A 68,935-nucleotide genomic window follows, 5' to 3' on the forward strand; every position below is an offset into this window, starting at 1 on the left:
AGGACGTAGATAGACTTCATTGTACTTTAAGATTTGACTGCATGCAGACTCGATAATGAAAAGGTGGAAACATTAATGGCTTTATGTTTTATTATTATTTTTTTCTCTTATGGTGAATTTGATCCAAACTCCTCTCTCCCCTCGTGGAACTCCAGATGAACTGGAAACCTCTCGCTGGCAGGTCGGCTCTCTGTGCTGATCTCACTGGCTCGGCTTTCTGCAGGCTTATCACAAGTCACATTTCACATTGAAATGACCGGCTTGGCGTTACTTCTTCAGCTGACTCAGTTGCCAAGCAACATTAAGGTCCTTTAAATTCTACCAGGTAGCTATTTACAGCCTCTCCCGACAGAGAGTCTGAACAGTGACAGAACATGTCTGCGTTAACAACAGAGCAGACATGTTTCACGTGAACGTTGCTTCATTTGAGTTTTTCTGTAGTGTTGATGTGAACATGTCTGCCAGCCAAGTTTGGGTCTGACTGTAAGAACTTCAAGTGTGGAACTTCTTCATGATATAAATCTGAAAATTCTTTTTAGCTCTTCCTAAAAAAAAATAAAATAAAAATAAAAATACCGTATTGATCCCAAAAGGAAATCAAATTTATTTAATTTTGGGCTTTAAGTTGTGGCCTGATCAGAGTTATTGTTATAAGTTAAATAATTATTGCTGAAATATGTGGTGTAATTTATTTCGGATGCCCAGAATAATTAGGAAAACAATCAGAACAAAATCTGTAGGACTTTTGTCAAGAGAATCAGGCTAAGCTAACCTGTTAGCCTATTGTTCTAATGCTAAACCCTACTAGCGATCATCCTGGACTAAGCTTAGCTATGTCTTTATAGGATATTTATGGTCATATTTCTGTAGTTTGCAAAAGAAATCATTCTAATTTTTTTAGGACAGCTCTGTCTGTCTGTGGCTGAGTAAACTGTTGTGATGCCAGCAGCTAATTCGACGTCTCCAGATGTTTCCTTCAGTCTACTGACGAGCTAACAGATCATGATTGAATCATAATAATGTGTCAGAAAATTGTGACTGGGAAAATAAATAACATCAATTATGATAACTGGTAAAAAAAAAAATTACGACTTTTTGAGATTTTACACAAATATTTGAGTTTTTAGCTTCACAAGGTTTTGTGTGCAAAACCCTGAGCAAATTTCCTGCTAAGACTTGGAAAAGATGTCTTTGACAAAGAACACGTGAAAGCAGCTGAAAAATGAAGAGATATCTATATCTTACTGACAAGTTGTTGGGATTGAGCAACAAATTCACCGAGCTTAAATTTAATCAAATATCTGTTGGGTAGTTTCAGACCGGACCTACAAACTGAAAGAAGTCTAAATTTGAGTGCATGTTTTGAGGCTAAACTTCGACAGCTGGTCACAACGTCCTGAACTATTGTGCTTGGAATTGTAAGGTAATTAATTTCTCTTAATTTCTGTTTATGTAGTTTATAACTTCAACCTTGGGTACATTCTGAGAAGGGCAAAGATTTCTAGGTCAGATCCATGTAGAGGAGAAAAGAGCTGGATATCAAACTCAGATGATGTCTCCAACAAATCGTCTTCATGTAGAAAGTGAAACAGGGGGTAGTGAGGGAGAAGTGTGGCCACTTTCTGTCCTCAATATAGAAAAGAGGTTAGATTCCAATAATAATTCATTTAATTAGTAAGAGCATTATTATAGCAGTGTAGAGAAATGTGGCTTTTAGAAGCAGTTCAGTGTGCTACATACATTAGAGGGGTGCAGGAAGAGTATTTATTGTATATATGTTTTATATGTATATACAGTACATGTGCAATGTAGGAATAATGTGCTTATATTTTTTGTGCTGTAAGTTTGAATAAGACTAAAAAGAGCTGTAGTGTTTCCTGTTTCCTTTACTCTCCGGTCAACCACTGCAGTATGACTGACCTTATAGTGACGGGACTGTGGGTCATGGCTGCTGTCTACTCTGTCATTATCAAGAGTTTATTTAAGGATGCAGAGGTTTAAGTTACCTGCTGTGGCTCCGAGTAACCTGAAACTAAGTGAGGTTAAGAGTTCTCCTCTGTGGGCGATTTTTGTTTAAGCGTTTTGGGTCTTTGAGGAGTAACGGAGGGCCAACTCATCAATGCACCAACCTACAATAATAAACGGATTTTTAGTTTTCATCTAGTTACTTTTTAAATTTTGTTTTGTGATTGAATTTACATTTCTCAATCATTCCCAAGTACTTCCTCAAACAATCCGTTAGATTTCATTTTAATTTGTAGTTACCCATAAAAGGTTTCGCAAAGTTGAGCTCGTTTTAGGTGGTGTTTGAAATTTCCCCGATTTTAGGCAAAATCACTACGAGAAAGTCTGAATGCTAGAAACTCAAAAGTGCAAAGTGTTTGCACAAACTTGGGTCCGAAGCAAACACTAAGGGAAATTTAGAAGACTTTATTATGATTTTAGGAAATGTCTACATGTTAGGTTACATGCTGGATAACATGCGAACACACGTCGGCATTCTTCAGATAAGGAATGTCCAAATCATAAAGCTAAAATTACAGTATTTAGCAAGCTGGTTGAGAAAGAAGTTTATAGTGTTTTACCATTTTACCAGCCAGGGAAAGCAATGCTTTTGAGCAATATTGATGAGTCTATATTTGGTAAACTACAATTAGCTAAAAATGGAATGTAAGTTGCTAAAACAGTTTGACGGCACAAATCCAGCATACCAGAGGAGAAAGGTTGGCCGCAGTGCGCCTGAAATTTAGCTTCAAGACTACAGCCCACGTTTTTTAAGACTAAACCAAACCTGTTCAAAAGCAAGCATATTGTTTTGGTCAAAAGAGGACATTTCACTTATTGAATATATGGACATTATGAACAGTAACCAAAGAGGTTAGAGATGTTAGGGGGCTAACACCAAGCCTTGTTGTATCCCTCTACATATTTGTAGATAATTTTTTTCCCTCCATTGAAAAAGAAAACAAAAAAAAACAACTAGGTAACATTATGAAAATGTTGACATTACAAACACAAAAAAAACTCCTGGGGATGGCTAAAGCAGTCCTAGGCTATAGTTTCTCTCAAAACAATTTAGCTTTCAAAGTAGAGCCGACATGCTATCGTTTCTAAAAAAGCTCTGGATAAAACCTGCGTAAATATTGAATAAACTGTCGAGCCAAACGTGTCACCAGCACCCTGTGCTTTTGAAAGGCTGTTTAAAGTTGCAGTAGCTGTTGACACACGAATGCTTGATCGCTAATGTGTCAGTCATTTGCTGCACTGTGTGGGATTAATGACTTGAAGCCATTGAACTTCCCATCACTCATTAAGCACCTCCTGCAGGAAACTGCCTCCAACTGAGGGAGTTAGCAGCCAGTTTCCATGACCACCACCTTCGTCACCTGTGAGATCAGACTGGCATGCAGCGGATATCCAATATCTGGCCGGCTCTAGAGGTGATTTTTTTTTTTTTTTTTACACCTGAGAACGGTTACTTGCTGATATTTTTATCCTGACAGAGGCAGACAGAGAGTAACGGAACAAACCTAGAAACCGGAGGGTGTGCTTCCCTTCTTTCATTGCGTTGTTGTCGTTTCATTAACTGACTGTGCTTGTTGTTGTGTCAAGTCATAATGGAGATGTTTGTTACTATGCAGACCGTGTGTGCTTGTGTGTGCTGGGCTGGGTTTTGTGTGTGCGGAAGGAGCGGAGGGAGAAGGGCTCGGATGCGCGGCGGGAGATGATACGTGGGGACATTTGCAAAGGTTAATGAGGTGACGGGAGGTTACAGTATTTCGTCATGCTAGATTATAAATTCCAAATTATTTTGCTGCTTTTTTTTCTCTTTTTAAAGCCTCTTTCTTGCCCCTACGAAAACGTCCTCATCGTTTAGCTGATCCGTCATGCAAAAAGGCATTTCCTGACACTTTGCATAATGTGACAATAAATCCTGAACAATTGAAATCCTTTCGTCATCGCTCCCAAAACCACTAGCAGTCGTTGATTGAATATCTGTACATCAGCTGAAATAAATATAGCTTTTTTTTTCTTTCTTCTTTTTTTTTTTTTTGTTTGAATCAGTCAGTCTACTTCTTTTTTTTCTGGAAACGCCTGAACTGGTTCTGGATGGCGAGTGCTGCCTTCTCTGTCTCCGGTGCCTCCAAGTCGATGTCGATCTCCTCCTCTTGTTCCTGAGGCTTTGCTCCTGATGCCTTCTCTGGAAAAGCAGAAGTGAAAAAGACAAACATTTGATCAGAGCACGGGTGGCACATTTTGGCTAGTTGGGGCTAATGCATAGGAGAGCATTGAAATGCCCCTCAATTACTCTACACCTAAAAAAGACTGCCGCTTCCTTTCACTGTGAGGGTGCATGCAGCTCGTACCCACAATATATATATCAAAACGTGGCTGGATCTCGGCCTGTTGGACATTACCTCTGTTGGCATTTCGATTAACCATGTTGATGTAATTTGCGAAAAACGAGCCAAATTCAAATAGAAACAAATTCTGACACGGTTTTGTGTTGGGCTGCGTTCACACTGCAGCCTGAAGTGACTCAATTCTGATTTTTGTGACGTAATGCGACCTGTATCTGATCTTTTCATGACAGTTTGAACAACAAGTCGGATTCTTGTCAAATACGACCTAACGTGTCAAATGTTATTATTCTGCGGGAAGAACACAGCAACTGTGACTATAATGAGGATTAAGTTATTAATATTCTGGGTCCAATTGAACAACACATTCAAATGTGTAAGCTTCAAATATGAGAAGTCGTAATATTAGAAGAATGAAGTAGTAATTTTATGACAAAAATGTGATCTTTGCTGCCTTCTTATAGAAGATCCTACAAAAACAGCAAAATTTAGTCGAAGCCTCAATAACAATAAAAAGATTTTGGTTGGATTTTGTTGCGGCATGAAAACAGGGATTTTAGAGAGGATTAAACTTTCACCTGCACACAGCAAAAAACAATGACTCAGAATACTATAAATAGTCCTACCACTACTGTACAGCCCCTGTACACACAAACTGTACGTCTAGTAGCTGCTAAGCACTGCAGCAATGTTCTCCAGGTGCACCTTGCCTTACAGATGGAGATTCTAATTCACTCTTCATTTTCAGCAAGAAAGAAAAATGAGACTTTCCACTGATGGACTCAGCCTGGTAAAACTTTTAATGTTCTGTATTCTGCAACCAACTTAGCACAAACAAACGAAGAGTCAAGGATGGTCTCATTAAAGTCCATCACTGTGGCATATGTTGGTTCTGCATCGATAGATGGAAAGTTTCCCCATCCTGGAATTGCTTATTGATGAGCGACGCTACACATTGCCAAACTTCTCCTGGCGAGTGCACGGCTGATTCCTGCCAAAACGCTGCTTAGCTGCTTAGCTCATGGAAAAACAGGAGTTTGATCCTTTGGTTGAACACGCTGTAAGCACTTTGGTGTTATTGAAGGTCAAACGGGGTGATCGGGGTAATGTAAAAGGAAAAAAGATTTGGAGAGTAGGTTGCAGAAAAGCATTTACAAATACGCCTATGGGGCACTTTTCCGACATCGCTGACAGGTTTTTAAAGTTTCTGAAAGTTGTTTGTTTGATGGCGGGAGCAATGTACCGGTGGACAGTTTGAATTAGTGCTGCACAGATTGAACATTTATTTCTGCTACTGCCAGAGCTCTGGAGCGTTCTAGTGAAGAACTGGTACAGCTTTTGCTTTGCTTGTCATTCATTATCTTAAATTCTGTTGCAGCCTTGCAGCTGTTTGAAGATATGCACCAATCAGCATCTTATTAGGCCAGTGCAGATTTTGTGTTTGGATTGAAAATTTGAATGTATAAAACATTTCATATCTTAAGAAGAAAAAAAAAAAGACCAGTTCCCTGAAAACTTTAAAAATGACAAGTAAGCCTGTATCAGGTAATATTGAGATTTTTGAAAACTCAAAGTGCCAAAGTGAGCTGTGTTTTCTATATAGAGCAAAAAGCACCTGACAGCTACTTTAACATTTAGCAGGTGTCTATGCTTTATCTTATTTTGTATGCATCACAAACAAAAAGCTGACATAAACACAAAAAAACTAACAAGGTTTTGGTATAAAAGATTTTTGCTCCGATATCTTTTAGAAAGATGGCAATTGGATTATGTTTGACATTTTTATTTTAAATTTTTGTGTAAAAAACAATCAGTAATTATTATTACTATTGTATTACTATTATTGTATTACTTCTAATTTTTATAGCTAATACAAGGCTCTGTTTAAAATCAGTGATAATGACTTTTATGTCCTCAGAACTTTAAAATCAGCTTCAGCTATAAATATTTTATAAAGCTGGAGGTTGAAACTCACCTTAGTGTCAAGTCGTGAGACTAAATTTAAAGTCTGTGTCGACTAAAACGGCAATGACTCAATTGGAAAGATGCCATGGTCTCAGACTCAGATCCTTGTTTGTGTCCCAATGGGTGTAAACAGACAAGATGCATGCAGATAAAATATATTTTTTGTGCCTGCAACATCTCTGGTCAGATGTTTCCTATTTGACCAGAGAAAACTGTCATCACTCCGGCGCTCTCTGTAGCATCTCATTAAAATGAAGTCAAACAGCCGGAACAGCACGACGGAAACCTCTTCTGGTTTTTAAACAGACACTTTTTCAAACCATATTATACTTTAATAGTTAAAGTCAGACCAGAACTTATTTAATCACGAAATCAGTCATAACTTTTTACAGCAACTACACATGTAGCAAAATGACCCTAATAATTCTAACCATTAAACTATCAAATCTTTTATACATTCTTCTTCATTCTTGCTTGAAAATTATAGACGCCATATAGAGAGCTTGAGTTATATTTTAAATATGCCATTTGACATCATAATGGAAGCTTTTATGCGACTGAGAGCAAAGTTGAAGAGCTGACATAAATCCATCTTGACCTTTTTGTGTCTCTTGCGCCAACGATTCATCCCATGCTGCGAGCAAAGACCCGTCAGTGCCCCGAGATCCGAAAGGGGAGGAAACGGCAAGTACAATAGAATAAGTCTCTTTTCAGTTTAGGTCTTTGAATGAAATCATACCTTTGTTGTCAGCTGCAGTCGTCTGGCTGCTGTTGTCCGAGTTATTGGATGCCAGCTGTGGAGGAAAAGAACACGTTTAGCCCACTGCACCGCAAACCGCAAGAAATCACCACAGTAATATATGTCGCATAAGCATATTTCTGACTACTCAGTCAATTTTAACAGTCCCCGCATGTTAGACAGCTACTGGGGCTCGCACAAGCGCTGTGAACATATCAGCGTAGCACGTTGTAGAACACCTCTGGGTGTTGCACTGTGACGGTTTGTTCAGAAAGACTTCCTGTCAGGCTGAGACAGGAAGCAGGAGACTCTAGGCATCCTCTCAGAGCTGTTCCTCTGCGTTCCTGTAAACCTTGTCATATGCCACATTTCTGTTGTGCTAAGTCGCCATTGAAGACTACAGAACACGCCTTCTCTGACCTCCTTTCTGTTTTACTAAAGTTCGGTTTGTTTCAAGCGTGTTTGTGGTGGACAGAAATGTGTTTGTATGTACGTTAGGAAAATTTACCATTCCTGGTTATAGCTGCATATTGCGTGCGTTACAGATTTGAATATTATAGTTTACATTTACAATGTGTTTGCCAACAGTTTGGGTTAATGTATGTAAATGTGTGATTTGATTTAGTATATGTAGTAACCACGTGCAACCAGCGGGGGAAGTGCAGCGCTAGTGATCAGTAATAAAGAGCACCAGAACTTCGTCCTCACTGGAGGAAAAACATGTCCATGGCTCTTTTATTCAATTATCCCCCTTTTCAGGTATGGGTTTACACTGAAGCTCACCTGTACTATTGTGAATATGTTTATATACCAGCTATGTTCTCATTTAGTAGGGTTAGCCAAAGTTAACTGGTAGCTCATAGCAGACAATGCTAATCAATGTATGAATGTAGCATAATACTGTGTATTCCAGCTATAGACAGCCTTTGCACCTGAGATTTGGTTAATTTTGTATCTGTTACTGTCATATTAGTCTGCTTCATAGGTTCATGAGAAAACAATACTGTTTAAAGTTTGGAATTATCGTGTTAGTTGCAATAAGTCAGTACATGCTGGAGAATAGAAAAGAAACTGTCTGTGGCTCATTTATTCAATTAGTCCCCTTTTCAGGACTCTTACATATTCATGTTCTCAGTCCCTTTACCTTGGTGTATTTTTCACTGATGCCATTGTTGGACTTTGACTCTGAGATGCATTTACACTAGCCCTTTCTTGCTTTAATCAAACTTTAGTTTCTTTGCCTAGAAAGTCTGGTTCGTCTGGGGAGATGTGAACGCACAAACTCTGATGTGGATCAGAAAAGAAAAAAAAGGAAAAACTCTGGCCAAACTAAAATCCCAGGTCTCGGTTCAATAGAAATGAACTCTAATGTGTATGTGAATGCCAAATGGACCTCAGCCTGTTCCAAAAGCAGGAAGTGGAATATAGCACGGGGCATTCTGGGTACCAAACAAACATATGTGCCACCACAATCGAAGGGGTGAGCAGTTTTTGTGTGAAAGACTTCCTCTTCCTTACACTTCCTTATTCAAGTCAAAAGAAATGAAGTGTCTGATCTTAACCAAGTGTCTGGGACTCGAGCATTTTTTATGTAAACTTCAGTTGAAGCTTCAACACACGTTTGTCTGAATTGTTTTAATTCCCCTATTTAGCGCCTTGAGCAATTTGATATAATGGAAAAGCACTCTGAGCATATAATGGAGTCAGAGGGTGAGGGACGCTGAAGAGACGAAACGGGGACATAAGAGGGAAAGAGGAGAAATTTTGACATTATGCAACATGGCATTTTATGGTAAACCTAAAAAAAAAAGGAAGTCAACATGTGTCCGAACATGTGTGAGTGTGTGTGTGTGATGAATGCGTCTTTCCCAGCTTACTTCCGGCCCCGTCGCCCTTTAAAATGCATGTGGCAAACGGCCCATGCGTAACGAATTCTCCAGCAGAGCGCAAATGAGTTGGTGAAGAGAGGCTTCATGTCACTTCACCCCTGCCAATAATTCGCTCCACGCAACGCCGTGTGCTGCGACTTCAAGCATGCATGAGCGCACGTGTGCTGACATGTTGATTTGTGTGGAAGGTTGTCTGCACTCATATGAACTGTGAGCATGCGATGTGTGCAAATAGGCCATCGGGTCAGCAGCCAACCCAGGGTCAAAGTTCAATCAGGAGAGAAGCTAATGTCCTTAGACATGGAGTGTGAACAGTGTGTCAGATGGCAGGAAGGCAATGACAAGAGGAAGATATGAGCTGTTGGAAAAGAGGCTTGAGACTCCAATTAAACACAGAAGATGATGATTTAACAAAAGAAAATAGAGTTCATGTGAGTGGTACGACTCAATATGAGGTAGGTAATGAGAATGCAATCACTGAACAGTCGCTGGAGATTAGCGGAGAACAATGTGTTTACATTGATGTGATTTCTGATAGATTTAGTGGTACCTGGCTAGTACGGTGCCATAGTTGTTGGCACTGTGTTCTCCCACCAAGAATATCACTGGCTGCTTTGAGAGAACATCAAAGCAATTTATCATCTATTTAGAAATGTTTCCATGTAAATACATTGCCCTGAGGTGAGAGTGAGTGTGGTGCTGGTTGCTTTGTCTTGTGTGTTTCTGTGTTGCTCTGGGATGGACTGGCCACCTGTCCAGAGTGTGCTCCCATCTCACCCAATGACCAGTACCCATGCAACCTTGCTAGCACAAGGAGCTATAATCTCTGAGAGTAGAGATAAGGAAGCCTGTAGATGTCTGTTTTTGCAGTAGTGCCAAGACCGTTTCCATTGTGTATTAGTGCACAGTAAATTATAGTTGAACAATTGGAATAGGCAGTCATAGGTGTTTTTAGAGGGGGTTTCAAGTATTCTCAGATTTTAGCTATTTCCAGCTGTGAATCTTGTGCTGTGAAGATTGCTATTCCTTGATTTCTATTTACCCAAGATCAGGTTGTAGAGTAGTACAAGGCCAAGAGGAAAACCTTGACCCTTCTGCACTGCGTCACTCTCAGACTAATTTGAGGTCCTAAGGCCTCGGGATCCGAAGACTTTCCCCGCGCCTGAAGGGATATATGGTCCCTTCAGGCCTGGGGTTTGGTGGAAGGTCATTGAATGAGAGCCTTGAGTCATGGGGCGAGCAAAATGAGAGGGAGCCCGGATGTGCTAATTCCCCATGGTCTACTCTGGCTTTGGGGACAAAGCATAGAGCTGAAAAATCCTTGAGTACCATTTTTGTACTCACCAGAGTATGACGATATAGATTGCCGTCATGTTCCTGCAACTGCTTTAGCATCTCACCCACTAAAAGTACACATCCACTGTGGGCATTAGGGGGATGGCAATTTATCTAACAGTTCAAATATATCATTGGCAGGCAGAATGCATGTCACTTGAAATATGACGTCCTTCCAAATATTGTATTCAAGCGGTTCCTTGCAATAAAAAAACTGCACACAGTGATATTGCGACGACACTTGTGATTGTTTATGTGGTCCTAAGCACAGATACTTCCCGCAGCTTACATCATATTTGTGGTTTAAAAAGCTGGATTTAGCTATATACAGCAATAATGGGTAAACATTCGGCAATCGACAAAATGAAAGATGAACAACCAGAGTAGCGCATGTAATGTTGAGAGATAGAGCGACTGACTGCAGAGGTATGAGTGAGGGTGTCTGCAGCAAGAGGGGGAAACACTGCAGAGAAGGAGAGACTGTATGTTCAGCATTAGCGCACATCACACAGTGAGGAGTGCAGATGCTTTCACTGAGGCTTTTTACTCACAAAGGACCCACTCTCCACAGCATTTGGTAGGCTCAAAGATGAGCACAGAAATCAAAGGTAAAGGTTTAAAAGAGAAGACACAAACCTTAAACCAGAAAAAAAGCAACCAATGAAATGACCACAGAGGGTGACTAAATGGTTTGAACCTTTTGAGACAATTATTTTAGGGAATTTTTTGTATTCTTTTCTTTTTGTTTTGTTTAATGTCTTCCGGCGTACCCTGGCAAGACATTAATCCGATTAAAACCCGATTCTGTGACTCGGAACGAAGCGTAAAGTGATGCATGTTAGAAAATTAATTTCCTTCATCATCCTCGGTTTGAATTCTCTTCTTCATTATGTTCCAGGGGCTTGGTTTTCTTTCGTTGTACTCGATATGTGTATCTGGTGACCGTCAAACACCGTAACCTGGTAATGACCAGTGAACTTACAGGGGTAAACAGGCGCATCTCATTGGAGGGCAGTGGCATTAAATGTCAGGTGAGTGGAAGAGAGACAGGAAAAGTGAGAGGTCTGGTTCTACACCTGACCCAAAGTTTCCTTCAGGGCTCCTGTTTTCTGGTTAACACTCGAAACTAATCAACCAAAGTTCCCCAATGGGTAAACAAACATCAACTGGGTTTCTACATTTAGTCTTTTTAAAGCAAATCTGAACAGTTAAATATGGACAGTATTAGAGGTAGTAGCTCTTTTTTTGTTGCTGTTGTATGTGGGGAGGGGAGAAGTTTAGCCATTCAGAGGCTGAACTTTCTGATGTGCTTCAAATCATTGTCCTGCTGCAGAACTTCAGGATGTTTTCGCATGTTATAGCCCAATTGGTCCCCAGTTGAACCGACCTGTGGGGGCGCTGTGCCAAGAACAACTTAAGGACAAATCAGAATCCTCAGAAGAAATGTGCTTTTTTTCCACAGGCCACTATCACCTTTTGTAAAATCACACTTTTAATAGGACTGTGAATAGTCTATTATCTGAAAAAACAAACAAACAAAAAAAAAACATCTACAGTTGCACCTGTTTTAACATTATAAAATGATCCGGTAAAACCATTGATTCACCTATATTTGACATGAAATGAAATACTAGCTTGCAGCAAATAGCTTTTTTATTTGGATGATATTTGAACAGGTCAGTCTTGTAAATTAAATCTGGTGTCTCAATGAACCTGACAAATATAAGTTAAAATTATGAATGAATGAATAAATGAAACTTAAAAGTTTGTCCATTGTCCTTTATTTCTCTTAATAACAATCCGTCATTTTTTCTGATCTTTATAGAAAATTTATTTGAAAGTAAAACTTTCAGAAACAGGCATGTTCCCTTTAGATATGCCAAACTAGTAATCCAAAATACTAAAATGTAACTTATTTTAATCTCAAATCTTATTGCTACTCTGTGCGTGAAGGAGCTCAGAGCCAGCTGTTCTATTGGTGGAGTGCATTATTACAGCTCATCACTTTAAGCTTTTCTTGCTCACATCTGGACTCAGGTTTGTTCATGATAATTCAGGATGGTCCATCTGCCTGCGGCTTCAACAGTAGATTGATTGTGTCTGCAGGGAAAGCTGATGCAGGGGCTTTCATGCCGCATGTGGCAGCAGCTCTGCTGCACCCTGACATCCATTTCTACAGCTTCTTCACACACACACACACACACACACACACACACACACACACACACACACACATACAAAACCCCCCCAGTTTTGCTCTGAGTGAAACACAAGTGGAGCGCAGCACACGTTTATAATAAACTATCTCTATTTACTATAGATCATGTATACCTAAACATTTTTTCCCTTTAATTTTCATTGTCTCTTGTTTCTCTCTTTGTAATCAGAGGCATGTCAAACATTCCCAATTAAACCTGTGACCATGTGTGGAAAAGAAAAAGTCAGCTGAACAGTATAAAGCTTTATGAAATAATCAAGGAATAATTTTTTTCCCTGAGGATTAGGGATCATTGAATTTGATCCTTTTACTTTTTTCAGGAATAACTGCATTTACTCAAGTTATGTTTGATATCAAAATTTGATGGAACATTTTATTATGACAAAAACGCAAACAAGAAACTGTAAGAGGGCAAATACTTTGTACAACACCGTGTAACAGAAATACAAGAGAAAATATCAGTAGACTTTGTCGGGGGCGGGGTAAGGTTTTCTTCAAAAATGTATTTTTTAAATGTGACTCTTCACTCAGACACTACTTGACATAATCTTGGCTATGTACAGAAAATAAAAGTTTATAACTTGGGGCAGAGAGTCAAATACAAAAATAATCAGATTTGCAAAATAGGATTGGAAATGGAAAACAGAATTGTCCAAAACTGGTAACATCATTTCAAAGCTTTGCATATCTAAAGATTTAAAATAGGGGACCAAACTCAAATTGATGGATCTCTTATTTTCATTTTATTGCCTGATTGTTTAATTTGATTTCTTATTAATAGAGAGAAATTGATATAAAGTGGTGTACCTCAAGGACTAATAATTGGCCCGCCGGCCTTTTTCAGAACAGTTTCCTCAGTCTTCCTCTGGTTGTGGTCAGTAACATGGCCTGTTTCACTAACGCAACACTGTGGTAGTTCTGAAAGGCTACAACGGGAATATTCACATTTGAATTACACAGATGTCATAATAACACTGATCTTTAAATCCTCTTTTTGTTTGTCCATTATCTTCTCCCACAGGGCCGTCCATTGTCTTGACCAAAGACTGTTCAGATAAGCCGCTTATTATAACCCACAGTTGGGGTTTCCATTTGACAGCATGCTGTAACAGCCGTAATGAGTCAGATTAGAGTAAATTAAAAAGTGAGACGGCAAAGAGAACCCCCACCGAAAAAATTGGTGAATATTGATACTGCTTGACAAAATTGTCTGGTAAGTATTAAAAAAAAGTCAAGTCATGTCCACAACCCATTGGGAAATCCTGAAATGTTTTTGCTCTACACTACAACCATTAGCTTGAAAAGGCACTTAACCCCCTTTTGCTCCAGTGAAGCTAGCAGTGATCGACAGAAGAGTAATGTTACTGTGCAGAGCAACTTCCTGTAAGAAAACTATCTGTATCAACACAAATTACTGCAAGCACAGCTGCTTAAGTTTTGAACCACTTTCTCTTAAGAAAAAAAAAAAGAAACTTCTCACCCTTCACCAGTGATGTCACACGTGACGTCTATGAGGTGGCTGAAATCACTAATTAAATATTAACCTCTGCCCTTCATGTCCTTAGATAATAACTCTCGTGTCATCTGTCCAGCCCTATATTCCAGCTATTCTTCTTCTTCTCTTGTCCCTTCTGACCCCCTCTATGACTGATCGGGATTTAACACCCCCCTTGAGATACGTCCTTATCAGCAACCCCTTCCTACCGCTTGCAGGGATTTCCCTTCTTTCCATGTAGTAGTTGCTGCTATGATTCATGAGCGGAGCCTCGGAGAAAGGCTCGGAGACGGAAAGGAAGGGATAGGAAACGGGGAGGGAGGGGTGAGACGGTGGACAAAGACAGATTGCAGCATTTAACAGGCTGCCCTGGGGAGCTGCTGAAGGTGATAGAGAGGGAGAAAGACACATATGGAGGGAGAAAGACGCAAGATAGAAAGAGACGCGCATTGTGGCGAGGAGGGTGGTTAAAGGAAGTCGCGCGCCAGCTCTGGGGAGGAAAAATTGGAACCTACGCCGTCTACTCGGAGATGAGTCGTCTGGCGCGAACGCTCCAGATGGACGCACACATGTAGACGCTCGTGCTCCACTCAAAACACAGAAGTAAAAAAAAAAAGATACACACACACACACACACAGACACACACACACACATCCTTCTCTCCTTCCTCTACCGGCTCTCACACAGCACGACGCACTTCATTTACAGCAAGGTTTTCCTTTGGGGAATACACCTCTCCAAGCTGTTTTCCTAACTCTTCTGTCACATTTCTTTATTCCGCCCCTAGCTGGCCTCTCGCCATCCCTCCACTGATCTCAAAGCCATGCCTTCATGGAATAAACGCAATAAATATTAAATTACTTATATAAGGTCCAAGAGAGACGGATACAATTGTCAGAGATGATTACAATCTGAAGTCCGCCCACAGTTTCTCTCTTATGTTTGGATGCCCTAACCCAAAGCTTGAAGACTTGATGCGTTTGTTGTAGGATCTGGGTCATTCTTGGAGTAGCATGGATCATCTGGGTGTTTGTTTGCTTCGGGTGCTTGGTTAGCACATTGTTTAAGCACTTTTTTTTTTTTTTTTTTTTTGTGCAACACATTAGCAGATTATTCATTTTACGAATGTAACACTTGGAATTAACGCCAAAATCTTTAACTGTTTTCATTCTGTTTCGTACAAAAGCTCACACACAAAAAAATATGGTAAATGAAATATTCAGGCAAAACTTTCTGGGTCCCAGAGTTGAAACACACTCAAATTCAGGGGCTGGATCCTACAAAGGGACCCTACGTTGACCTGGTAAGCTGGAAGTGAGTGAAATTAGATGGTCCAGGCTTCAGATATATTCCTTTTTTATAAAAAAAAAAAAAAGTTTATGAAACAGACTTTATACCATGTCTATAGAAATGACAAGCGATCAAAGCTTTCAGTTTTAAAATACTTTTTTTAAAGCTGTAGTCATCTAGCTCCTGCTTCGTCTGCCATTGTTACTAGAACAAAAATGGACTGAAGGATACGCCAGACAAATCCAACAAAGCTGGGTAAAAGTAGAACATATTTTTAGATTGTGGCCTTCGTTGCATCACTATGACTTAATCAAACTGTAAATATGGACTTTGACAGATGCAGTCACTGAAATTTGGACATATACGCCTCTTTTAGCAAGTCCATAGCATATGTACATCTATTTAAAGGTATTTCTGTTTACAGTTTTGGTATTTCTTCCTTTCATCTTAGTATGCCATCAGAGTTTGATGGCCCTCTGATAATAAGGAATACTATCACAGTGTTCAGTAGCTGCTGCACTAACTCTCAGCTAATTTATGCGTTTTAGGATTTTGTTCCTTTTTTAGTAATCGTTGTTCTCAATTCCTAAACAAAAAAAGTCTCCCAAAATGAAGTGAAACCAAAGCATATTTATGCATTAAATGATTTAAATGAAGACTCCATGTAGACTTAGCGTTGAAATAGCTCTGTGGGTAAACGCTGTGAGTCAGATGCACTCCACAAAGCTGTGTAGGTTCTGGTGAGTTACCATGGCCTCGTATGGAAAAGCATATTAAATATAGATGGAACGATGATATCTTTAGGGTCTGCAGAACCCGGCCAATTGATTACCTAATCTACTTGAGTGTAACGTCAGGAAGTTTAGCGTTCTCTACGGGTGAGGCAGAAAACTGTAGCTCTGTCTCTACATACCGATGAAATTAGAAGGTTGTCGGAATGTCGGCTTTAAAGATAAATGAACACTATTAAAGGTGTTAACTAGCCCAGGAGGGATGCAATAATTACATGTCAAAATAAGCTGACATGCCAGATTCATTACCACTGGCTCCAGAGGGACGGCATATTTATTTAGAGAGGAGCAACTTTTTTTCCCCCATCATATTTATGCCAAGAAAACATGGAATCTGGGGCTTTCTCCGTGTAATTATGCATCTCTGAGCTCTGCCTCGTTCCCCTTTTCTCTTACATAACATATGCTGTTTGCTGGTCTTTTCTCGTCCACCTTAGTGTTCAGATCCCCTCCGGTTTGTAGCCTGGGCTACATTCACGCTCTTCTCCATTATTATCTCTTCTCCTTGTCCTCTCCTGCACTCTACTCTTCAATTTTCCACCCACCCAGTTGCTGTTTTCCATCCCATCTCCGCTGCACTCTCCATCACTATACTAATCCTCCCCCCATCCCCACATCTCCTGCTAGCAGCCCGAGTTTGACCGCGCGGCCAGATGTGTGGTGATGTGGAGTGTGTAAACTGAACATCTGCTCATACCTGCGCTTACTGTACATTAAACGGATTAGACTGCTCCTTCTCCCACCCTCCCTCTGGACTTCTGTCCACCGCTTTCAGGGCACACTCTTGGTAATTCTAACTGATGCTCTGCATCTCCAAATGAAATTCAGAGTTGAATATAATTCGAATTACAGGTGAGCTCTGAGATGTAATTTGGTTTGATGCTGGTAGCCTGTGGCAGAACACGGCTTTAAAAAGTTACATGCCTTATGCATTGTGTCATTGGATACGAAACTGTACAGTGTAGAAATTTTAGTCAGGTTGTACACTGTGTGTTTACAACCTGTGCAGGATGTACATTTACAGTGTATGGACATCTTTCTCTTACTGTTTAAAACAGGGTTGCCATGTGTGACTGACAGTTTCCAGCCCAAACACAATGTAAAACCTGCTCAACTCCAAAAAAACATATTTTTTAAATGCAAAACAGAATCAGCTAAAACTGGTATCAGCATATCCAGATATTGCAAACTGGTTTCAGGTAGCAAAAGTGATGCATCTCTTATCTTTGTTTTTGCTTGACTGTTTATTAATTTGATTGATGTTTTAACTAATAGGCCAATTAGAAATTGATATAGTGTTTAGGGGTAGGAGTTTATAAGTTCTCACTTCTTCCTACCCCATTTTGAGCATGATATGTTAACTGAAACAAAAAATCTGTATTTTCTCTTCTTTCTTATGCACTTCTTGTTACTGTGCACTATTTTATTTTTATATTTGTATCATGTTCGAATAAAATTTCATTTCATATAAAATGGTGTATCTCAAAGATTAGTATTTGATCCACTGGCCTTTTTAAGAACAATTTTCTTAATTTTTGCTGATTTTGGTCAGTAACATGACCTGTTGCACTACCAACACTAGTAAATCTGAAAGCTTACAACTGGAACCGTATGTTTTATACCATGATGTTGGCCTGGGATTTATGTTTTCTGCAATATTACTACATAGTGATACTAGATTAACTAAAGACTAATAATTGATGGTGTCACGTTCGACAGATTCTAGATTTAAAAATAAATTAACCAATAAGAGAAGTGCAATAACATGGCATCTTATTAGACGTTTTCTGCTTTTCTCCTGCACAATAACAATTTAGTAACAATTTTCCTCTAAACACTTTCTAAAAAGCCACGAAATGTTGGGAAAAGCAGGGGCGGGGGGTTTCCAGCCAAAAGTGTTCAAAAGCAGCCCATCTGGCAACAGAGTAATACATCAAAACGACAGGATATGATAAAAAAAAAAAACTTTCACCCTGATGAATTTAATCATCTCACCACATGTTACCTCCAACTGCGTGACCACTTTGAGTTTCAAGAGCAGAGCCTGTTAAAATCTGCGGCTCAGCTCGCCATAACAATCTCATCTCATGCTGAAACACACTGTACCTGCCCACTAAAAATAGCACAATGCCAGTTAATGGCTTTATATAAGTGAGCGGACGGGGGGTCTGCGTGGTGTGAGAGGGACTCAGGAATAGCTGGGGCTCAGGAGGCTGATTGGAATTGGAGGTTGGCGCAATACGAAAATACTTTTGCCTTCTTTAAAACATGGTTTTGTTTATTTAAGGGTCTAAATGAACAGTTTCAGTCTCACGTGAGTAACCGTTAGAGCCAAGAATAACAAAAATACACATAAATACACAGGAATCTCCTGAAGTAAGACACTTTAAGTAAATGTTAGTGTTCTTTGTGCTCAACCTGACAGGTCTAACGGCAGTTTGTGAAATGTCACCAAGTATAAGCTGTTTTTCCACAAATATGAACATGACCTTTCTGGTTCTACTTTTTGTGACATCTTGTTCATCTTTCAAGTTTATTTAAGTCATCTGGACATGTCTCTATCGGAGTTTGTTTTCAGCCTTTTGTGGAAGGGGATTCTATGTTCTTGTTTTTTGCGGCATATTGAGATAAATTGGTAAAGAGACGTTTTCAAGTGTTGAGGTAAGTAAAAGTCGGTATTTTCTACATTTACCCCTCCATAACACCCATCTATTCATGGCATTTCTATTTTTTAAACTTATTCCGGGTTAATACTTTGATGTAAAGTGATACATGATTAGTGCTAAGACTTCAGACGGATTGTTCAACCTAGGAAATTTTGCTTCTTTTAGAGTTGATGTTGGTCGGTTTGCAGGCTGGTAAACTGGTTAGTTAACTGATTAGTATCTAACTAATAGATAGTTAGATTGGTTGTTTATGGTTGTCCATAAACAACCAACCAGTTTATGGACTGGTTGGTTGGTTGTTCATAAGCTGGTTGGTTGGCCCATTAGTTAATGGGTTGATTGATTGGCTAATTGGAGGGTTTGTTGGTAGGTTTACTGGTTGGTTGTTAGCTGGTTGACTAATTGGCCAGATGGTTGTTTGTTTAATAGGTTGCTGCCACATGTGTTGGTTGGTTGATTCCTTAGTTAATAAACTTATTTGTTAACTAGCTGGTTTACAGGTTAGTTTGTTGATCTGTTGTTTAGTTGGTTAGATCGTTCCTTGACTGGTTGTCTAGTTAAATAACTTTATTGGGAAAGTAGAAGTAAAAAGTTCCCATGTGAACAGATTAATAATTAACATTGAGGGTAAAGTAAGGTCCCTTTACCTTGATCCAGTTAAATTTGAATTCTGTTACTCAACCAGGTCTCTAAAAGATGCATAGCAACTCAAAAAGTACTCTCATTTTGATCCTTGTTTGCTAAACAACTACAGTCCTACATTAGAACTAATTAAGAAGTCATTTAAAATATTTTAGAGGATTTTGAGGCTGAGAAACTTGTTTCTTTCCTGGAATGATGCAAACTAGTTAATCAATTTTAAGCTACAAAACAACATCTTTTGAAAATAAGCTTTAAGCAGGTATTAAACATGCTTTTCATTGACATGAAATTTCTGTATGAAAATGTTTTCTTATTGGTTTGATAATTTGGTTTGTGATTGGTCGTATTTCCCGTAGGAGTAAAAAGGACCTCTAGACTGAGCAAATAATCTTTCAGCGACACCAAATTTAATAACTTTTTGTGATTACAAATGATACTCATTTAGTTTTTATAATCTTTGAATCTGAATTGCAGTTTTGTACATAAAACAGTGAGGATTTGTATCTAGGGAGCAGAATATTTATGCAAGTCGTATTTCACAAGAACAAATCATTGTTGTAACTGCTCGTCTATGGTAGTTTGATAAGTAAGTTTGACTTTAATGCGACAAAATTCGTCGGGCGGTTTGACCTTTTAGAAGTATTTTACAAATGAACTTCAAATCGTACACCCCCCTCATGAAAACGTACCACTCAGTTTACAGCTGTTAGTGAGATACTGGCAGCAGATTGGGTAAGATGCGCAAACAAATGACGGCTAAAAAGCGGCGGTCCCTGTTTGTTTCCTTTATCTCCCCCAGAGCTCGTCTCTGCTCTGCTTTCAGTGGTGTTTTCTTTGCGTTCGCACAGTACATATCTTAAGCCAAACACACACACAAGGCTTATTGCTGCAATGGCTGTCGGAGGAGGAGGGGATGTGTGGTGGGGGGGGGGACGAAAAGGAGGCAGCAAAAAGCATCTAAAAGCTCAGCAGAAATGTATTTATAGACAGAAATAAAAGGATTATACCTCCATGAAGGAGTATAGGGGGGAGCCAGTGATTTTCAAAATGCTGTACAACCTCAGTTGGAGAGAAAACGGGGGTGGGAAGGAAAATATATTGGAAAGCAGAGGGGTGGTGGGGGGATGAACCCAAAACCTGACAGATGGAGATGGAGAGAGACTGATTGAGGGGGGGAGAGAAACAAGAAGTGTCATTTTCGTAGATTCAATTCACTAGCTTCAGATTGGCTTGTAAGCCACATCAGAGCCTGATAATTACCCCCTGCCGGCTCGCCGGGAAACGGGGCGTGAGGGGGGGTTTGGTGAAGGATGGGAAGTCTGCTAAATGACGCTTCCAAAGCATAACGACTCTCACTCCTACCTTTTCCCTTTACAGCATGCGTGTGCTCCCCGCTGTACTTGAAGCTGCTAATAGATTACAGACATTATTTTTAAAAAGTATTAAAAAAAAAAAAATCCTACATTTTTTCCCCTCCCCGTTCTAATGCGGTCCTGCTTTTGAGAGCAAAAGGGGATAAAAAGAAAATCCAGCGAACAGCTGTCAAAAGTGGAACTACTGCCAAACATGAATTACATAACATCCCTAAACTCATTTCCATCCCTGCATATTCTCTTCATATTCCTACAAAATACCTCCACCCCGACTCTCCTTCCCCTTCCCATCCACCGTCTCTTTTCAACTTCTTCGCGCATCCGTCGGCTAGTGGATGCGCGCAAGCTAGCGTTAATACCCCAGCTTTGAGTCCTCTTGCTGTTGCTAAGGAGAATACAGTCAAGATTTTTAAAGAGTTGGGGGTGGGGGTGAAAGCAAAGACAGATGAATAGACGTTCATGACAAGAAAGAGGAGGAAATGAGGCATTGGATGACTAGATTTCAGCTGGAGGAGGCAAATCTGTCAATTCAGCTTAAAGGTACATTCCCATTACTTCCTAAATGAAACTGAGTGTGGCTCACAGATAGGTGCACTGCTGTTCTTTACACAAATTACAAGATAGCAAACACATTTAGCTTACCTACGAGGGGATGTCCTTCTAGCTGCTTTTTCAAACTGTAAAAGAATAAAATATCTGACGCATTGTGCTGTTTTTGTCAGACATTGTGCACTAAACATTTTGGTGTTTTTAACTCGCTGAGTAAATGTCAAAAGGTGAGGTTTTAAAGCTTTGAGGCAATAAAGGAGGCACTCTACTACTTAGTGGCTTATCCGGAGGTTTATAAAATGACTGCAGCAGGTTTTGGGTTTGGCTTGTATTTGTCCAAGTGTTGTTAGGGCAAATCTGGGTACCAGAATGTACAAGCTGTCAGAGCACTAAGACGATTGGGAGACAACTAGGTTACATTTTTTTTCTTATTTATGAAGGCAAAAGGTTTCATTTGGAAGAACATCAGATGGATAAGGGCCAACAGAAAGCTAATACTAACAGATGTGCGCCCTTTATATGTTTACAGGTTGCCGTCACTCAGTCGTTTCATCCCAGTTAGTGGAAATCAAAGGTAGGACAAAGTCGTTGTTTTTAGCACACTTACGACAAAAGTAATAAGGCATTTTCCCATGTTCTAAGTAAAAAAATCTGCCATTGGTACTATTACTTTTTCATCAATATTAAAGAATGATTGGCTTAAAACAAGCTCCCTTATCTTGCTGAAAAGTTACTTGTAAGTTAGGCTTGTCTTATTTCAAATGTGCTATGATATTTTCACTAGAAACTAGAATAAAAATACTTTAAGATTTTGTGTTTTTGCAGTGCACCCACATCGTAAGATCTTAAGTGTGAAAGTCCCAAGTTGAGTTGAGCTCCAAAACTTTTAGTTTCGAGTCTTGCTTGACTAGCTGTGTAATTTACTCACGCTATAATAATAATTTTGAGATTTCAAAATAATTTTAAAAGCAATTTAAAGTTTACCTGCTGTGTAGGCCAACATTGCACAACAGAGAAAGCAGGAGGGTAAAATTAACTTTAAAATAATCTGAAAATTAATGTTTGTGTTGCTTTTTACAATAAATATTTACAAAAAAATCTAGAAAATTGAAAAAGTCCTGAACTGATCCATAGAAAAATAAGTAGATTTTTATACAAATAAAAATTATTTCCATATAAATCAATTGCACTAGCACAAATATGCTTGTGCGTGACATAGAAATACTAAAAAATCAACTTAAATTTAAATAATTTTATTTTTACATATGTTAATATGTAATATTGGATTTTCAAAAAAACACCCAAAGTTGTCAAATAAATATTAGCTAATTTAGTCAGAAAATTGGTCGGGCTGATGCGGTGAATAAGTCTTCATGAATGCAGAGTGTCTGTGTAGTTCAGCATTAAAGTACATTTAATTCCCCTTACCCTAAATGCTGTAGTAGTGTCATATTTGTTGGTATATAAAGTGTCTCTGAATGTTGACTGTCATTTTCTGACATGCACAAAAAAAAAAACCAAAAATTAAACACTGGGTTTTTACTTAAACTTCTTGGAATATTTAACCTTTAACTTAAACACTTTAAATTACATCTGAAGAGATTAAAGACTTTGATAAGCTGATGTACTTCTATTTTTTAACGGTATCACTGACAAAGTAAAGGCATAAGCAACATACCTACCTAAACTTGCTCAGCACACATGCAGGAAGCAAAATTTAAAACAAGATTTTCTTTGGAATGAAGCACGGAGGTCGCTAGCAAATGCTCCATCCATCATTGTGTTTACATTCCAGACATCCAACCATGTGCACTTTTGGCACCATCTGCTACATTTCAAAGGGGAATGGCAAGACTATACAGTAAGAGCTACAGTTTGCACACGGAGCGAGCGTTCCCACAGGAGCGCCGCTCTACTTCTGTGACGGAAGGAAATAATCACTCCACGGGGGCTGCTATTTTTATCTTGATCAATTCATCTCCGCACCTCCTGATATGACACACCACACCGTGCGAGTTAGTAAGTTACATAACACGACTATCTCTTTAATCAGCCTGATTATCATCTCCAGGCTCCCGACAGCGAAAAGCGTAGTCCGCCTTTTCGCATTAGTTAAATAAGTGTCGGGTTTTACCTTCTCTAGAGAGGCTGATGTGAAAGAGCCTCGCAACTTATTTACATCCCGCAATTCATCCTTTTCTGCTTCCAAGTCGGAGTGGCGGTTAAAGCCGGGGGATTACATCCTCGTGCAAATGAGGCTCTGACCGAGACGAGAGCCTGAGCAGCCGGTTGCACATCATCCTCAAACTGTGTTCATTTTTCACCGTACTTACTTCTTCTCCCAACTTGAAAGCATTGAGGAATCTCAACAGAAAACTCATTAGAGCAATATAAAGTTTACCAGCTGCATAGGCCCATATTGCATAACAGAAAGTAGACATACTTTTGATGCCTGCAGTGATTCAAGCCTCACTAAGCACTTTATTATGCAAGGATAAAGAGATGCATAATAACAGCGTAGAGAGTTTGGGACTGATTTACGCTGTGGTGAGGCAAGAAATTAGAGGTTGTTATTATGCAGCATTTCTTAAAGAAAGAAAAAAGATACGATCTTGTGATTTTCTTTCACTAACAAATGTACACAGGCACTAAGAATCAAAGCTTGGCTACCCAAGTTTAGATTTCCATTGGAGAATTTCACAAAATCCATTTTTACACAGAACATTGAAGAACAGTCTCGAAAAGTCTCGATTTCACAAGTTGAGCAGGAATCAAGCTGAGCAGCTGACATTAACATGCCAGATGATTGGCTTTGACAGGTTTTGACATACGGTACATACTAAAGTTGTATTGATCTTGTGATATGAAAGTGTGTGAAGTAAGAGGTCTGGATGCAAAGATAAGTGCGTTAGGCTTGACACTATGTTCTAAGTATTTCTAAGACTCTTGTTTTGAAGTAAGAAAGGAAGTAGCTTTTATGTTTCCTTGTTGTGCTGACCGGTCCAGTCCGGTAAACACGTCCACTGAGGCCACCTGACAAAACTCACTTGTAAAAAAAATGAAGAAGTTTCCTACACTTAAATTGTCTGTGGACACTGCTTAGAAAATAGACAAGATACGAACTCCTAAAATGCACTGTCACAACGGCGTGACTAGCTAACTGTTAGCTCCTAACGTGCTAAAGTTTTATCTAGAATTTTCTGAGTATAATACTGTCTAGTTTATTCTGGACTACTTTGTCTGATGCTGTAAAGCTGGCATCATTACAAAGACTCTTGCATGTTTTGGAAATAAAAACACTTCCTTGCTATGGCTATTCAGAAATTTGACATTGTATTTCATTCACTCACTGCAGTTCTCTTAACCTTAATTTTGTAAATTTGTAAATACAGTTATAGAACACGGTTTCATGAGGATCTTGCAAATTCTTCAACTCAAAATACATAGAAGAAAAAGTATTTAAAGGCTGATGGATCTACTGTATGCTTATGGGTCATTTTGAGCGCAAGGGATTAACTGACGCTCACTTAGTAATTACTAGAATACAAATAGTTCTTCAAAGCAAAACCACTTCCTGTTTTATTCATCCAGAAATTTCATAGTAACTGGTGTTAACCATTTTCTAGATTTTTATCTGCAACTTCAATGCAGAAAATTCCTTTTTGTAATAGTAAAACGTACACCTCTTCATATAGCATAAAGTAATGTCATGCTATCCAATGCGGGCGTATGCTGAATGCTTGAAACAGAAACTGAAAATGGCTTCTACATGCTAACAATTATCTGACCACACAGGAGCGCACATAGAGAATTGAAATTGCATTCCCAGACGTTGAGTTGGGAATGCAACTCAACGTTGCATTTTCTCACATTTTCTCAAATGTGAGAAAATAAGCTAAAAGAAGACGGTGACATTAGAGCAAAAGTAATGTACCCGGTCCGGACACACTTGAACAGTGGCTCTAACAACCTTTGTCCCAATTCATGTGCTGTATACAAAATGGGAGCACATTCAAAGCAACGTACATACTTCCAAGATGTTCCACAAAATTCTCTTCAGTTCCACATGTTTAGATTAACGCATGTTTTTTTCAGTACGTACTTTTACAGCTGATAGTGTGGTACACTCAGATACCATAATGGCAACACCAACACAGTGAAGTATGGAAGTGAATCGTATCAGCTGAAAAAGTAACAAACAATCCAAACTCTTTAAAAAGCTTGTTTACCCCCCAACGAAAAAGACACTGACTCCAACTTTCTGCTTCACAAAATGCAAACAAAAATGGAGCGACGTCAGATTTTAGTGGTGGTTGTAGAATTTCTCTTTTGTCTTTGGCTAAAGACCATGAGCCATTTCGCCCGCCACCGCTGGACTCGCACGTTTGATTTGGTTGTATTTACCCAGAATGCCCTGCTTTTGGAGTGCTCTCCGGTCCGCTTGGCATTCACATATGCATTCGATCAAAAATTCACTTCAACCAAACTGAGACCTAGGTTTGTAGGTTCGCTTTCTTGGTGTACATGAGAGTTCGATTTCGTGTTCGATTAAAGCGGACTAAACAAGGCTGGTGTGAATTCACCCTTACGTTTAAGTCTTATGTGATGTCACTGAAGAAGGCTAATTTTTGAGTGAATACATTTTATCCCAGTTACAGTTTACAACAGTATAAACTGTTGTAAACTGTAACTGGTTACAGTTGTAACTGTAACTACTAGATGCAGTTGTAGATTTTACAACTACGTCTATTTTAGATCAAAATCAACTACTTTAGATATAGTTGATTTTACACAAAACCTTAAAGAAAGATATCGGCGAAAAGAAACGCAACTCGTGCACAAAATGCACAGCGCTTCATTGAATTGTGTAAATGTCAATTTTGTCATAAAGACTGAATTCAAATGTCATGTCAGAAGCCTCTAAGACGCCGCTCTGGGAGGACCCACCAGATGTCCGCGGTGCCCACCGGCGCGTGGGGACAGGAGGGGGGGGGGGTCTGGTGTCAGCGGCGGCTCTGCATATTGCAGTGTTTCTGTCAGAGTCGGGACCAGAGCCAAGCAGGACTCAGGAGCGCTGCGCTAAAACATTCTGTTCTGGATCTTGAGCCGCGCCTTCAGGCTGCGGAGAAGAGTGCGTGTGTTGCGGGAGGGGGCTGGAGGATAGAGAGGTGGGAGGTGGAGCTCTGGACAGGTGCAGCTTTTTTTTTTGACGCGGGACTTAACCGCGTGTGAAGACCCCATAACTGGACTGCGGGCACACAGTCACATGGAACTCAGATTTACACTTGTATGAAGTACAACCCGCTCAGATACAAAAAAGAAAGAAAGAAAATTCCTTTTTTTTTTTTAACAACTTACCTCACTCATGTTGGAAGCGTGTGCGCGGTGCGAGTTGTGCGGCAGAAGTGGACTTCGGTCGTGTCTCCCAGTCCTTCAGACCACCGTGAAGAAAAAAGCGCCGGATAAAACTGTTGTCATGCAGGAGGGGAAAACCGCTGCGGACTCTCCGGGTCGGACTGAAGAAGATGCGGTTCTCTCTGAGGGACAGACGGATGCACTGCAGCTCTCTGGTGGCGATAAAGAGAGAAGGAGGATGCAGCGCGTGGAGCGGTGAGGTTTATGTGCAACAGCAGCGCTCTCTCTCTCTCTCTCTCTCTCTCTCTCTCGCTCTCTCTCTCTCGCTCTGTCGGTCTCGCGGTGTCGCCCACTCAGTCTGAAGCAGTCACCGGGGAGCAGCCTGATGCGCTCCGACACGGATGTTTATGGGCACAAAAGCCCAGATCATTCAACCTAGTTTAAGCTTCCATCAAGCAGCGTCAAGACACGCTTTATCCTCATGTTTACCTTTTACAGTTCAATAAACCAAGAACATACAGGGATTACTTTACGGTTTTTTTACCCACATTTCTTTTTTCTTATCCACCGTTTCAAAAATATATATATATTAGGTTTACTCATTAAAACCATTAGGGATGCACAAGAATGGTTTTATTCAGTTTTGAATCCTTACATACAGTAGCAACAACTTTTAGGAAGCTAAAGACCAACAATTGTGCATAGCTTCACATTTTCTATACAATGAAAAAAATGGGAAAAGAGAAGTTGTTAATATTGTAAAAATAAGCTGTGAAAATCTCGTGTTTTCACTGTGCTGCTTCTCTAAACATGATTCTGTCCTGAAATCCTTGTTAATGCTCTTGTGAAAATGACATGTTTGAGTTATGACCACAAAACATGAAATGGTTGAAAACCTCCACCTGCTTTTTGAAATAAACATTCCCCCTCCCCCTGCTTTCGCCACTAAAACAACTTTTACTGCAGTTGAAGGAGCCATTTTGTAATTTGTGCTCTGAAGTTTAGGTTCAAAATCGGCAAGTTGGAACAACTAAGACATAAGCCATAATATATGTATTTCTAATTTAAAAAATAAAAATACTTAAGATTTTTAATGTTTTTACACACTCAGCAATACATTAAACATACAATACTTTTAACGCAACAAAGTAGAAAAAACACATTATTGTAAGTCTGAAAAAGGGTTTCCAAATGGGTTTGCCTTAATTAAAGAAGGTGGCTGATTCCGAGCATTTTGGGTCAGATATGTTCTATTTTGTTGGATTAGAAAATGCTTTTAGTCTATTCCCAATATTTCATAAATTTGTCAATGAAAATAAAATTTTAAACAATTTGAGTTCATCATTATCAATGGTATGACTTCCATTCATTCATCCATCCATCATAGTCATGGTGGGAGGGCAGGGCTGGCGTCTGTCTAATATTTATTCGTAGACATCCTTGATGCATTTTATTTTTCTCCTATGTAAATTTAATCTGCTGATCACAAGCAGGATCCACTGAGCATTTAGCCACTTAGAATGAGAGCTACTAAACACACATACGACCAGACTTACAATAACGGCGCATTCAAAATAACCTAAATGTGAATTTTAACAAAGAGCAATTTAGCTTTTCCCTGACTGTACCCAGATCTAACAGCGTTCATTATTGAAATGAGTAACAATTTTCACCTAAAAGGAGACATTTAAAATAATCTTAAGTAATTACATGCAAAACCAGAATAACTTAAAGTGTATAATAGCATAAGAAAAGGACATAAATCTATAATGGAAAGGTGGAACGTGATGCCAAAGGACACAGTTTGATGCCACAACAAAATATAGGATGCCAAAAAAAACGTTCACCCAAACGACCTGGATTTGAGCGGTACTGTAGAAATCTCTACAAGGTACAAAGTTAAAGAGATGAGAAGAAAAAACAATTTGTCTGCAAGTCCTAGTGGGGATTTGTGTCTTGTAATCTAAATGTACCAGTACTGAATGAAGCGATTATATTAAGTTATTACATATTAGAATCTGCTTCCTAAAACTGTGGGCACAGCTGGTCAACACTGTTGTCTCCAGGCAACAAGGTCCTGGGTCTGAATCCAGACCGGGTTACAGATGGATTGATGCCTAGAACTAAAACATTTCAAACATATTACCCAATATCTCCACTAGATGGTGCTATTGGATTTCTGGACATTTTTAGATACCCCAAACATTTGAATTTGAATGCTGCTGGAACGCTTGTGGAGTTAAGTATAAGACAATAAACTGGTGTACATGAACTTCTGTTACATTTGTAAGTTTTCAAACCCTCCAACCCTGAAAAGAATTACACGAGTGTAGAAGACCATAACATAAACCCCAGGTTACCTCAGTCTGAGTCGTAAACATGATGTATGTTTGGTAGAGGTGTGCCGATCGATCGGTCACCGATCACAATCGGGCCGATTTTCGTGAAAAAGTACATGATCGGTGATCGGCGATCATTGTCTCTTTTACCGATACCGATCACCTGCTTCTCATTTCCAACCTGCCTGTGCAGCTGGTCTCCTCTTTCTTTCACTCTGCGCAAACCGCGCAGCAACAAATCCTAAGCGATGTGGAACTATAACGCACTGAATGAATGGGGAAGTTTGCGTGTTGCGGCGGAAAATTGAAGCAGGTCAAAATGCATCAACACGACGAATCTAGTATGGAATAAAAACAAAGCCATACTTGACGGAGATTGGCTACATCGAGGCTCACTGCAGTAAAAAAGACATACGGAGCGATCAGATAGCAGGTAAAGCAGCGCACAGCTACAAACAATAACCCGGATTAGCATGACGGTCAGAAAGCTAAACAAATAACCCGCGAAATTATTTAAGTCTTCGAGCTGCGATGTAAGACGCTGGTTCTGCTCTCGCTGTTGAACCGCTGCTACAGGTAGTAATATTTGACAGACGGAGCGCCGCTTCTGCTCCACCTGGTAGTGACTCTCACACCGAACCTGCTTAAAGCTGCAGCATCTAACTTAAAAAAAAAAAATTTACATATGTATTAAAACTTTCGCTGTCCTAACATGAGACAGATAATCTCTGAAAAAATAATCGATCTCCTCCCTGTTCTGCATAATTACTCCGCTCAGTCAGAAACAGCCAATCAGAGCTAGCAGTAATCAGCTAGCCGCCATGCTATCAGGAAGTTTTCATTCAGTAACTCTGGATTGTTTATTGTAATGGAACCTGTTTTTGCCTTTGAATGTCAGGTTTTATACTTGAACTTCTTGGCAATGTTGAGAGGTTTTATTTTGGCTCTTTGTATTATTTAGCCTCTTCAGAGCCTTCATATGTTATCAGTCTGTTAAAGATAGTATTATCAATAGCAGTACAATTTGCACAATGCCTGTTTTGTTTAGTTTTCTTCTTGGAAAAAGTTATTAAAAACAAGTTTTTGTCTAAATTAAGGTGAATTCATGGTTCCTTTTTCCACATAATGTAACCAGTAGTGTTTATGATAATAATAATTATGTGATCGGTATCGGTGATCGGTATCGGTGTATCGGCCCTCATGGGTGATCGGTATCGGTATCGGGAGGAAAAAACCTGATCGGCACATCCCTAATGTTTGGTATCCTAGTCTAATTGGAACACCTAATTCTAGCCAAGTTTCCTTTATTTATCTGTTGGTTTGACTGAAAATTGTAGAATTCAGTGCTGGTCTTTCACTTTCAGGAACTCTGGCAATGAAACTGTCCCACGGCATGATCCTTCCATCACCGTGCTTGACCCTTGGTGCTGCATTCTTGAGGTTTAATAGTCTTACTTTGAGTCCCCTTCCAAAATTTGTCTTCTCATTTGTCTTATTTCTGTAGAAAGGTGTGGGACTTGTCCATGGACGCAGCTCCAAGTTGCAGTCCAACTTGATGGCATCCATTTTGTAGCTGGTGCTCAGTTCTTCTCCTGGAATGTTTGAGAAATCCTTTAATCTCCATGGCAACCGTTCAGTTTGCAAAACACCTGGGTGAACCTAGCTCCACCTTCGAGGCACAGCTCCCCCTCAGAGCTGAATTTTCCAAGTTACCAAACTTCCACCTCACAGAGCAGCCCTCCACCAAGATGTCCCCACTCAGCTCCTTCAGACTAGTGGCAGCAGGAATTATTAAACACCCGGAGGAATTACACATCATTATATGAGCTACTTCTCATTGCAACACTGACAGACATTGTTCAAGGATTAATAGAGAAGTACTGTTGTCACTACTCTCTGAAGGAGTTTCAAAAACAGCAGGAGTTTTTAAAGTGACAGAGGCCCATTTTCAGGGTATTAAATTACAAAGTCAAATTTCTTTTAAGTCTTAATTATAGCATTTTTATTTTAACTAAATGTAACATAGCTACTTGATTGTGCAATAAATTTGCCAATACATGTGCCTAGAAAATACATAATGGTTCCCCTTTAAGACTTCTTTTTCACAGTCCATGTTTCATGTGGGGTAATCAATGTCAGCTTAGCATGTCGTTTGGATAAAACTCTACGGGGGACTTGAGCAATCTTGTTCCAGAAATGCCACAGACTAGAGATTAGCCCCAAAACTTATCTTCCATGAAGTTCTGTACAACAGTAATGATATTTACTACTCACAACATCTTAACTGAACCCTAGTCCTGCAAATGTGGAACTATCCCTTTAAAGAAAATCCCTCGAGTTATCTTTGTCGTAACACCGAGTCACATTGATACCTGCAATAAAAGACAGAAACAACTGCAGCAAGCAGAAGCCTTCAATTTTCTTGTTTTACATGCAACAAATACATAAGGTTGCAATCTAGCGTATGTCCACATGAGGGCGCTCTTCTCTTCCAAGTCCAAAGTAACACTTTCTCAGCAATACGCCCAGCATTTAAACATACAAGGTAATCAGATCTTTATGTTGAAACCTGTCAAAGGTGTTAAAAGTAAAAATCTAAAAATCTGGGTAGATATGCATAAAAAAAGACATAGATTTTATTATTTTTTTCCATGTTTTTATTTCTAATGTGTTTCTTTTTTTTTTTTCCATTTGTCCACAAAGTTATATTAGTCACTACTATGTTAGGTCAGTTTTTCCCTCACTGCAATGGCAGTCAACTACACAAGAGCCCAAACTTAGCGTGGCCCCCTCACCTCATGAGAGATTTGTCATTTAAAGGCAATAATTGATAAAAAAAAAAAAACAAACAAAAAAAAAACCTTATCGTAAGACCAGGAGATGAGAGATGAACCTTTTAGAAGTGTTAGATATGATTACTTTAGGAGAATTTCGTCCACATGAGCAAGATAATAAATTTAAATTGAATAATTTTCACTTCTTTTTGAAATGAGTAGTAATATTTTGTTGTTGTTTTGTTGCATGAAATGCTCTTAAAAAACGGAATCATGCACATAAGATATGCATAATTGAACACATATAAACCAGGATTAACAATTGAATACAATTTTATCTCAAGAAATATGTTTTTCTAATAATTTAGCTCCTAGTATGCGACACACATCTTTTTATTTTGCAGTTTTTTTAAAGCATAAAGTTTACCAAATTTTTTTATGGTTCTCTCAGATCAATAAACTTCAGCAGCGTCACTTTGCCTCCATCAATAAGTCATAGTGACAGGACCATTGTCTGTAGTACAATGATTGGCCGGCGGTTTTATTCCCATCTGCCAGTGGGAGGAGCTGAAGGGGCCGTCACTGGAGTTTGTGCTCTCTTGAAAAGAACAAAAAAACAAAACAAAAAAAAAAAAAACAAGAACCCAAAACAAACAAAAACACAACATCTCTAGAGCTATCTGTACAACATTCAACATCACATTTCTTTTTTTTAACCATAATGCCAAAAACAATAATACTTATCATTATAAGAGCATTTTTCCATCTCGACGGCATTGAACAAACACCACACAAACAGAAAGGAGAAAAAAAAAACTCTAATAAAGGCCTCAATACCAGATAGTACACGTCACCTTCGAGTGGTGCTAGAGACTGATTTATGGACGAGAGAAGGACGTGGAGGAAGAGCAAGCAGGGGAATGGAAAGAAAACACAATGGAAGGGACAAAAATCTGTAAGTTGTCCTCCTTTCTCAAGCGTTTGTATCTTTTTAGTGTCGCATTGGACATGTTTTGGCACCTCATGATGTTTAAAAAAAAAAACATCGTTCAAGAATCAAAGACTTTGGGGCTTTGGTTTACCAAGGATTAGTATGACGACTACAGGTAGCCTCACTCTACAGCTACAGCCATTTTTTAAAAATCACCTAGGGCTTACTTAGAAAGTTCGTAATTTTTTTTATTTTTTAAATTTTTTAGAGTCGGGGTAAAAGTGAGGCCTAGTGGCCTTGTTTAAGGCCCAACGGGCCTGATGAGCAGGAGACGCTGGCACAAAAACAGCTCTCCACCGGAGAGAACGGCCGGTCGGGAAGCAAAGACATGGGAACGAAAGAATAAAGAAATAAGCCAGTGTGATGAAGGGAAGGAGGGGTGATAAAAGGAGGGAATATGAACAGAGAGAAAAAACAGGAAGAGAGGAGCAAAAGTGTGATATAGGCTAAGTGCTTTTGGTGAGTTTTACAAAATACACCAGGAAGTGCTTGAAACAGAAGGCACGGTGGCATTGATAGTAGTTGTAAAGGAGACACCACTAAGGGACTTTTTCACTACAAAACTCATAAGGTGCTCTAAAAAATCAGACTCCAAACACATTAATGCACATTAAAGTGTGGTGGCAGTAACTCTAGAAGGACTCTTGTGGCACATTTTCAGAACCAATGTTAACCTAATCCAAACCATTTAGTACACACAGTCTGTACGGAGCCACCAGATATCGCTGGAGAACATTCTGAACACAGCTAACATGTAGAGGGGCAACGTCGGAAGTGTTTCCATCACTAAATGTTTTCAGAACAGCTTTCCATATTGGCATATATGCTGGTGTATTGAGAAGCACTTGTTTAAGTCTAAAAATATGGGAAAAGATAGAGATTGTGTGGAATATGAAGTTTTGTGGCATATTTATTTCTGAGTCACTCCAGTCATCAATAATGCACGTGTTTTGGGATCAGTGGTGTGGAATTCACAGTGTTCTGCTGTTTCAGGGAGTGGCTAAGTTATTTCTGCTGTGACATGAGAATTTTTTTCATACTTATGCATACATTAAAGATATCTCAAAGGTCTCTCAAAGTCCTCTGATACTTAGATAAATTAATCAGAATGTAGGTCAGCAGCCGCATTTACCATAAAATTGTGCAAATTAAAATGGCAAAAATACATTTGCTTCAAGGAAAGCACAGCACTTAAAAAAAAATTCATGTACTTTGATAAAAATGTTTTAGTGCTGAAATGAGGTGGTTTTTCAGCAGTATCAAAATAGATGTATTTCAAGCAACTGCAATGGAAACATTTTTGTTTGCATCACGCAAGTTGCGTGATCAACAGCTGGATGTTACTCCTGGCAGAAATGACAAAGAAGACGAATAGGAAGTAGCAGGAGGAAGATGGTTTGTTCTTCAAGGTTTTTTTTGGACAATGTGCAACTGGCTCCACCAGAACTATCACAACTCATCAAAAGCTCTTCTGTACAATCTTACACTACAACTTCCCCAAAACGTGTCGTACATCTCTGCTCCTGAGAGCTTATTGCTCCAACAACTGAATAAGAAGCCATTTACAGCTTTCGCAAAATTGTTTTTTTTTCCTTTTTCTACAAAAATTTGCGCACATTTATAACAGAAACACAGATAATATTAGTGTTAAGCATCCATAATCCAACAGTTCCACATTTGCATAGAGTGAGTTTATGTGTAGATATGATTCGGTGATTGCTGTGACATCAGAATTACAGCTGCTTCTGTTGCCGTGTATACATCGCATGTTGGGGCTGCAACACGTGAGCAGTGGAAGTCTATCAAAATCTGTGGCAGTCTGGAATATCTGGTGATCAAAATCTATCCTCTACAGCGTCAAATGTGTAGTAAAACTAAAACTGTAGCATTATTTTCTCATGGCAGTGTGTCATCATGAGCCACTGAAACACAACACTGACCAACAATATTGTTGTAAGAGACTTAACCAAACAGTGGGGTTTCTACAGATGCTATGCATTTTTGCAAAAACTGAATCTGTAAAATCTGGTATAGTACAAATGAGGACTTTAAAGTCATGTTTCATTGAGGTGTACAGTCAGTTGATATGTATAGTTAAGTTACATTACTTTAGGCAAATTAATGTGTGTTGTCAAACTAAGCTTGGGCAGTACAGGGCCCTCAAGTAGATTTTGCTGGGCAATTCCCACGCTTGCAATCTTGTGCTTTTCACATTTTCTTGTTTCATAATCCAGTGTTTCTGATAAGATTTGTCAGCGTTTTGTACCAACAGTGTGTCTTTTTGTATCCACATTGGGTACATTTTGTACCAGATATAACCACTGGTTGTTTTAGTAATGTTCTGTATTGTTCTCAGTGTTTACTATAAATAAACACTGAGGTTATGTGATGTTAATTTAAGCTTAAGTTAACCCACACAGCAATCAGGACCACAATAGATAATGGGGTGTAATATAAAATTCACAAAAAAAAAGCAAAAAATATTTTGTGAGTACTATTTATGTTCATACTTTATCAAAAAGTTAAACTACCTAGATACATCACTGACACGGGAGTACAGAATGGAGGTATGAATTAGCGAAGGAACAAACTGACCCCATTACATACCTAGATTTAATGTTGCATGTATTAAAAAGTACGGCTAAAATAAAGTTTATCATTTACTCGGATTCTTTGGTTTTTATTTTTAAACTGTAACAACTGTTTTGTCTGAAAAGTTAAAAGTGTGAAATTAAAATTGTCACATCAAAGATTCCATGGAGAGGAAGCAAGCTAGTGTTAGCATCCTAACTTCTTTTACTTGTAATGTTGCATCAACGTTAAAAGATGTAGCTAAAATTAAGTTTATTTACTTCCTTTTTTTGTTTGGATGTAAAACTGTAATAGTTTATCCGAATTGTTAAAGGGTCAAAGATTAAAACAGTCGCAATCAAAGATTCCACAAAGAGAAAGCAACGAGCATCAGCATATTAACTTCTTGCATTTGTAAAGTCTTAGTTTAAAAGCGTAGCTTAAATAATTTATTCATCTTCTTTTAAAAAAAAAAAAAAGTAAGAGGTGCCAGGTAACCAGGACCAGTTGTTTTAAATGTTAAAAAAGTTACAGCTAAGTTTTCATCAAGAGGACGAAAGCTAGTATTAGTGTTAGCATCACGAAGCACATCGGCAGAAGACAGGAGATTATCAGAGGTATGTGTGGAAACAGATATGCCTGACGATGCCCTCTAAATGTATAATGTGTTTAGAAAATTCTCTAGAAATATCTGGTAGTGCTACACAAATTTTGACTTACATGTGTATTAATGCTAATGCAGACTGACACTGCCAACAACATAAACATTTGTTCTGATATCACTCCACAAGCCTTATACCCCATCAAATAACAAAAGTCGGCATCAGCCAGTGCCGTCTACTTTTATTAGCCATAGCTTCAAATCTCTGGGGTACTTTATTTTTTTACTAGATAGTCTTATTTATATCTTGAGCTCTAATTACGCTTTGCAACAGTTTGTTAATTGATGGGGTAAATCTACTCAAGCCACACACTTACACATTTAAAATGACAACAAAAACTGCCATTGGAAAAAACAAAAAGTTTGGTCTATTGATAGTCAACAAAAAAACAACTACTTTGGGAACTCAAACCTTGCACAGTGCTCTGTATAGACATTCCAACTAGTCTTAGCTCACAAACATTATAATCAATATTACCTATATTGATAACCTTTTTCTGTAAGCATCTTGAAATGAAAATAAACAAAAGTCTGTGGGTTTTTCTTTTTTTGTCTTTACAAAAGCTACACATATACTACTGGGATGTCTAAGCATGTGTTAGTGTTTTAATAATTATTCCTACCGTTGTCTTTTCGGGGATTTTTTTTTTTTTTTTTTACAGAAAAGAAAGAAGAGAAGGACTCTAGTTGTCCAAAAGTCATCATATCCCAAAAGTACAGCTTATTTCTCGGATTTTGTCTTGTCTGGTAGCAACTTTGTATTTATTTCTCATTTTCAACCCTCTTATCTATTTTTGACACGGTTCTTTTTAATACAACGTGCCAGCTGATTGTGGAAGAGGGCTCAGTTTCCCCCCTACAGCCCTCAAGTCCTTGATTTATCATTTGTTCAGCACGACGGACCACAACCCAGCTAGCGCTGAAAACACTGAATTCTAAACTGTGCCCCTTTTCTATCTCGTAGTCTTTAAACATCTTGTCATTGCCTACTTTTTTTTTAAATTCCTTTTGAAAAGAACCACAAACCGGCTACAGTCTGTGTCAAGAACATTAACGCTATGATGTAGCATTTCTTTTACAACTATTCACAACACCCTAGAACCACTTTAAACAAATATATTGTATTTAAATCATTTGAAACTGTATATTCCGATAAAATTAGCGACCTATGTGAGACTCGGACAACGCCAGAGACTCTTTTGACAACATACATGAACAGGCACTAACTGATTACAACAACAACAAAAAAAATACAAACTTTTCTTTCAGATAAGTTTTTTTAGGACAGTAATCGATAAACACTTAGCTGAAAAACAAGGCAGTGATACACAGTCGAGGAAACGGTCACCTCATGCCTTAAATTAATGTCAGATAGCTTAAAACTTTCTGTGGGTTGAGGAGGAAGATGAAGCTGACAGTCTCAAACTGTTCAGTGGTCATTCTGTAGAGTTACCTGTTCAGCTCACTCAGTGTAGTAGTCAGGAATACACTGCTTATACAGCAATGCGTCAAAGTTTGAGATTCTGGAATGATCCTAGACCCTTAGCAGATGTTTGTTGAATAGAATATCATCTCAAAAAACATCAACCTTGGGCTTTTTCTTGGGGTGGGGGGAGAGGGACAAATACAAAAGGTGGCCTACAAAAATCCTGAAAAGTTGTGTCCATGCTCCTTTGAGATTACAGGAATATTAGTGTATGTTGTAGAGGATTAAGCAGTCACAAAGATAGTAGACAAGTCATACCAGAGGGAATATTAAAGTAGCACTTTTTCCCTCCGTTTCGCGGCAACATTAATCTTCAAGACTCTTCACGTGTTCTCATAAATTAAACTATGAAGGGATGCCTTTTTGCATTATTTCTTGTCTGTCACATGTACAGCTGAAACTCCCTCTGTCTCTTTCTTTTAACCAGTTAGGACCTTGTCATCCTCCGCTGCCATGTGGTTGGGGCTCAGAGCTGGTGAAAGGTCGAGGGACATCCTCAGATCCCGATCTTGCAAATCCTCCACACTGCTGCTCTCCATGTTCTCTTCAAATTCCTCATCGAGTTCTTCTTTCTCCTCCTCCGTCTTTTCCTTGACAGCTGGGCTGTCTCTTACATTCTTGGGCACTGAAGCCACAGAGTCTTGACGATAAGACACATTGTCCAGATGATCTGCTGTATCCTCAGGGTGACCATTAGTGATCTGGTGCTGAGTTGAAGACCAGTGCCCCACAGGGACTGGAGAGTCTCTCTCACTCACATGCCTCCATAACGTCAGAGGATCGATGTCGGAGTTATCCATCCGTGGCTTGGTGGCCCTTTGGGCGCGTTCATCATCCAGGAGAGCAGAGGAGACCCTCTTGCGCCTGGACTTACTTGTGTGGTTTACTTGGATATGCATGGCCATCAGCTCAGCTGATGATGTATGAAAAGGGCAGAACAAACACTGGCTCAGTTTGACCCCTGCTGAGCTATCCCTCCCACCATCAACACCAAACACAACTCCTCCATCCCCGGCACCAATGCTTTCATTGTCTTCCATACCTCCGTGGCTGGGCGAGGTGCGACGGGAAAGATCCAAAGGTTCAAACCCTCCCTCCTGAGTTGATGGCACAGGTTCGTCCTTGTCACTTTGTGGCTGAACCATTCGACTAGTAGTGAGAGGCTTACGTCGGGATACTTTAGTAGTCTTTGGTGGGGGGGATCCCCTGATCCAGTTTCCCTCCATCCCTCCTTGGTACAGGGCCCCCATAACTCCAGACAGATACCTATACTGGGTCTCCAAGTCGACATCCCTTAGAGCTGCCAGAGCCTTCCGATGTTCCCGTTGGTCTGGTAGGCCCAGGAGCCAAGACTGCTGGCTGGACCGTGAAACGGTTGTATCAGCAGTGCCTCGGTTGATCGGGCCGTGGTTGAGCTGAGATCGGCGCTGCTTGACCAGTCCAGGGGCTCCAGATGTGTGAATGCTGGAGGTGGGCCCAGAGGAGGAATTGGAGGAAGCTGATAAGGCATTGCGTTGCTCCCTGTGGTGCCGCTGGAGGTGGTACTTCAGTGACCCAGACTGAGTGCCTGCATAGTCACAGTGGGGGCATTTGTAGGGTCTCTCACCTGCAGAAAAAAAGTGTACGTCAAATCAGACTGATTACATCTGGACATATGTAACATTGACCACAAGTCTCAGGCCCTGTTCACATGTAGACAAGATTAGGTTTATCTTGGCTGTATCCACAAAGGGATTTTGTCATTTAGGCTGTGCATTCACACGTATCCGGCATTTTGGGAAACCAGAAACAATCATTTTTGAAATCGGGTCCCAGACTAGATACATTTCAAAGCTGCGGTTTTATGTTTCCATGTGGCCAAAAAGCTGCGTCTTCTTTGAAACTGTGACATAGACACTTTATCGCTCTCTGTATGCAGCATTCGTTTGTGTGAACGGACATTTGTTCTTAATTACTTATGGAAATTTACCGCATGTTTGCATGTGGACAGCATGTCTTTCACTAACTGAAAAAGCCAAACATAGAAGTGGACAAAAATAATGCAAAATCACAAATAATACAAGTTAAGTGTGATGTCGGCTCACACAGTGCCTACCATCTTGTTTTACAAACATGTTTATCATCTTGTATTTAAATGAACTTTGAATTCCAGAGCAGATTATTTAAATAAAAGCAAGTTTTTAAAAATATTTTTGTAATTTTTCATTCCTGGTGGATCTCTGCAGCACCTCCAAAGTCTAGTCTAGTAACTGGGTCTAACTCCTTGTTGTTGGTGAATCACATAAAATATGAATAAAATACATAAATAAATAAGTTTGTGGTTGTAATGTGACAAAATGTGAAAAGTTCAAGGCATATGGAGCAGTGAAGCTAACGCAGGAACAAGACCTCACTAGGTGGATACCCTTAGAGTGCAATGTTAGTGCAGCTAAGGGTAAATAAGTGCCACTGGGTTACATTTTATTAGTGTGCAGTGGGAGCTGTAGTTGCAGAGTTTGAAGGTAGATGGCAGTGTTCCATTACAGTAAAAATACCACAGCTGGTTGTATCAGAGGCTCATGTTGCTTGTCAACAGCAGGAAACCTATTGCATATGAAAAGTGCAAAAGATCTTATCCACAACATAAAAAAAGCTGAAAATTAACAGATTGTCCTCTCACGATCGGACTCTGTTGTAGAACGGTGAGAATACTTTGAAGAACTCACAGAGTGCATTTTGGACTGATTGAGATTGATGGAGATCTCGCAAATGGACAAGATGGTGTTTAATTTTAATGAGATGTATGAAGCACAGGAAAATAATAAATGGCCACGGACAATCTAACAATACTAGGGAGGCGCTGCAAGAGAGACCAGGTTCTTCCTTTTGATGTCATCATTTTCTTACCAACAAGTGTATTAAGGTCAGCATGTGGTGCAGTGTTAGATTTGAGAACACCAGACATGGAGTCTTTAACGCATCCACCAGGGGTTGGATTGCTAACAATAACACTGTTGCTGTATTTCTTTTTTTCTCTGCTTTTTTTCTAATTATGCTCAATAAAGACCACTAGCAGCAAGAAATATTAAAAAGATATACTTTTATTAAATTGCATTCTTGTTATTTTACTGTTAACTCCAAACTGGGACTGAACGCTATATTGCATTGCAAAGGTTTTCTTAAGCCTTTAATTCTTTCACATTTTGCTATGTAGCAACCTCAAGTTTCAACATATTTTATGAGATGATTTTTATGAAAGAACACAAAATTGTAACGTTAAGGAAAAATCACATTCTTAGTCACAATTCTTACTGATTTGATAAAAATCAATTTTTTTTTCTTTTATTAATAAAAATCTGAAATATACATAGTGCAATTTTGCTCAGGTCCCTTCACTCTACACTTCAACAAAATCCAGTGAACAAAGTTGAACTTGTTGACCTACATAGAAAACCGCTGTCTCTAGAGGAAAACTAACACTGCACAGCGATTTCAACACACCATCCCCTCAGTGAAACATAATGGTGGCAACATCATGATGTGTAGATTATTTTCAACAACAGTATTGGAAGTTGATTGAAACTCAGATGAAGCTAAATGCAGCTCTGAGAGTCTCCAAAAGACTTGTGATTGGGGAGGAAGTTAACCTTCCAGCAGCAAATCAAATCTAATCATAAAGCCAGAGCAGCAACTTACTGGGTTAGCTCAAACCTATCAAAATCTTAGAATGGCCAAGTTAAAGTTCACACCCAACCGTGACTGAGAAATTGCTCCCAGTCCCACTCCTTTAATCTTCTTGGCTTGATTAAAGTTTATGTTCACGAATTCAACCCTTCCAATCTGACTGAGTTTGGGCAAACATTTCAATCTTTGATGCAAAATTTGTTGCGTCTTGGCATTATGCTAATTTGTGTTGGTCTATTACATTCAATTCCAACAATATGCCTTGTAGTAATTAGTTGTAACAATAAAAATGTGAAAGTTTATCCCTTAACTCACCCCAAAAACTCCCTCTGCCACGCACTCACTCCCTGGTGGGAACTGAAGGCATGGAGGAGACTGCTGATTTCATGTTATCCAAATGGCTCCATGAGGACACAAGAGTCCTCTTGACAGATACGGGGTTAAAAGAATCTTTTGATAACCTTGTAATTCACTGTATGTTGATGATATACATGTGACTCCAATCCATTCATGCTCTGCTACAAACAGGTTAATTTTTGTCCTTTATTAGACTGAATTGTTTTAAGTTCCTCATGTAAACCAGCATTGTTTGTTAGAATTATGTTTATCATTCTTACATTTGTAGTTTTATGTTATTAGTTGTTTTTCTATTTAGAAGTTTAGTGTTCAAATTTGTTGAAACTGTGGAGACAATTAAATCTTCCTTAATCTCAAGCATGTTTTTACAGATGGTGACTTAGATCTTCCTGGGATACTCCTGAGCTGTAAACCTATCTGTGTGTTAATTAAATTTCTGTGTCCCCCTTCTTTGTTTCTGAATTCACATCCTACTGTGAAGATAGGATGTGGGGTTTCACCCCTTCCATTCCTTTTGACACCCTTCTTGCTAATAAAAGAGACAAACAAACTGAAGGTTTTCAGAACACATTGTGAGCGGCTTGGAGAAGCAGTTCACTGTGTCTTCTCCTTCTGCAGAAGTTTGGTTGAAAACTCATATACGTTGTCTGTGGTTCTTTCTTTTTTATGTAGGTTTGAGAAAATACCTATCATTGTTTCAACACCGGTCATAAAGTCTATATTTGTCTGACCTTGCAGTGGAGATGAGGGTGCACGTGAGTGAGAGAAGTGAGCTCCGTCTCGCTTTTAAATCCCCAGCATGCCTTAATTTTCTCTTCAGAAGCTACTGTTAATATGTGCCCGAGCTCTCCTCCTGCGCAGGAGTAGAGCTCCAGAGGAGCCGCTCACTTGCCTGCAGTAGAGATCTATGATTAGCACTGGTCAGCTCTCTGGAGTCAATGTGTGGAAAAATAAAGAGGTAGTTCTGAAAACGAGACAACACTCAAGAAGCCTTTCCAGGGATTTCTAGAGGTAAAAAAAAAACAGAGAAAAGTGGCTTATTAAGCCCACAGCTGCGTCTCACCTGTGTGAACTCTCAGGTGCACTTTGAGATGGTGGGAAGAGCGGAAGGCTTTGCCACAGTAGGGGCAGTCTTTTATCCCTCTGCCACGCACTCGCTCCCTGGTGGGAACTGAGGGCATGGAGGAGACTGCTGTGAAGCCGTTTTCTCCTGCGAGTGGAAAAAAAGGAAAGTAAAATGTTAGCATAACAGTTTTCACTGAAGAAATAGGTATTATTTACTACAGTAGAACTATAGAAGAGAAAATTACACATAAGGTGTGAACAAGCAAACAGCAGAGAACAAAAAGAAGACAAGAAAACAGATGTGATACCTTTGAAGTTTGAAATAACAGAGTGAAACCCTGTGACTGCTCCTGCTTGCTGAGATACACTACTGTTCAGTTTTGATTCCTGTCTTCCGTCTCCCATTTGCTGGGATCCACCACCGTGAAGTTGGGATTCTGGTCTTACGTCACCGCTGCCGCCTCCTCTTCCCAACCCCACTCCTCTTCGAGTACCAGCCCCCTCTTCTTCACTGGTGCCACGATTCTGCGGCCTCTGAGCATGGACGCGAGCATGCACAACCACCTGCTGCAGGCTGCGGAACAACTTTCCGCAGTCGGGGCATTCCCAAGGCCCTCCAGCTCCTCCCGACTCTCCTCTGGGATCTAGGCCTGATCGGTAGACCCTGATTTGGTCTGCTTCTGTGATCACTGAACTTCGACCTGGGGCTCGCTGACCTTGCTGCTGCCCTCGCTGCTGTGGTCTCTGCTGCTGCTGCTGCTGCTGCTGCTGTGCAACAGCCAGGCTGCGAGCAACCAGCTGCCACCAAGTTGCCTGATCCCCTCCTTCTGATATAGCTGATGTGGTTTCACTTGTGCCACCTCCTCTGGATGTTCCCCCTCCTCTGGTGGGGTCGCCACCTCCACTAATGCCTCCACCACTGTTTCCCATCTCTGCCACCTGAGCTGCTGCTTGAAGTCTTTCCATGCAACTGGCCCCGCTGCCATCACTGGGCAAGCCAAGGTATCCCAGGATAGCAGACTTGCTTAAACTCATGTCGATCCTACCCCCAGTTTCTCTGTCAGACCTTCCCTGTCCACCTCTGGCTCCACTTCCTCGGTGGGCCATGAGCAGGCTTGAGTACAGGGAGTTGAGTGTGTGCGTACTAGCAGAACCCTTTGACTGCTGCTCAGCATTCCCGAGAATACCATGGGTTCCTAATCCAGCTTTGAGGCCAAGTTTGTTAAGATGAACTTTCATGTGGTTCTTGAGGAACCAAGGCTCCTTAAAGCCACGTCCACACACCTGGCACTTATGATCTAAGGAGTCCTTGTGTTTTCGCATGTGTCCCTTCAGAAACCAGGACTGCGTAAATCTCTGGCCACAAGTATCGCAGCGAAATGCTGGCACTGAAGAGGATGCAGAGACTCCAGCAGCCGATGAGATCTGAGCGTTACCTGGGGTCGGGGCGGGAGTATGGGTTGGGGTGGGCACTGGTGTGTCAATGATGGTCCTGCAGTTGAAGGCTGTTGTCAAGGCCGACACCTCCGGGGAGGGGTGGCACTCCTGTAAGTGAGATGCCAGACTCTCTTCTTGGCTGGCAGAGAAAGGACAAAGGGTGCATTTGTACGGGTTGTGGAGGATGCGGACGTGACGTGCCAGTTCTGAAGCTGTGCGGAATTTTCCCTTACAGGCATGGCAGCGAAACGTAGGCGCTGTGGCAACAGACGAGCCCTCGCCAGTAGAGGAATAAGGGGAGGTTACAGATACAGGGTCTTCTGTGAGGGGTGGGGTCAAGGGTGTGCTGTCATCCAATAAAAAGTTTGGGTTCTGGTCTGGCTTCAGATCATCATCTAGACCTTTGTCCTCTCCATTGACATCCTCCTCCTCCGTGAGGTGCTGGATTAGAGTTTTTGGCAGTAAACGCTGATTTGCACGACTTCTGTGATTGGAGAGCAAATCTTTGTGATTCTGATGGATTTTGAGATGTTGCTTAAGGGAAGATGAGGGGGGTCTAGTGCGGTACAGCGATGCAGCTCTTCGGTCTCGGTCCAAACTATGTGCTCGAGCATGAAGAGACAAGATGCTTTGGAATCTAAATCTCTTCCCACACACATGACAGGGAAACTTGAGTGCAGGCCCAGGCGAGGCCCCTCCAGCTCCAGGTGTTGCCCTGGTAACGGTTTCCTTTTGGAACAGTTGAAGATCTAGCTCATCGCTGCAGTTTCCACCCTGTCCTGAAGAAAGGGCCAACTCAAGGGCACCGTAACCAAGAAAAGGAGCTGACGGTGTGTCTGGTGGGGAGGAATCCAAACCGGGGTTGCATCCCGCATCTTGAGCGCTTCCTCCTGGAAACAAAGCTACTGCTGGGGTCGGAGATGGAGGAATTCCATCTAGCTCTTCTTCGCAATCTTCTCCCTCAAGATCAAGGCAGTCATTATTGTTGACCTCTTGTAGAGGGAAGGGAGAGAGGGGAAAATATGGCGTGGTGTCAGGGCTCTGCGGGGAAGGTTCAGGGCTGGGGATCGGCAGGACAACGGGGCTGTCGGGTAGAGGAGAGGAGGCTTGAGGGCTGTGGTCAAGAGATGGCAGCGTTTGGGGAGACTGTGGCTGCTCACAAGCAAGAGACAACACACACTCTGGTGGAGAATCCATCCTCTATCATTGAAAAGATAAAGACAAGCAGAAGTCAGGCAATGATTGAATGAAATATCATTGAACTTACTGTTTTTAAATCACTAAAATAGTTAACCCCTCCTGGACTACGATCAATTTTCTGCTTTCAAAAAAACACATTCTAAAAGTGTCCATTTGAGGACAACTGTACATACATACATCCTGTCTCGAAGGGAGGGGCAGAAACTTACTAGCAGTGTGTTTGGTGTTATGCCATTCTTTAGTGTCTCGGCCTAGGGGGGAAACACTTCTGAGGCAGCCTCCTTCTATAATTTCCTGGGGACAACATAAACAAATAAACTTAATCAGTGAACAGGAAGATCCAACACAAATATCTCAATATCAAGCTTAAAAAAAACATTTTTGAACATGAGTTTCTGTTCAGCTCCAAAATTTCATGCAGACTTGTATTTTAGTAATAATCTAACTAAAAGCCTAATGGTAAATTTGTACAAGTGTAAGAGGAAATGATTTGCAATACTGAGCATCAAACCGTAGGATTTTTTTTGTCCCTTTCTTGTTGAACAGGATTAAAAGCAATTTGCATCGAAGACACTTTGAACACGTTCCATCATCATTTTCCAACGACAAAACAAACAACACGCGTGCTCGCTGGTTTTAAAACCACGTTTTAACGTATGCACATAAAAAGAAACCCGTCACTTGATCTTCATTTACTCCTCAGCCTGCGTGGGCATGATGAGAACGAGCGCCTCAACGCGTAACAGGTGTGCACCTGTTCATTTCCTCCTACATGTGTTCGCGGGATTCTCCCGCATACTGTCAGCACATATGGGACGATTAGCCGGAGTGTGACTGCGCACCGGTGTGCATTTATGTGTGTGTGTTTAGAAGTTAAGGGCACCACCGCAGGATATGGAGTGTCCCAAACAGGATGGGCGCGCAATGTTTTGACTTCCCCACACACCCTTCCTGTACACACATACAGTAGCAGCTTTTTCTTTTTTTTCTGCTTAAATCGGGATTCTATACACAGGGAGCATGCCTCCACGGTGACACGGCGATATTTCTTGAGTCCTCTGCTCGGGTGTGGTTGTACTTTGCTTAGTCATGGCTACTTGCTTAGGTAATTTACAAATGTAAGCGTTTTTTGACTATTGTGTTGCCTGCACTGCGACTGTCATCCCAGTTAACACGTCAGCTAAAACGTAAAGTGTGATATACAGCATATTGAGCCTTTTTTTTTTTTTCCTTCTTTTTGGCAGGCTCACTCACTTACTCACATACACACCCCAAATGTTTTTTTGGAGTACACAGCAGTTTGACTGGATTTATGCACATTCAGGCTGTGGAGGTTGTTTTTTTGTTGTTGTTTTCATGCCCATCATTCGGTGCAGTTGAGCAGCGGCGAATGCGCCCGCAACAAAACAAAAGGTCATAAATCAATGTGCAAAAACAATAGAACATCTGTGCTTGCAGGTGTGGCAGATATGTTGGCGTTCACATGGCGGCGGGATCATATGTGTGTTTGTAGGACGTGTTTGTGTGTGTGTGTGTGTGTGTGTGTGTCGCTGAGGCTGGATGACAAAGAGATTCTCATGTAGCCAGTTGACATTTTAGCTCAGCTATGACTCACAGGGATATCACCCCATATCAATCACATGAACACTCACACACAGCCCTTTCTTAATCCACCATTATTGTTCCTTCTCTCCCCATCTTCTTTTCTCCCCACTCTCGTCTGTCTTTTCTTTCTCTCCCTGATTCATACTTCTTCTCCCATCCCCCTCTCATCCTCTCGCACCCTCCCGCCGTCTATTATTCACTAATTTTCTTTCATTCGCTCCTTCTCTCCCTCTTTTTTTTCTCTCTCCTGCAGTGTTGCCAGTTGGCAGAGTGCCAGGGAATGCTGATATCAGCTGGTAGATTGGGCCCTGCCAACATGGCGAAGAGCAAGGGAGGAAAAAAAATGAGAAAGGAGGCAGACGCGGAGAAAGAGAAGAGGCAGACGGAGAGAAATATACAAACAGGGCAGCTTCAGAACAACATTGTCAGAGGCCATGGGAATGAAAATGACTTAATTTGATTGTCAACATGGTGTTGCAGGGTGGGGTGTGTGTGGGGGGGGGGTTAAAAAAGACAGGCATGTTGGAACAGAGGTTAGTAGAGAGTTCCACAATAACATAAAGAGATGTTATGCTCTTGAAAAATAAACAGCAATTATACAGATAAAAATGAGCAGAAGGACAGAAAGCAAAAAAAAAAAAAAGGAAAGAAAGCCTGTATGTGTGGCTGTCTCTGCAGTTTTAGCTCTGATGCTATTATCATATGAATATCAGCATCGCGGCGCATTGTTCCGCCGTGACGGCGGCTGTCGCCAACCACCGGTCCCTGTCATGCCAATGAAGAAAATTTGGATAGATGGAGAGCGGGCGATAAGGTGCAGCAAAGGATGCAGGGAAGAGGGGGAGGAGAGAGGAGGAAAGGAAAGGAGAGGGGAGGGCCGGGGCCGGCGGAGGGGCAGAAATCAGATTGGAATCGGGTGGAGCAGAGACAGAAACAACAAAAGGTGCAAATGAACCAAGGAATGTGCAGAGGAACGGGTGGGGTGGGGGGGGAGTAAAGCGCCTCCAGACGTGGTCAAGAGGCGCATTTATTCATGTTATTGGTTCATATAGGAGACGCTCTCCAAGTGGAGGCTGTAATCCCCCCCCCAAAAAAAAAAAATAAAAAAATAAAAAAACATCCAGCTAACCGCCAAGGTAGACAGACAATTACAGGAGAAATCAGACTTAAAAAGTGTGTTTAATGGGATCTATGTTGATTTTAACAGTAGGATGTAGGTCTGTCATGATAGTAAAATTTTCCTGGACAATGAATTGTCCCAGAAGTTATCGTGATAAATGATGATATTGTCGTTTTGAGACCATTTTCAATTAAAATAACGACAAGGACATAATAATGCTAGAACAAAGATTTATAAACTTTAAATTCAGATGAACATTTAACCCTGGAAGTTGTTTTACATGTCCAAAATAAACGAACAAAAACAACAGAAACAATAAATAAAATTAATTGTGAAGTCTTCTTCAAAAAAGAGACTTTTTAATTTATCATGAGATCAGTTGATTTATTGATTTATTGATTTATTGATTATTGCGGCAGGCCTGGTCGGGTGGCAACAATCTTTTTTTTGTTTCATTTTATTTATTCACATTAAAGTGACACATAATTTTGAAGTGCAAAAAATGCAAAAAATAAATAAAAAATCTGAAAGGTGTGGCGCACATATATATTTCGGAGTACTGATTCTGATACCCATAAATAAAATCAAATGACCAAAATGAAACATTCTGGCCTCATGCAAAATGCTACATGTGGAAAATTAATCTATCCACACACGCACACACGCACGCACGCACGCACACACACATGCACGCACGCATACACACCATATCTACAGTGAAACATGGTGGTGGCAGCGTCATGCAGGGAAATGGAGATAAATGCAGGATAATTTTAGAGAAATGCAGTGAGAGGCTGCAAAGATAAGTAACCTGGGCTTCACCTTCCAGCAAATTATATTCAGCATGGCTATCTCAACTCTTTGCTGGGTTACTGGTGTAATTTCAGCTTCAAATCTTTAGAGGCATGCTGGGTAAAATGATCCCCACATCATGATGCTGTCACCACCATGTGTCAAGAAGGATTGGTGTGTTTAGGAGAGGGACACAGGATTAGATTTCCTCCACATAAGACTTAAAGTGTTGGTCAAAATTTCTGTTTTGGTTACATCAACCCAGTACACAGCTTGTGGCCTGTAATGGATCTCTTCTTGACTCTTTTCCATGATGGTGTGTTGCTAATTGCAAATAGTTTAAACTGAGTTTAATTTTGGGGTATCGGAATGAGGCGAGGCAAACACAAATGTGCACACAAACTTTTTATTTGACAATTACGAGCTAGTTTTCAGTCAACCCCATAACTCCAAAGAAATACACTAAGGGTTGTATTAGTAGAGCAACAGAATGTGAAAAATATCAGGGATGTCCAACGTGAGGCCCAGGAGACATTTGCGACCCTCTGAAAGATTTTGCGCGGCCTCCCACCGGAATTCCAGAATAAGCACATCTGGCGTTCAAGGCAGGCGGTTGCTTTGGATGGACTATATGGTCAATACAATTCATTCATTCTAGTCACTGTGAAGTTTGTGGTTGTTCCATAAACATCCAGCAACCTTTAGTCAGAAACAGACTTCGTCTACAGAAGCAAACAGGTCCCTATGCCTAACATTTTGTTTGCTTCAATAAAACCTTGCACATTTTGCTTGTTATTGAGCAGATAAAGATAAAAATAAAGCTAATTTATCACATTTCTGATGAGGGGGGAAAAAAAAAAGAAACAGTTCCTGTGGCCCACAGCTGAATAACAACGCTTTTGTAAAGGATGTGGATACTTTTGCAAGGTACCGTACCCGGTACGATGACTGGGGGAGAGAAGGGGATTTCACACTCTTGTAGATCTTTCTCTTCACTGACAAATTCCCAGCATTCATGTGGGAGTGTAATGACACAAGGTAATGACAGCTTAAAAGCGCCGGTGCTGCCGGTTTAAGCAGCGCAGTGATGTTGTCATTACAGTAATTGCGGCGTAACTTTGTGGGCAATGAGGTAACTGATGACCCCCCCCCGTCCCCAACCCACCGCCACCACCATGACCATCACCACCGCCCTTGGTCTAAAAAATCGGAGCGTATTTGCATGGTTTAAATAGTGATAACCCCTCTTGACTTGAAAGTTGCGCGCGGAGAAAAGGAGGTTGCTGAGTCATACATCACCTCCCTGGTAAATAGTTGCCAAAAGGAGCGAGAGGGCAATATGTTCTGACAAGTTTATTTCGGGGAGGTTTTGATGACACTGTCTAAATACCAACAGTATTACAGAGAAGGCGGCGAGCGCGGGTTTGTACATGTCAGCAAGCTCCGCATTGTGAATGTAAATATCAGGGTGTGAGAGCATTTCACTTTTCTATTTTTTTTTTCTTTTTTTTGACAATGCGTGTGGGCAGTAGTGCAAAATCAGCTCAGCTTTCCTTTAATGTGTGTCATTTTGAGAGGGCTTGGATAATGTTATCCATCGTTTATGGCCAAATAACGGTTTATGTGATTGTCTCTGTGACCTCCCGTTGTTTTAATGTAAAGTAGTGATTGGTAAAAGGCAGAAACAGGCCTGAGCACGGAGATTACACCCGGTGGTGTCAAACGGTACGGGAATTCAAACAGATTTCCTTTGAGCTTTGGGTTTTTTTCTCCCAGTCAAATGCTTCAGATCAGAAACATAATTTTAGTATTGAGCAAAGATAACTTGAGTCCATACAGAGCAGATTTCAAATGATTGTAATTTAACTGAAGAAAGAGAGGGTAAATCTGGCCATATGTTAGTCATTTCCTTTGCTGAGTCTCAAATTAACTGCAAATAACCGTTTTTCTTTCTTTCTTTTTGGAAAGGCAGGTTCCATTTCACCTGTACGCTCTAAAAAAAAACTGAAATAGAAACTGCCTGACAACATGAAATAGGCAAAACGGTCCTTCCAGGACGTTCTAATGTTTTTGTTTTGTTTTTTTTTTTGTTTTTTATGATTGTTGCAGCCAAAAATGACTGATTTTGTGACATGTTTTTAAAAAAAGTTGCAGTCAAAGTTCCAAAGTTTTATTACCATAACATAACCTTGCAATGGTTATGTGGAAAAGTTTCACATAACCTTTCAAACAGAAACAAGATTTTAACATAGCTAATATTTGAAGTGCATTTAACATTTTTAAGTACCTTCTTCAAATGGCACCCTTAATCCTAATAAAATCATGTCCTGAGGAGTTGTCAAATGCGAATCAATTTACCATGAAACTGTAGACGGAGTAGAAGTACCATATTTTCCGCACTATAAGGCGCACTTAAAAACCTTCAATTTCCTCAAAAGCCGACAGTGCGCCCTATATATGGACCAATATTGAGCCACAACAGGTCTAGCAACTACGGTAAGCAGCCGCCGACTTCATTTTCGCCCGTAGAAGAAGCGTGTGGTGCATGCTGGGATAGTTGTCAGAACGCTGGTTTGTAATCTATTAATAAAGTTTGACTGACCTATCTACCTACCGACCGTCTAGAATCAGGTCGTCTGCAGGTCATTTAGCACCACGTTCTCCACGAACATGCTGTGCGTGAACGGAGAAGGGTGACCATCGTCCGGCCATGCCCCGGCCCAGTCGTGGAAGGCTCTCCTCGCCAACCGGAGTCGGACTGTTTTATTGACATTCTCTTTAGTGCAGCTCCATCTAGTGGATGCATAGCATAACTCCAGCCTCTACTGTAGCGTCTATTCTATGCGCCTTATAATGCGGTGCGCTTTATATATGAAAAAAGTTTTAAAATAGGCCAGTCATTGAAGGTGCGCCTTATAATCCAGTGTGCCTTATAGTGTGGAAAATATGGTAAATCCTTCAGAAAATACTTAAAAATAGTTTCTGCAAAAAAATAAAAAAAAAGCCAAATGCTGCAGGTTTTGTTTTTAAGAAGAGGCCTGTCTATCGATTCAAAATATCGATGATATCAATATCAAATGAGTATTGGTTTCGTACGGATACTTTAGTTTTGGATTTCCTTATGATTTTGTTTTGTTTTGTTGTTTTTTTTGCAGTGTGGTTTCTCCACTCTAAATAAAATATTTTGTTTTGATTTGTTTGTTTTTTGTCGCAATTTATTTAGAAAAGAACACAAATTTGTTTTGGTGGTCTATCTTATTAAAGTATTTTGTAGAAACCTATAAGGTTTGTTCAAATTCTAAGGTTTTGACATAATTCAAAGGAAAAACCACCAAAACACCTAAATGTCGTTTCAGAGTTAAATGGTAAAAAGTATTGGTATCAATATTGGTAATACCAGCTGTGTATTTATTTGGTACTCAGTGATTTCAAGAGACATCATGAAACAGGAAGTTAAATTAGAACAGGCCAGGCGGATTGGTCAAAATTAAGTCGAGTGGCAGTGATTGGTTAAGGAGACTGGTCAGATTTTCAGAAAACTTAGAATGGTGAAAAAAAGCAAGTCTGTGCAAATTTTGTGAGGGAATATTTTTTAATAGTTTTGACTGCAACATCACAACTTCCTGAAGGTACCGACTAACAGATCTCAAAAAGCAGCACCTTCAGTCTGTAATTTAATCCGATTGAGAAGCTTGGGGATGACCTGAAACCTCTCCAATGTCGAATGAATAAAAAGAATTCCACAGGCAAGAGTGGGTCAACATTTAATTCCTCCACAGCGACGTCAAAGACTCCGACAGTTATCGCAAACGCCTCAAGGGCAATTGCTACCGCTAAGGATGTCAAAACCAGTCATTAGGTTTAGGTGGCAATTACTTTTCACACGGTGAGGCGGGTTGGTTTGGATAATATTTTGCCCTTAATAAGTGAAATCATCAGACTTCTTTTTGTATTTCCTCGGGTTAGAAAGAAATCTGCATGGGGGAGAGAATACTTGTTTCATAGCACTGTATCTTTCTAAGTTCATCCCTTCAGGTCCTTTGTTCCAGCTGTATTGTTTGATATCATCTCCTGAGAAGAAGAGTGTATCAGGTAAGGTATCCTCTGGGGATAACTCTTGGTGTGAGAGAAGGACCACACACACACACACACACACACACACACACACACACACACACACACACACACACACACACACACAAAGAGTACAAAAAGAAAAAGAACAGGAAAGAAGGAAGCACAGGCAGACTGTTCTCCATGAGATACCGTACAATCTGGTCCTGTTTCTTTCTGGCGTGGTCACGTGGCGAACTTCCCCACAGACGGTATTCATTTCCTTTATTTCACCTTTCCCTGAACCCCTGGCGCTTCACTTCAACTTTGCCTGGCTCACACCCTCCCTCTTCTCCCGTTTACCAGAGATAAGGATGAGTCTCCCACTGCGTCTCTGGCGTTAACTTTGTACAGATGTCACTGAATGGTTTTCTTGTGGAGAAAACCTGGTTCTTTTAACCATTTTGGTGTGAAAACAGAAGAAAAATTGCCCAATATTGTCTGTTGGTAGATTGCAGAGAACTGGAATATAGGCTCACACTTTTGGAAATGTATCAGAACACTGTAGAACTTCCTGTCTGTTTTTGGCTCTTGCTTCTTCATACCAAGGTCAGTTCTGTAAGCGAAACCTGGAGGAAACACCAAGCAAGAGTCTTTTGTTGTGGTTCGATTCCTCCTTTCTACCCTTATGACTTAACTCCTCCTTACTCTTCTCTTGACATCCTCTTAAGCTTTTGCTTCCTCTGTTTCTGAATGAATTCCTCCTCCGGCGGAGAACATGAGCTGACACTCGCAGCCTCAGCGCACCGTTCTGGGAACGTCGCAACTGTGCCAGATCTGAGCGAGCGAATTTGAACGTCGGAAACATCACAGCGCCGCAGCAGAAAGAAACAAGACCATGGCTCCGAGTCACACGGGCCACGCTGTGTCTGAACGGCTGAGTGGGAAGTGCCAACTGACTCGTCTGATTTGAAATTATAAGACTGAAAGCCTTTAGAGAAGGAAAGATTCAAGGAAATAACTCGGTGTGTTCTCACGGAAAGTTCTTGCACTTAAGATCACCTGCTGGGCTCAATATCAGAGAACTCAAGCAAGGGAAGACACGAAAACCTCCGCAAATGAAAGCAACATCTACCTGATGATCAATCAGAGATCCAAATCCATCCAGAATACTATCAATCAGTCCCAAAACACTTCCAAATTCTTCCCATCCTCCTTTTAAGAGCCTTTGAGCAACGACAGTCCCAAGAATCCCAACCCTACACCATGACCTCCTTGTGGAGTTTGTGTATCACATAAGACACATGAACACACACAAGAATCCTTACAACAGAAAAAATAGTGACTGTAGAGTATTAATGAGTTGATTCTTCAATCACTCTGGGGAAATCTACTAGAGCTGTGTTCTCCTTCTAAGTGACACTTTGCTTGAAGCGCACTACATTACGCTATATATGTTTTAGATCCTTTGACAGAAAGTTATGTCATAAGTTTATTTTTAAACTACAATTACATTCTGTTTTACCAAGAACAAGGTCCTTGACACGATTTTGCACATTCCAAATATTGATATGATCATTTTGGAACATCAGATTTTTTTAAAATCATGTTCTGATGAATATTTTAGTGATGCACCTATAACCTATAGTTCAACTGGGTAATGATAGGAAACTGAGGTGGGCTCCGACCAGGTAAATGTGTTCATTGCTTCAGAACTGAACAAAAATCCCCCACAATTTTGCATCTGAAATGGCTTCAGAAAATTCCATGTTCTCTTTGAAGCACTTTACTTTGGATTGAGTAAAGACGGTGCACGACCATGACCTTGTCATTTTCATTTGAATTTAAAGTAGAAATGTACAGAGGTATTGACAGGTTGACTGCAATCTGACAATTTTTGACTTTATCTGTGGCACCCAAAATTTCAATCTTTTTCCAGTCTCTGCAGTGTGGAAGTTTCTGTAAGGAACAAAGCTTCAGTAAGGTGTTCATACCAACCTAAAGGACGTTTTGTTGCTGACAAAGGCGAAAACTGACCCAGAGCCAAGTTGAGAGTATAACAGGAATAGTCATGGTGCGAACAGAGGCTGTTTTATTCTTTCTCGTCATGGAACAAGCTGAGTTAAAAAAATGTCAGTAGCTTTTTAGAAAATTTATTAATTTTGGAAAGTTAACATTCGTATTTTCTGCAGAGCAGAGACTAGTATTTACAATTAAAGATGCTAAACATAATTAGCATGATTAAAACTTGTGGCTAAACGAAGACACAGGCCTGGCTAAAACCAGCCTTTTGGGCTATGCTTCACTTCATACAGAGGCTCTGGACCTTCAGCTATTTAGTAACAATTGCTTGGTTGAGACGTAAACTTAAGTGTGAATTGAAATTTAAACATTGGATCTGATCTAACGTTTGACAATGATGTAATACGCTAGCTCAACGAAGCTAACTGGAAATTGCGTTTGCTGCAAACAACTGTGTATAGCATTGTGGGGAGTAGGGCCACAGTGTCTGTTAGCAATAAAATGTTTTATATATTCCTCTTGCTCTAACTATATTTGCTTAGTATTTGAAGGCGTGGCCAACACGGACCGAATGGCTTTGTTCATTTCCTCTGCTGCCATTCCTCATCTACAGCGCAGACAATTGAGGTCTAGGTTCACAACTCCTTTTTCTGTTTGCTGATCAACCTAATTGAAATTCAGTCAGACAAATCGAGCTGAATGGGAGAAATCCCAGACACAGCATTGAAGGGAGATGATAACTGAGTGGAATGGCATAGGTAATGGCCAGGCTAGCAAGATGCTAGATGCTCTAAACCATCTCCAGATTGTTTTATCTTTGTTTTGAAAATAGTGAAACTTTGTTTTAACGCACCTGCGCTTTCTCACAGTGTGAAATCACCTTCTGTTCTAATATACACAATTAATGATCACACACAGCAAGAGAGCTATAAAAATATATAGAATGCTGTTAAAGTTTTAATAACATTATGGAACTGGCAAAAATTGTTAGACGGGTTAAAGCTTTCAAAAAGCCCAAAGAGAAATCAGCTACACATGCCTTTTTCTGCAGCAGTTTTGTTCTTCCTACCACCAATGTTTGATACATTTATCTTTTTGCTAAAACAATGTATAAGTTGTAGCCCTTATTGTAGGTAGTCAAGGTCAGAAGCCAGAGAAAAACAGAAAATTAGTATCAGCCGGTAAACCCAGATGGGTGCGTCTCAAAAATACTTAGATGACTAATAGTTCAATCTTTTTGTTTTATTTGTGTTCTGCAGAGACTGGAGTTTTACAATGTTTCAAAGGTTTAAAGAAATGAGGGTGTTCTGTTAGATCTCTGCGTCATCACCTGAGTTAGGCGAAGAGCCTTCATGTATGAAACAAGTCCAAAAAAACAACTGGACTGTTGACGCCCCACATCCTAAGATGTTTGTTTAACTCAGTAGGGTTGAGGTCTGAGATGTCTGTGGGATCCCTTTCAGATTGAAATAACCAAGTCTAATCAAGTTTTAACTAGGGATACACCGACATAAAAATTTGGGGCAATACTGATAGCCGATAATTACAGAAATTGCATATATATTATATATATTTCCCCACCCTTTTGACACTGAAAAAATACACACCATTGACATTGCCTCTATGCTCCAGTTAAACACACCACACTCCTATGCCCATCAGCTGACATCAGTGTTGCTGCTAATGTTCTTCATTACCAAAAAGCTACAAAATGGACACCAGTAGGTATGACTGACAATTTGGAGTTTCCCACATGGACAAGCCAGATGCATTCATGAGAAACATTTTGAGGTCATGTAGGACAAAGGCTGAGCTATGTAGCCACAATTACGAGAAGTATGCTTGGTGAACTTAAGGTGAGCCTTTTGGACCTAAGAACATTGTACTACCCATCAACGATGGTGGAGGGAGCATCCTGCTGGGGGGCTTCTCCTCACACCATCGGCTAGATGGCTGAAATACAGACAATATGACTTTACAACAGAAAAATGTTTTATGGGTGCATTAAAACTGGTTTTGAAAACAGGGTAAGCATGCTTCTAGAACAGCTCTGACCCTAATTCTAACTAGCTAAATTTCCATTATATATGGGCGCAAAACTTATAAGTGTTTCCATTGCAGTTTTGCGAAATAAACCAATTTTGATATGGATAAAAAACAACCATAACTTAGCTCCTACATTTTTTTTTTTTTTAGCAAAAAATTAGTTTTTCAAAACTTATGTGTTTCAGTTAAATTGTACAATTATGGTCAGTGGAAATACTGCTAGTGTATACTATTCTACAAAAATCCTATGGTAAAGTTCTGGTTTACTAGTGGTCATCTCATCAAATATTATTGCATGGATGTATGTATATATTTGACCCTTATGCATAAGTTTGACCTAGTGCTGATAGTTAAAGATTGTCAGCAAGACTCAAGTCTTGCTTTGGAGAATCATTGCCTGTTGTATGATCATCCCACCTTGTGAAAGAATGGGTTGAAATATGACCATTAAAGACCCCAAATTAAAGGCATTAACATATGTGTTGAGTCCTTATAAACTTCTGCACTGAACTGTTCTTTAGAAAATGTTCAGTCAGCAAAAGCAAACAACGGTACAGGCCTGCTCATTGTCCTATTGGTCAGTATGGAGGAGGAAACAAAAGCAGGAATTGATCTCGAGTCTCCAACGCGTCAATGGATATCTGAACCAAACCAGAGAGTCTTCTACTTTTTTAGTCAACAGCTTCTGATTGCCAACAATCAATTTTCCCTCTAGTGTTTCTTTTAGAGTTTAAGTGAAAGTTGAAAATCGGTTATATAAGTGTTATAGAAGATGAGATTTCATATTAGCTGGAAGTAATTACATGGCTCAGGAGGTAAATGTCCACTAATGCAATGAAGTTGAGTGCCCTCAAGCAAGGTATTAAATTCTAAGATGCCCCTAAAGGCAGCCTTGACATATGTTTGTAAAAGAAAACGAAATTGGAAAGCTTAAGTTGTGGTAAAAAATGCCAAACAGTTCAGTAGATCTGTAAAGTGTTATTCCTTATGGTAAGCTGATTGTTGGCAGGAAACATTTTCAGTAATGAGCTTAAAAGTTACTGTCATCTCCAACCAGACGTCTGATCAATGACTAGTAAAAATACAGTGATTGCTTCAGTTGTTCACAGGCCTTTTTTTCCCCATTTTAAAATTAACAAAGCTCTCCTGAGTTTCACCTTTTTGTTGTTTTTTCTGAAATTGCAACTCCAACTGTCCACTTCCACTGCTAGATCGTTTGAAAAGTAGTTTCCAAACTCAATACGATCTGTGAAAAGTGTCATGCTACATCAGTAAGACCCTAATGCTCTAAATTCACAGTAATCCCTAGCAGCAGGCAGAACTCTCAACAGTCTCAAAATGTCACAATGCAGTAGATTCTCCCTAACTGAGGGCAAGCAGGTGCCTCTCCCGTGGCGCACTAATGACCCAATTATATCAATCAGAGGCCTTGATTGGTGCTACACTCCTTTCCCTTTTACTCCATCTCTTTCTCCTTCGCATACAATCTTGTTCCCAGGAGCCACCTGGATTGGATGGTGTGTGTAAGTGCGTGTGTGTGTGTATGTGTGTGGCCCCCTCAAGTACAGCGCAGTACTATGCGCACAAAGATAGCAAGTAGGCGGCATTGATGGTGGCGGAGGAGCAGGAGGACACTACTTGAACACAAAAAGCAGATAGGGGTCTGAATGAGCAAAACCCATTAGACCCTTTTTAATGTTGGGCCCGTGTTTAATGTTCATTAGTGCAGCTGGATCCTGATGAGTACCTGCAAAGGGTTTCACATGAAATCATCATCTTGTTACCAAAAAGCAGGCTACCTGTAGAGGTGAAGGGGGAAGTCTTCAACTCTTTGTGTTGTATACGAAGTAAAAGAAAAACATTAACCCTCCTACTTTTTAGTTTTCTGCCATGTACGAGTTGAGAAAAACGAGAAGTTTGACTAAAAATCAAACTGAGCTTTTCAGAGACACCCTAAAAAATTAACTGGTGACCTGAACGAACTTAATCGGAGTAGAAGATAAACATTTGTGATGCTTCCAGTTTTGTTTCCTTATGTACAAGTTCAAAAGAATCTGAATTGTGACTAAAAGTGCCATTTTCCAACTCTACTTTTTAGGAATGCAACAAATGATCACCAGAGTTTACTTTATAGAAAAACTCCCAAATCCGATCCTGTTCGATTATTGAACTAGATCACACCTTCAACAGCACTCTTCAGTGTGGGTAATGTTACTGAATGAAAAACATAAAAGCTGGTTACGTATTAGCATCAGGGCGGTGTATTAGAATGAAGTCAGAGGAAGCAGAAATATATCAGAAGCTATTTAAAAGAAATGATCTTGTAATGGCCTGAGGAGTCATGTCTGTGTTTTTTTTTCCAGCCATAGGAAGAGCAGTAAAGCTAAAATTTACCAGAAAACAGGAAGGCAGAACATTTTGTGTTTTAACAACTTAAACTAAATTTGGAAATGTTGGCAGCCCTTTGGAAGGCTCTTAGTGAAACTACACTCATATTGATGGGGACACACACAGAGCTTTAGAAATGCTAGACATACTAACTGGTCAGATTGCTAATATGTGAAGCTAAAGACGGTTTAAAAAGTCAACTTTGTTTTTATTTTTCATTGGTAAACCTTCATTGTAAAAACTTTTTAATGTATGACCTCTTGTGGCAGGAGAGTTAAGAAAAAGCTTGGAATGGTGTTCCTATGTCTTCTTTAAATTACTGTTCTTAAAGAGGAAAATTGACTGAGTCTGTCTTCGCAGCTGAAAGCTTTATAAGAGCTGGAGATCAGGAATCTGCTACAAAAAACTTTTTTTTTTTAAATCGGCTTTCGTTTTTCTGGCCACTGCTTTCTAAGTTATTTCAATTTAAAGGCACTGTATAGTGGTGTATTTTTTTTTTTTTTCAAATATACACTGACTATATAACAAAAGGTAATTAAGTATGTAGCTCAACGACATATTTCACAAAGATTTTTCCTAACATCACACTGAAGAAAATAAAGCTCCACAAATTCTGCTTTGTGTTTATTTAGGTTGATGACATCACATGAGACACAAGAACTGACTTGATTGGCTGGCATTAGTAAAACTTGTGGAATTAAAATCAGTTTTTATATGGATTCAGAAACATTTGAGCTCTAAGTGGCTTAACCTAGCCTTTGACAAAAAACATGATTTTTATAACCTCCATTGGACACGTGAGTCTGTTTGGAGATATATTTGGCCAGAAATAGTGGGTGGTCTAACGGGTCTGCAAGAAAAAAAAAAAGGACCTCAAAAGTATGTCATTGTAATGTATTCACGGATGCACTGATTGCAGTTTTCTGGCTGATCACCAATCTTCAAATGACCTGCCGATTTCGATTTTGGCCGATACCAGTATTTTTTTCTTTCGTTCTATTTTTTTTTTTTTTTTTTTTGGTGAAAGTCCACTAAGTTGGCAACGGTAGAGTGACTTGTTAACTGTGCACATGTAGATTGAACTTGGTGGGAGCAGGTCTGCCCTCGCTAACGGCAGAGCAATAGGTGGCAGATTTTCAGATATTTGGAGTTAGATAAGATCAGTAGATAAGATCAGTTTTGCCAATCTGGGCCCATTTAGGGAGTGCGCCCCTAAATGTTTTTCCAAAAACTTAATTTGGTCACTCCAGTGTGCCCTGATTATCTTCACAAACTGCTTCTGTGTATTTTAAGCAAACGTATTTGGAGTAAAAACATGGAAATGAGGAGGAAAAAGAGAAAAACTACAAATAAATTTATTCAAATGAACTGGGGTGTAGAAACTTATTTTTTTTATGTTATCTCACCGATTGACAACCAACAAAGCAAAACAAACTTAAAAACGGACTATTAAGTGTTGTCCGATACATAATAAACTATGTCAAAACTTAAATGCATTTTACAAAAAAAGCTCTGCATGTCACTTTAAAAAATCTACAGTAAAAGGAGACTTGGATACAAACAAAAGTTTAAGGATTCTCAAAATCGTCTGATTATAGGACAAGCCAGCAATGTCAACCTACTTCCTCTGGACACACACACAGCTCTCAAGAGTGTGACATTTTGGGTGGATATAAAAAAAAAATGGGGCATTTCAGAATGCCTAAACATATTCCATTGGATATAGAAAAGGGCGACGGGAGTGTCTTTTTGGTCAGGCCAGATGACACGTCTGCGCCTTATCTCGAGAGGAATTTCCTCCTCGCCCCTGTGATGTGCGTCAATAACGTGCAACCATTTTCAGCACGCTCTTTTCCCCTCTCTATCCTCCTCCTCCTCTCGCGGCCATCTCAATTAGAGGCACATTAATGAAATAAATAACCATCAACAAACAATGCACTAATAAACACCCCGACTAAAACGAGATTAACCCTGCCCCGTAGATTGTATCCCAGAGAAAAAGAATGCGATTAAAACACCACCAGCGGAGGAGGAGTAGGGGACGGGGGGTGTAGTTTGGAGAAGTCGGAGGGGTGGCGTGTGTGTGTGAGTGTCATGTCAGCCCATCTATCGCTCTCTCCCCTGCTCCATTTTGTTCCTAAATTTTCTATACAAAAGATTAAGGGAGGGGAGAAAAAGGCGAGTGAGCGAGCAGCGAAAGGAAAGAAGGAGGGGGGTACAGAAAAAGAGAAAAGTGCCATCATGGATTTCATTTTTAACCCTGTGCCAATCTCAAAACGACATCCGTCCCAAAAAGCCACAGCGTCCGAAAAAAACACGTTTATTTTTTAACATCAAAGCTGAAACCCGGTATCTAGTCTTCACATGATTCAAACCTGCATGTCACACTTTATTTGCTACTTTATGAGGCGATGTTAGGACAGCTAAACGCCTGATAGTAAACACTGTAGTAAAAAAAAAAAAGGTGAAAGGAATAACGTCGCTCGAGACGCTTTTTATGCGCAAAGCTAAAATGAAAGTGACGACGCTTATCTCACAAACAAGGAGCCACACAATGCCGTTTAATGTGCGTCCAACAAAGACAATTAGTCGGGCTGAATACGTTCGCCTTCAACTCAACTTACACAAAATTAGACACTTTTTAAATTTGGCTTTTACCCTCATGCTTTGACATCCGAATTCTATCAACTCTAGTTTACTTTCCAACTCGAACATCCCATTGTTTTATTATTAGAGTTGCCCAAATTCACTCCTCCTGACAGCAGCTCCCAACTTACTTTAAGTTGCTTAAATTTGAAACAAATTCCTCTTTTTAACACTCCGAGCGACTTTTCGAGCACTTGCGACCATTTTAAAGTGGCGTTAAAAATCGCCCCGACCTACCGAGTCGACTTGTTCAAACTGTTACGCTGAGGGGGCTTTTTCGGTGAAAACAGCGGTTTTCTCTCTCCCCTTATTTTCCTGTTTTTTACCGTCACGTCACGGACTTGAGACGAGGCTAAAACGCATGTCGTCCACGCGCGCACCAACACAACACCCGGTTTTTACATACATGACCCAACGGAAAGTGTGTCCGGAGCGAGCGAACGCGCGCTTACATGCATACCATACATACGTGCTTCATGCCAATCACTCCACATGCTAACACACACACGCGCGCGCGTGTCTCTCCTTGTGTGCGCGCGCGCGAGAGCTAACTGCACATGAAAGAAGCAGAGAGATACAAAACACATCAACAACTACCATTATCCCGCTCGCGAGCGAGAAGAGGGGAGAAAAAAAAAGGCAACAAGAGTCGCAGTTAAATTCTCCATTTTTGGAAATGTTTCATCACCGCTGTGTCATGCCACCGAGTGTAAAAGTGTACACACGGGCTATGTAAACATAGTAGTGGGAAAAATTGAAATGGATAAATGAAGATATAGGATATATGTTGAAAGTAAAGACTCAGTGTACTTACGGGAGAGGCGGCGAGGAGATTAATGACACGACACGTCATGATTACGTTTCACTTGAATTAAATACATTACGAGTTGGGAAAAAAATGGAAATCAGGGTTGTATACAAGCATACGCCGTTTCCCCCTCCCTCCCTCCGTTTGGTCACCCTCTCCTCTCTCTCACTCTCTCCTCCTCCTCCTCCTTCATCTCCCTTTCTTTTCTTTCTCCCCTTCTCTTCTTTCTTCTTCTATTCACTACCCCCCCCCCAATTTATCGTACAGGAGTGAGTGAATAGGGGAGAGCAAAGGAGAAGTGGGAGGGAGAGTGATGTAGGTTGGAAATGTTAATTATAATCTCAGCACGGGCTCCATTTTACAACGCTGTCATCTCTTCACATTTGTATCCTAAATATGGCATCTGGGTTGGAGGGCAGCTGACAGTTTAGACACATTTTATTTTATTTTTTTCAGAAGGGGTGAAGGAGAAGGAGAAAGTTTCTCACCAATGGAAGTGTTATAAAAGTGATGGAGGGGATGGGGAGGGGGGTACAAGAGGCAGTTTAAATGCTGTAGCGAACCACCCCGGAAGCACATGGCCAGGGGAAGAAACAAAAGTGCACATATTTGGGTTCCAACATGAGGGTAAGTGACTGCATGGGTCCTTAGGGAGGAGGGAGCCAGTCCCCAGTCAAAAAATAAAGAAAAAAAAGTATTATTTTTCCACAATATGTAAAATAAGCCAAAAAATAAAATAAAAAACTGTTGAACTTAAAGAAACTAGACTTTAAGAATGAAAATTTCAAGCGCACGTTCGGACACAGTCATCCAGCTAACCCTCATCTTCACTGCTACTCTTGGATGGAAATAAAACAATATATGCACAAATCAGGCAAAACTTTATGACCGCTGACAGGTGAAGTGAACAAGTCAGATTATGTTTACATTGTGGCACCTGTTAGTGGCGATGAGATTCTGGGCGCGTTGGTGAATCTCGTGACCTCGAAGTTGATGTGTTTAGAAGCAGGAAAAACGGGGAAGCGTTCGAATGTGACACATTTGGGTCAGGGCATATCCAAAACCTCAGTTCTTGTGGCGCGTCCCGGGTCTGCAGCAGCCCATATATATTTTGTAAGTGTTCCAAAGAGTCCAAAAGTTCAGCAGAAAACTCCCCAGGGGTGAAATAAAGTTGTACTAATGACCCCAATTGAGATAGAAAAGGGTCATTAATGCGTAGCTTTTTCTAAAAAAATTTGTGTAAAAATTCAGTTTTGTGCTTACAATTGGAAAAATAAATTTTACATGTTCAAGAAAGAAAATAAATGAGCAAGGAACTGGCTCTCATTGCCCTTTGCTGGCTATAAAAAGCCTTGCGCTGTCTGCACAGTGCTGTGTAAGATGTCAATTCTACTAAAATAGTTTATTTATCCCAAAGGGAAATGAAATATTATTATAACCCATACTATCGGAGCATCTTCAAAGAGTCGTTTTTGGATCATGATGCTGTGGGCAGGAAGGATCTCCAGTAGCAGTCAGTCTTGCAATGAATCCGAAGAGACTGCTGACTGAAGACTGTTGCTCTATGACAGTCAAGCTAAGCTAGCAACTCAAAATCTAGGCAGCAGAGATGTTGTTCCACACTAGCATGACCTGCTTGACACAATCAGTTGTTGTCAAGAACTGCTAATCCACCTCAGTTGCTTTTGCTGCTTTAAATGCGCACCTGGTTGGATGTTTAAGAAGCCAGGCAGACAGATGTTGGATGTTTTGGTCCTGCTCTGCAGCCATGAAGCCTCCCTTTTAAGGTTGTAGTTCAGGTTTTGTTTGAGCTTTTGAGATGCTAATCAGCTGCTTCCAGTTGTAAAAACGGTACCTACAGGAAATGGTTGATTACATAATACGAAAGCAAGTTCAAATCTAGTTTCATGTAAACAGTCAGATTATAGAGGATAAAAACTGCTTTGGTTGTCATGGCTGAACTCAAAAATACTCGACAGTTGCTTTGATAGAAATCAATGCTTCTTTAAATAGAAATTTAGCAAAATTACTACAAAGGTTATTGCTAATACTGATAGCTCACTTGTTAGCACTGTTGACTGGTAGCAAGAAGGTCCTGGGTTCATATGCCGACCTAGGGACTTTCTGCATGGAGTTGACCTGTGCAAGATGTGCTGCACCACCTGTTTCAAAGACTTAATATTTTGTTTTTACTTATTTTCATTTTAATATCCCAACTTCTTCAAATATAATCAACACAAATCACTTAAAGCTAGTAGTTTAAGTAAATGACTACGCTACTGTTCTTTTAAAAAGAACAAAATCTTCTAGATCTTTCTCATATTTAATTTTACTAGTTCTTTCTAGTAGTGACACCACCAGATCACTTTCCTTTACCAACATAATTGCCTTGCAAACATTAAATACCCCTCATAAACAGTGTTATGCTGTTTGTTTTATCACATGCAAGTTTGTACAGTGTTAAGTGACGGTAAGGAAACCATTTCTTTTTATAATTGACGGTAAGCCAACGGCAACACAATTTGTCGGAGGATGTTATTCACGTTCATTTCAGTCTTTAGACCCAGAACAAGTTTGTTATTACGCCTTGAACATTTCAGCCCATGTGGAGGTGAGAAAACTCTCCCAGCTGGATTTTTACACAGTTACAATTATGTGGCAAAGTTGCTACTGGGAGGAGAAGGGATCAAGAAAGAGACACTGAAAGTCTATGACTTTGACTGATGTTGCAAGTTTTGGTTATATCAGATGGACTGTGGGAACCTGCCTGGATGAACATCCCAGATCTGCACACAGTTTCGTCTGATATGGGATGTAGCCATTTGAAGTGTGTCCTATTGTTGTTGGCCTTGAAGAAAGTTATTTTCACATGCCAGCTCCTTTGCGAGCCCAAAATATTTTTCAGGTCTCTGTCCTCAGCTGCATTTGCTCCATTTGTATTAAGCGAAACTTTTCTCTCACAGTTATCCGCTGTACTCATTGCTCAGAGTCCTGACACCACGGTTGAGTTCAGGGTCGAATGTCAACCATCGCAAAGTCAAACCTTTTTGTACTGAAAAGAGTTAGTGAAAACTCTGAAAAATTCTCATATGTCCCTCAAGTCATGTGGCAACAAAACTTGTAAATGTGGTCAAAAAGTGAAAGGTAAAAAGCTGTTTATATGTTATATGCAGGGGTTCCCTGAGAAAGCCTGGTGGTAAGGGCTCTAGCGTAGTCCACCAGCGGTCTACCGTGTTTTTGCGTCAATAAATGTTAAAAGTTACAAAAATTTGGAGGTGCACACATGAGCAGGCTTTATAATTTCAAAATAATAACTTGTGAGGCCAACAGACAGCTGTGGTGATGGCGCAGTTGGTACGCAATTGATGCGCACTCTCTTGGCTAACTTCTGTACAATGTGTCCAATGTTTGCTAAAAATGCTAATCAGTGTTGTGCTTGGTCACCCTTTTGTATTTGTTTTAACATTTTCAACATGTGCTTCCCTAGCTTATTTACATTTAGTTCTCTCCTGCCCTTTTCCTTTGAGAAAACTATAATATTAATGTAGCCAAACTCTCAAAGTTTCACATATTGTTAGGTTTTCTTTGTCAGAAAGGAAAATCTGTGTCAAAATCATGATGGGAAGGACTTTGCATTTAATTTTCTAAAGAGCGCATGAACTTGGGGTTCCTTTCACACATGTCAAGTGACAAAATCTGTTGATATTTTAGCAGTAGGCTACTTAACTCTGATCACAGTGTAATGTTAGAAGTGATTAACAGCGAGAAGCTTGGTCTTTTCTTTGACGTAATCGTAAACTACCTTGCTGCCTGTGTCTAACTCCTGAGCACTTCAAATGGCAATTGGATGCTGTTGAACCTTCAGCTTTCAATTTATGTGAAGTTTTAAGCAAAGAGGACGGTGTCTGATTTACTGTCTGAGAGGCAACAATTGTCTATCAGAAGTCTTCAAGAGTCAGATACATATGTGTACCATCTAAAACGAGCCTGGATACACACACAAACATGTATACACTTGCACAAAAACACACCAGTCACCACATTCTTACCTGTGAGGGTAAATGTCAATGTCTAATGGCACCATGAAAATATGAACTGAATGTGCGCAAAACATTTTTATTTGAAAAAGTTCCTGCACAGTGCTTGTGTTAACTGACGTGTCAACCGAGTTAAAACATTGTGCTGTTCATGAACTATGTGTCCATTTAAAGCTTCACAAGACCCAAACTGCATCTCAAAGAATCTGTGATAAGATTTTACTTCAACTTAACACAGTTGAGTATTTATAAATCACATTACATTAAAAAACAATAACTTTACTCCTTAACTTACCGGTTCATAAAAAAAAAAAAAAAAAAAACTTGAAGGAAAAAACCAGCTTTACCATTGTAAGTGGCTAACAGTCAGCCAGTCGCTGTATTTTTGCACGTCGTTCATGTTTTGTCCATAATTCTCTGGTGGAGACTTCAGCAAGTTAGCCTGATTAGCAGTCAGGCTAACTATGCCAACCCAAAACTGCAACAATGTGAACTACCTTTTTTTTCTTCTTTAAAATAAGAGGGCCAAACATTGATACAAGATGTCAAGCTTAAAGTAATCATGCTAATTTCTCACACTTGCCTTATAAAACAAGAAACTGGTGAGTTGTTAGCAGCTAAATAGCCTTTTAGCAGACAGATCAGGTTCTTGAGACATTTTGCGGCATTTTACGAGATCTCCTTCCCCTCCTACTGAAGACCGACAATCACAGGCAATTTCATAAAAAAAAGATATCCAGCATTTGGGAGACAGTATTCTCTGCCATCTTCTGCGTTTTAATTGTCACTTCTACCTTTGAATGTTCGTCCCAACATGTGGTAAGATTCCAGTCAGAACAAAAGAAAAGTTGGAACATTATCAGCAACAGGCCTGCTTTTTTTTTTTTTTTTTTTCCCCCTACATTTAAATGTGCTGTGCTCACACGCTGTGTAAAGGTAAATGTTGGCTCAGAAATTCAAATGTCTTTGCTGACGCAGAACATATCTCCTGGATCAGCCATTGTAAGCCCGCTATTGTGTGACTGACTTAGTGTCTGTGGCATGTGTGCGGCGCACGCTCGCCTGCCGCGCGCGGTACTCTCGCAAATCAACGCGCGTCTGGGCCCGTTTCTGCACGTCAGCGGGTTAGATCCATGTATGCATGTGCATATATGTAGGTATGTCCGCGTCTGTCGTCGTCCCTGCGAGTGCGTGTGTGTGTTTGTGTGCACGCACTTGGTACATATGTGCCACAATGGCATCATCACCCGCCCCTGACGCTTTGATTGTTTTCTCCGCCGCAGCAGAAATGCACCAATTAATATGCAGAGAGTGAGTGAGACAGAGACACACACACACACACACACACACACACACACACACATATAAATACAAAAAAACAAAACAACAAAAAAAAACAAAAAAAAAAAAAACAGCCGTGAGGGAGGGGAGATGAGGAGGGAAGTGCGATGGGGGGAGCAAAAAGGGGGATGAAGGGGGGGAGGGTTGAAGAGATGGCACAGAGAGAGAGAGAAAGAATTGGAGAGATGAAATGAAAGATGAGGAATGAGAGTGTGTGTTTGTGGCGGATAAGGGCGTAGATGGGAAGGAGAGGGGCGCGGGTGGAGGAGGGGGTGGGGGCGAAATCTAATAGATGTTTGAGTAAAACAAGAGAGAGTGAGAAAGAAAGGAGTGAGGGATGAGGAGGAGAGGAGGAGGATCAATATGCACATATTCAGTGAGATATGGTGGGAAATCAATTGAAAGGAGGGGTGGAGAAATTGATTTGGGGGAGGGAAAGCGGGGGGGGTGAGGAGGAGGAGGAGGAGGCGCAGGTGTGTGTGCGAGGAAGGAGGAGTGCAGAGGTGGAGTGATATGTGGCTACGGCTGCTGTCCTTTTTGTCGCAGTGTCAGGGTATTGATACTGTAATACCCCCCAACCCCCAGCACACACACCCCAACACACACACACACCATCACAATGCTGTCGCGGCGACGCCTACTGGCACAATGCAGCCACAATACTGGGGGCACTGAAGCATCACACACACACACACGCACGTGCGCGCGTGCACACACACACACACTCAGAGCAGAAGAGGCCAGATAGACGTCGAAAAAAAGAGAAGGAATCAAACAGGAGAAAAAGAAGGGAGGAGACAAGCAAGGAGGGTGGGGGGAAAGGTGGAGATTAAGATGGAGAGATGAGGAGAAAGAAAGAGGGAC

At 40.3% G+C, this 68,935-nt stretch overlaps 1 protein-coding gene across 1 annotated transcript; it reads right to left on the reverse strand.

The window, feature by feature from the left end:
• Positions 1–31,642: 31,642 nt before the first annotated feature.
• Positions 31,643–45,507, reverse strand: znf219 (zinc finger protein 219). Its single transcript, XM_014985551.2, has 4 exons — positions 45,423–45,507; positions 42,885–45,213; positions 42,575–42,721; positions 31,643–39,097 (listed from the first exon to the last, which is right to left on the reverse strand). Exons 2-4 carry the CDS (start codon positions 45,208–45,210, stop codon positions 37,911–37,913), a joined length of 3,660 nt encoding a protein of 1,219 aa, XP_014841037.2. The 5' UTR covers positions 45,211–45,213; positions 45,423–45,507; the 3' UTR covers positions 31,643–37,910.
• Between the last annotated feature and the right edge of the window lie 23,428 nt (positions 45,508–68,935).

Source organism: Poecilia mexicana, unplaced genomic scaffold (genome assembly GCF_051168715.1).
Source record: "Poecilia mexicana isolate PSO_F unplaced genomic scaffold, ASM5116871v1 scaffold_18, whole genome shotgun sequence".
Classification (NCBI taxonomy): domain Eukaryota; kingdom Metazoa; phylum Chordata; class Actinopteri; order Cyprinodontiformes; family Poeciliidae; genus Poecilia; species Poecilia mexicana.

Bases quoted from the DNA above. Each gene is read 5' to 3' on its own strand.
- znf219 (XM_014985551.2), bottom strand. From the start codon at position 45,210: ATGGATTCTCCACCAGAGTGTGTGTTGTCTCTTGCTTGTGAGCAGCCA. The intron at 42,722-42,884 runs GTATCACATCTG...TTCCACTCGCAG, and splicing joins TGTTATTTCAAACTTCAAAG to GAGAAAACGGCTTCACAGCA. The intron at 39,098-42,574 runs GTGAGACGCAGC...TTTTTTCTGCAG, and splicing joins GCACCTGAGAGTTCACACAG to GTGAGAGACCCTACAAATGC.